Source organism: Nyctereutes procyonoides, unplaced genomic scaffold (assembly GCF_905146905.1).
Source record: "Nyctereutes procyonoides isolate TBG_1078 unplaced genomic scaffold, NYPRO_anot_genome, whole genome shotgun sequence".
Taxonomy (NCBI): Eukaryota; Metazoa; Chordata; class Mammalia; order Carnivora; family Canidae; genus Nyctereutes; species Nyctereutes procyonoides.
The window spans coordinates 124-72,212 of record NW_026575000.1 but is presented as its reverse complement, the minus strand read 5'-3'; the positions used below and the strand labels follow the sequence as shown (position 1 = coordinate 72,212).

At 45.7% G+C, this 72,089-nt stretch overlaps 1 protein-coding gene and 2 pseudogenes across 1 annotated transcript; 1 reads left to right on the top strand and 2 right to left on the bottom strand.

Annotated features, from left to right (window-relative positions):
- The first annotated feature begins 10,244 nt into the window (after positions 1-10,244).
- LOC129514029 (homeobox protein NANOG-like) lies at positions 10,245-15,520 on the top strand (annotated as a pseudogene).
- Positions 12,668-24,746, bottom strand: LOC129513965 (solute carrier family 2, facilitated glucose transporter member 3-like; annotated as a pseudogene).
- A 19,642-nt stretch (positions 24,747-44,388) lies between these two features.
- On the bottom strand, positions 44,389-68,479 carry LOC129513840 (transcription factor CP2-like protein 1; the record flags this gene model as incomplete). The annotated part of the gene is made up of 14 exons (XM_055332245.1): positions 44,389-44,442; positions 44,806-44,867; positions 45,797-45,848; positions 50,066-50,208; positions 53,524-53,624; positions 54,684-54,774; positions 56,999-57,092; positions 57,183-57,231; positions 58,915-59,006; positions 61,960-62,070; positions 65,337-65,489; positions 66,963-67,069; positions 67,753-67,858; positions 68,403-68,479. Coding segments are annotated over 14 exons (1,292 nt in total), but the record flags the coding sequence as incomplete, so codon positions are not given.
- Positions 68,480-72,089: the final 3,610 nt, after the last annotated feature.

The following is a 72,089-nucleotide window of genomic DNA, read 5'->3' as shown; positions in this document are numbered from 1 at the left end:
ACCCGGGATCGAATCCCACGTTGGGCTCCTGGTGCATGGAGCCTGCTTCTCCCTCTGCCTGTGTCTCAGCCCCCTCTCTCTCTCTCTGTGTGTGACTATCATAAAATTAAAAAATAATAATAAAATAAATAAATAAATGAAGGGTAAATATTAAAATAAAAACAAAAGAGAGAGAGAGAGAAGGTAATATAAGAGATGGGAAGGAGGTAAGAGATCAACCTGCTTAGATTTCTGGGGGAAGAACAGATCAGCAAGAGATAAGAGTGATAGCAAAAGCCCTGAATCTGGAGATTCTTTGGCTTGTTCCAGAATCAGCAAGGAGGTCAGTGTCATGGTGGGCAGAGGAGAACACAAGGTCACAGGACAGAGGTTAAGTACAAAGCAACAAAAGGGTTCACGTAATCCAGGACTTTAACTTATTCCTTGAAATGTGAGAATGCCGAAAGAGGATTTTGAGTAAAGGAATAGCTTGATATAACTTGTCTTTTTTTTTCTTTTTTAAAGATTTCATTTATTTGAGAGAGTAAGAGAAAGAGCACAAGTGAGTGTGCATGAGGGGAGGGCAGAGGCAGAGGGAGGAGGAGACTCCCTGCTGAGCAGGGAGCAGACTTGGACTTGGGGTTTCATCCTCCTGGGATCATGACCAGAGCTGAAGGCAGATGCTTAATTGACTGAGCCACCCAGGTGCCCTTGATATGACCTGCCTTAATGAAAATTCATTCTGGCTGGTATGTTGAAACTAGATTATGGGAAGGCTAGGATGCAAACACGGAAACCAGCTGGGTGGCTATTGGAATAATCCAAGGGATAGAGAGAGTGGTAGCCTTGGGGATTCTAGAAAAAGTCAAATGCAGCTTGGAATGGCACACTTGCTAGAGGACACAGGTAATCTCAAGCCCCCAGCTCTCCTGGGATGCAGGCAATAACAAATTAAATAAATGTTCTTTAAAAGAAATAACCATTTCTTGCTATTCTGCTGGTTCCCCAAGCACTAGTCCATGTGATGATCAAAACTCACTCCAGCAATTGAAAAAAGAAACACTGGAGGACACAAAAATCAAAAGAAAAAAGCAATGGCATTCTAAATATATTTTGAAGAACAGTCAACAAGGATGTTTTTAAGGTTTTGGTCTGAGCAGCTAAAAAGATGAAATTGTCGTACACTGAGATAGAGAAGACTATAGGAGGCATATTGGGAGTTTGGTTTTTGAAATATTAATTTTGTGATGCCCTTTAGAATTCCAAGTGGGGAGGTTAAGTAGGCAGTTGAATATATGAGATTGAGTTTGCAGAATAGGTCTGAGTTAAAGATGTACACTTGAAGGTCAAAAGCATACAGAAGGTATTGAAAGTCAAGAAGGCAGGGTAAAATCACCAATATAGTGAGTGTGGATAGAAAAGAGGTTTGAGAACTAAGCTTTGGTACACTCTAACTTTTTGATGTCTGGGGATGAGAAGAACCAGAGAGGAGACAGAGAGAGAACCATTAAGTTAGCAGGTACAACACCAATAGAGGATAAACTGAGGAAAGGAGATTTAATTAAAAACTTAACAAGGTTGTTTTGCTTTCTTTTTTTTCTTTTTTAAGAGGTTATTTATTTAAAAAAAGATGTTATTTATTTATTCATGAGAGATACAGACAGAGAGGCAGAGACACCGGCAGAGGGAGAAGCAGGCTTCCCACAAGGAGCCCGATGTGGGACTTGATCCCAGATCTCAGGATCATGCCCTGAGCCAAAGGCAAATAAATGCTCAACTGCTGAGCCACCCAGATGTCCCTGTTTTGTTTTTTTTAAGATTTTCTTTATTTATTCATGAGAGACACAGAGAGAGGCAGAGACACAGGCAGAGGGAGAAGCAGGCTCCTCACAGGGAGCCCAATGAGGGACTCATCCTGGGACTACTACCTGAGCGGAAGGCAGATAGATGCTCAATCACTGAGCCACCCAGGCATCCCGAGTTTGTTTTTGTTTTGACCACTAGTTGTGGTCACTTCATTACCTCTTAGGTCTCTCAACTGTACTTTCCAATAACCCGTCATTTTCTCTAAGACACTGATACTGCCTTTGCCAAAAGTGTTCATATTCTGGAATTTGCTTCCCTATGCTCTCAACCTTTTTGCAATCTCTGCCTCAATGGAAAGAACATCCTCCAAGAAGTCTTTCCTGATTCCCCTCCCTGGCCACACCTCCCCTTATTTGTTCATTAGCATCTAATGCATACCTCCTTTTTGGTTTTTTACTTTTTCTCATCACACGACATTATAACTGTCTTTTTGGGGTATTTTTATCTACTCTACTGAACCGTTAGCTCCTCAAAAGTGGAGATGATGTTTAATTATTTTTCTCTCCAGCACATGACAGGCACTCATGAACTATTAGTTGAATAAGCAATAAATAAATACTTCCTGGCCAATAAAGTGTTAAAAATCACTAAATATATCTATATACACACATATGTTTGTACATATGGGGACAAGAAACAATTATACACTGGGTTTATTAGGTAGAGTGAAACAATGTAAGGAAGAGAGAAACAGGAACAGAAATGTACACAAGAATTGAGTAGAAACAGGGACACCTGGGTGGCTCAGTGTTGAGCATCTGCCTCCAGCTCAGGTCATGATCCAAAGTCCAGGGATCGAGTCCCACCTAGGGCTCCCTGCAGGGAGCCTGCTTCTTCCTCAGCCTGTGTCTCTGCCTCTCCCTGTGTGTCTCTCATGAATAAATAAATCAAATCTTTTTAAAAAAATACTTATAATGATTGTCACTTCCTCCTTATCCTGACAGGTCACCAAACTCTGATGCAAAGTTGGGACATCTGTGCTCTTAAAACATCACATTGCCTGCGGTGCATTTCTTACCTTTAAGTGAAAATATTTTTCATTTTTAATATTCAGCTCTTGTTTTTCTTCCCCCTTCTGGATTACGCTCCTAGGAAGACAAAATCTAAAATCACTTTTGCATTTACAGCCCTGGACTCTAAGCACATTATAACACACCCCTCCTCCAACACACAGCCCACCCCACAAATTCAAGGTCTCTGACACCTTCCCAAGCATTCTCAACCTTATTCAAATTGCTTTCCTGGGCAAAGAATGTAGTGAGTTTGCCTTCTAGCTACCAGCCCCCTTCCCTTTGGTCTTTCACTGCAGAGGGCTCTGACCCTAAATACAAGAGACACGGGTGGGGGATGGGGGTGAATTCAGCCCAGGCTTTCAGGCAAAGACCCCCATCAACAAAGAACAAAGCTTCTGGTACCTGCCCTTTAGAGAGCTGCGGGCAAACTAAGGTGTTTGGTGGCCTTGACTGCACTCATTTACCAACTGAGCTAATTGAAAGCCAGGAAGTCAAGTTTTCTGCTTTTTAAAAATTTAAAATTTAAAAAATTTCCTCCAATTTTTTTCCTCCAATTTTATTTAGATGTAATTGACATATGACATTGTATTAGTGTAAGGTGCACAACATAATTGTTTGATACACATAGATGTTGCAGAAGGATTACCACAATCAGTTCCCATCCATCACTCATGTTCCCCCTTTTATTTATTTTATTTAATTAATTTATTTATGAGAGACACAGAGGGAAAGGCAGAGACATAGACAGAGGGAGAAGCAGGCTTCTCACATGGAGCCCGATGCGGGCCTCAATCCCAGACCAGGATCCTGACCTGAGCCGAAGGCAGACGCCCAACAGCTGTGTCACCCAGGCATCCCATGTTCCCCCTTTTAATGAAATCCTATTTTGGGGATGCCTGGCTGGCTCAGTGGTTGAGCGTCTGCCTTTGTGATCCTGGGGTCCCCTGATCAAGTCCCACATCGGGCTCCCTGCATGGAGCCTGCTTCTCCCTCTGCCTGTGTCTCTCCGCCTCTCTGTGTGTGTCTCTCATGAATTAATAAATAAAATCTAAAAAAAAAGAAAAGAAAGAAAGAAAGAAATCCTCCTCTGTAAGGAGACAGAGACTGTCTGCCTGAGCACATTGCATTTCCACCCACCTTTTCCTTGACACTCCTGTTCCTCCTCTTTTCCCTTCCAGAATGATGGTCTGAGAAGACAAAAGATTACATAGAATTGATCTCCGTGCTTTGGTGCAGGCGATACTCCTATGCTCACGAATTGGCATCCTTAAGAACAAAAAATCTCTTTTCGTGCAACCAAAGCAGCAGCTCTAGGTGGAGACCCAAGTGGTGAAGTACACAGGGGGATTAGTCAGACTCGCATCTCTGAAAAATATATAATTGGAATTGGCTAAGGGTATACTTTTAGGAGGGGGAGATTGGAAAAGAGGAAGAAATCTTAGGTTTCTCGATTATTGAATTTGAGAGTGGGGAGGAAGATTGAAGCTACACAGTCATCTCTGTCTTAGGGCTGAAACCTAACTGTAAAAACTGGTCCTTTGGAAAGCATACCGGAAACAAAAACCAAAACGAAAAAACAACTACAAAAAAAAAAATGAGAGTGGGGATGGAGTGGGATTGCCCGACATTGACAGAATTGCCAGGCCAGAGAAAGAACATTTAAAAAAGAACCAGAGGAGGAAGAAAAGCCAGAAGAGGCTTGCTTAGGAAGAAGAGATAAGAGGCCCAACACATATTCTTAAAGGAACCTGTCCCAAACGCTTTGGCAAGACCATTTACAGGAATATCATTTGCTAAGGGGATGTTCTTCTTGACCTCCCTCTTTTCAATTGAGTTGGTTTACAGGTCAATACATTTCATTATTTTACATCTAGGAATGTCCCAGATAAAATAAGAAGGGGGTGCTCCCAATCTATCATGTTGTTCACTATATTAAAATAATAATTGTTAGGTTTTTAGTAACTAAATGGAAATGAGACCGCCAAGGCAAGCGAGGGTCCAAGAACAGATTTTATTGCAGGCACCCTCGGGCGAGGTTCCACGACTCACGAGGGAAGAGTGACGGGGAAGTCGCGCAAGACAAGATGGCAGGGGGTTTACATAACGTTGTAAGGCAGAACGGTTTCCTATTGGTTGGCTCATATGCAAAGGAAGGATTGCAATTCTGTCAGTGAAAGGTGACTTCCTCCTCTGGGGTTTGAAGGGCATTGGGTCCGGTTGGGGAAGTCCAAAGGAGAGGTCTAAGGGTCTGCGTCAAGCTGTCAGCAGGTCATTGGTCCATTGACGTCCCAGGTGGAGGTGGTGGCAGGAACCTCAGCCATTTTGGTGTATCCGCCATCTTGAGGAGTTTCTCTTCCCGCCTGGCCCCAACAATAATCATGACAAAAAGGTAATTTAGAACTTGGAGATCACAAGCATAGGATAAAGATAGAATTTCTACTAACAGAAATGTGTAGATGTGATGTTCCAAATATTATAGATCACTGATGTGTCAAATATTATGAGGATTTAGCTTGTATTTTCTTCACTCTTTACACAATACAGAAGAGGGACAGATGAGGAAACTGAGCCAAGAGTCTATCCAGCAATGTGTATATAAAAACTACTTTAAAATTTTCCATATGGGGATCCCTGGGTGGCGCAGCAGTTTGGCGCCTGCCTTTGGCCCAGGGCGCAATCCTGGAGACCCGGGATCGAATCCCACATCGGGCTCCTGGTGCATGGAGCCTGCTTCTCCCTCTGCCTGTGTCTCAGCCCCCCCCCCCTCTCTGTGTGACTATCATAAAATTAAAAAATAATAATAAAATAAATAAATAAATGAAGGGTAAATATTAAAATAAAAACAAAAGAGAGAGAGAGAAGGTAATATTAGAGATGGAAAGGAGGTAAGAGATCAACCTGCTTAGATTTCTGGGGGAAGAACAGATCAGCAAGAGATAAGAGTGATAGCAAAAGCCCTGAATCTGGAGATTTCCTGGCTTGTTCCAGAATCAGCAAGGAGGTCAGTGTCATGGTGGGCAGAGGAGAACACAAGGTCACAGGACAGAGGTTAAGTACAAAGCAACAAAAGGGTTCACGTAATCCAGGACTTTAACTTATTCCTTGAAATGTGAGAATGCCGAAAGAGGATTTTGAGGAAAGGAATAGCTTGATATAACTTGTCTTTTTTTTTCTTTTTTAAAGATTTCATTTATTTGAGAGAGTAAGAGAAAGAGCACAAGTGAGTGTGCATGAGGGGAGGGCAGAGGCAGAGGGAGGAGGAGACTCCCTGCTGAGCAGGGAGCAGACTTGGACTTGGGGTTTCATCCTCCTGGGATCATGACCAGAGCTGAAGGCAGATGCTTAATTGACTGAGCCACCCAGGTGCCCTTGATATGACCTGCCTTAATGAAAATTCATTCTGGCTGGTATGTTGAAACTAGATTATGGGAAGGCTAGGATGCAAACACGGAAACCAGCTGGGTGGCTATTGGAATAATCCAAGGGATAGAGAGAGTGGTAGCCTTGGAGATTCTAGAAAAAGTCAAATGCAGCTTGGAATGGCACACTTGCTAGAGGACACAGGTAATCTCAAGCCCCCAGCTCTCCTGGGATGCAGGCAATAACAAATTAAATAAATGTTCTTTAAAAGAAATAACCATTTCTTGCTATTCTGCTGGTTCCCCAAGCACTAGTCCATGTGATGATCAAAACTCACTCCAGCAATTGAAAAAAGAAACACTGGAGGACACAAAAATCAAAAGAAAAAAGCAATGGCATTCTAAATATATTTTGAAGAACAGTCAACAAGGATGTTTTTAAGGTTTTGGTCTGAGCAGCTAAAAAGATGAAATTGTCGTACACTGAGATAGAGAAGACTATAGGAGGCATATTGGGAGTTTGGTTTTTGAAATATTAATTTTGTGATGCCCTTTAGAATTCCAAGTGGGGAGGTTAAGTAGGCAGTTGAATATATGAGATTGAGTTTGCAGAATAGGTCTGAGTTAAAGATGTACACTTGAAGGTCAAAAGCATACAGAAGGTATTGAAAGTCAAGAAGGCAGGGTAAAATCACCAATATAGTGAGTGTGGATAGAAAAGAGGTTTGAGAACTAAGCTTTGGTACACTCTAACTTTTTGATGTCTGGGGATGAGAAGAACCAGAGAGGAGACAGAGAGAGAACCATTAAGTTAGCAGGTACAACACCAATAGAGGATAAACTGAGGAAAGGAGATTTAATTAAAAACTTAACAAGGTTGTTTTGCTTTCTTTTTTTTCTTTTTTAAGAGGTTATTTATTTAAAAAAAGATGTTATTTATTTATTCATGAGAGATACAGACAGAGAGGCAGAGACACCGGCAGAGGGAGAAGCAGGCTTCCCACAAGGAGCCCGATGTGGGACTTGATCCCAGATCTCAGGATCATGCCCTGAGCCAAAGGCAAATAAATGCTCAACTGCTGAGCCACCCAGATGTCCCTGTTTTTTTTTTTTAAGATTTTCTTTATTTATTCATGAGAGACACAGAGAGAGGCAGAGACACAGGCAGAGGGAGAAGCAGGCTCCTCACAGGGAGCCCAATGAGGGACTCATCCTGGGACTACTACCTGAGCGGAAGGCAGATAGATGCTCAATCACTGAGCCACCCAGGCATCCCGAGTTTGTTTTTGTTTTGACCACTAGTTGTGGTCACTTCATTACCTCTTAGGTCTCTCAACTGTACTTTCCAATAACCCGTCATTTTCTCTAAGACACTGATACTGCCTTTGCCAAAAGTGTTCATATTCTGGAATTTGCTTCCCTATGCTCTCAACCTTTTTGCAATCTCTGCCTCAATGGAAAGAACATCCTCCAAGAAGTCTTTCCTGATTCCCCTCCCTGGCCACACCTCCCCTTATTTGTTCATTAGCATCTAATGCATACCTCCTTTTTGGTTTTTTACTTTTTCTCATCACACGACATTATAACTGTCTTTTTGGGGTATTTTTATCTACTCTACTGAACCGTTAGCTCCTCAAAAGTGGAGATGATGTTTAATTATTTTTCTCTCCAGCACATGACAGGCACTCATGAACTATTAGTTGAATAAGCAATAAATAAATACTTCCTGGCCAATAAAGTGTTAAAAATCACTAACTATATCTATATACACACATATGTTTGTACATATGGGGACAAGAAACAATTATACACTGGGTTTATTAGGTAGAGTGAAACAATGTAAAGAAGAGAGAAACAGGAACAGAAATGTACACAAGAATTGAGTAGAAACAGGGACACCTGGGTGGCTCAGTGTTGAGCATCTGCCTTCAGCTCAGGTCATGATCCAAAGTCCAGGGATCGAGTCCCACCTAGGGCTCCCTGCAGGGAGCCTGCTTCTTCCTCAGCCTGTGTCTCTGCCTCTCCCTGTGTGTCTCTCATGAATAAATAAATCAAATCTTTATAAAAAAATACTTATAATGATTGTCACTTCCTCCTTATCCTGACAGGTCACCAAACTCTGATGCAAAGTTGGGACATCTGTGCTCTTAAAACATCACATTGCCTGCGGTGCATTTCTTACCTTTAAGTGAAAATATTTTTCATTTTTAATATTCAGCTCTTGTTTTTCTTCCCCCTTCTGGATTACGCTCCTAGGAAGACAAAATCTAAAATCACTTTTGCATTTACAGCCCTGGACTCTAAGCACATTATAACACACCCCTCCTCCAACACACAGCCCACCCCACAAATTCAAGGTCTCTGACACCTTCCCAAGCATTCTCAACCTTATTCAAATTGCTTTCCTGGGCAAAGAATGTAGTGAGTTTGCCTTCTAGCTACCAGCCCCCTTCCCTTTGGTCTTTCACTGCAGAGGGCTCTGACCCTAAATACAATAAGACACGGGTGGGGGATGGGGGTGAATTCAGCCCAGGCTTTCAGGCAAAGACCCCCATCAACAAAGAACAAAGCTTCTGGTACCTGCCCTTTAGAGAGCTGCGGGCAAACTAAGGTGTTTGGTGGCCTTGACTGCACTCATTTACCAACTGTGCTAATTGAAAGCCAGGAAGTCAAGTTTTCTGCTTTTTTAAAAATTTAAAATTTAAAAAATTTCCTCCAATTTTTTCCCTCCAATTTTATTTAGATGTAATTGACATATGACATTGTATTAGTGTAAGGTGCACAACATAATTGTTTGATACACATAGATGTTGCAGAAGGATTACCACAATCAGTTCCCATCCATCACTCACGTTCCCCCTTTTATTTATTTTATTTAATTAATTTATTTATGAGAGACACAGCGGGAGAGGCAGAGACATAGACAGAGGGAGAAGCAGGCTTCTCACATGGAGCCCGATGCGGGCCTCAATCCCAGACGAGGATCCTGATCTGAGCCGAAGGCAGAGCCCAGCTGTGTCACCCAGGCATCCCATGTTCCCCCTTTTAATGAAATCCTATTTTGGGGATGCCTGGCTGGCTCCGTGGTTGAGCGTCTGCCTTTGTGATCCTGGGGTCCCCTGATCAAGTCCCACATCGGGCTCCCTGCATGGAGCCTGCTTCTCCCTCTGCCTCTCTCTGTCTCTCTCTCTCTCTGTGACTATCATAAATAAATGAAAATTTAAAAATTTCCATATGGATGGCCTGTGCGTAGTAATTACCCTCAGGGCACCAATTCAGCTGACCAGCAGGCCACAGCTCCTTGCCTCTGGCTTTTGTTTTTTTTAAAAAACAAAGACTTGCCTGTCTCTCTGAAAGCCAAGAAACATTAAGAGGGCCTTGGAAATAAGTACTGTGTTTAACCCCAACGGACACCTTAGCAACATACCATATGCTTTTTACTGTGACCGTAGGGGGACTCGAAGGGGAAAACAGCTCCCTGGTTGAAGTTTCTGGCAGCACGAGCTCCAGTTTGAGACCCTAGGGGGTCTGAAGCGGAGAAATGAATTGTTCTAGCGTCAGTTTCCATCACCTGAGGTGGCTTCAGGGGTGTCTTTGATTTTAAAGGATGGAAACGTGGTGAACCCAGAAATATTTAATTGTGGGGTTCGCTTTCTCTCGAGGCTCTGTGGCCAGGGTTTCCCGTTCCCCACCCAGTCTGGAATACCCGGCAGCGACCTTTTCCATTACGATGGCCTCGGGGAGGCTGGCAGGTAGGATGTGTGTGGGCGTGGGGCTGCCAGCAGGGGCGGGGCTGAGGGTGGCGGAGCCTCCTTATAAATCCGGGGCCTCCAGAATAGTCCCCTTCTGCCGAGGGGCCGGCCTGTCGCTGTCGCCCGTGCCCCACTGCATCTTGTCTTTCACCTACTCCTTACACGTGGCGGCCTTCGTCCTTCTCTCCGCTCTTCCACCTAGAGCCGTAAGCCTGGGCCTCTTACCACCTCGCTCTTTCTTTTTGTTTCCCCCCCTCTACCCTCACCCCAGCGACATGAGTGCGGATCCAGCTCCGCCCCAATGCCCGGCTGGCCCCGAAGCACCCAACTCTAGGGGCCCTTCTCCAATGCCTGAGATTTCCGGGCCCCGAGAAAATCCTGCGTCCTTGCCAACGTCCTCTGCTGAGACGCCCCGCGCGGAGACCGGTAAGGGGGAAGTCAGGTCCTCCAAGAGCTGATCTCCTGGAGGGAAAAGTGACAGGAGGGGGGGCAGGGCCGATCGTGTCCCTCCTGAGCAATTGTAGCGCATTAATCTAAGCAGGTGTCCTCCATTAGACCTCTGACACCTGTCTCCGCTGTACTTTGGTGGCGTGTCCTTTCACCTGTCTCAGATGTCAGGCAAGAGACGAGGGCCGCAGGACGCTGGCCTTTCGATAGCAGACGGGGTATTTGCGGGCTCGCGTGCGCAGGCGCTGTGGAAGTCCAGGGGTTGTGATAAATGAGCTGATGGCCGAGTGGTCCCAGAGTGCTGAGCCCACAGTCACCGTAAATAGTAATACTAGTATTAGTACTAATCCTATTAAATACTAATGCTGCTGCCAAGCCAGAAATCCTAACATCACCGCTGCAGGTGGGGGTGCGAGGAGCATCACCTTTCTGACTCGTCTGTCTTTCCGGGAGGGCCAGAAGTAGCGTGGCTAGTTACGGATGTCACCTGGTTGAAACATCTTGCCTTTGTACGACACTAGTGGTTGGTTTGGCTCTGTGGGTGTTAACTAGGGGGCGGTTCTGAGTTTCTGGGAGGCTGCTATGCCCAGTGTCCAACATCCCGAAGAAATGTCCATCCCATTTTACGGTAGATAATTCCAGAAGGTTTAATCTTCTGACAGTCAAAGTGGCTAGAGCCCAGATCTGAAACCCAGTCCGGCTTCTGAATGGTAACCACATGTGGGAGGGGATGTGCTGAGGACACTGTAGAGGTAAGTAAGGCAGTACCACTGTTTTTGGTAAATCAATCCCGCAGTAATTGTTAAAAATGAAAACGTAAAACTAGCTTTTACCATTTTTTAAAAGCTTTGTGGTAAAAAGATCATCTCTTAAAAGCTTCTGATAAAAAGTGACTTAAAAGTTATTTACATGGTACCCTGTTTTCCTAAGCTTCATGCTGATGTCCTTTCATAATTTCTAATGTTGAAAATGCAGTGCTGGATCGTGAGACCTCCCTGGGGTGTGAGCAAGTAGGAATAAGCAAGTGGGCACAATCTCCTTAGCGAGCCAAGTGCTAGTTTGTAGAGCTGATTTTTAGGCGAAGCCCCGCTGTAGTCCTTGGTCTACCACCACTTTCTTTCCTTCTCGATCTATTTACGAAAAGCATAAAATTGTGAATTCTTGCCCCATAAAGGCTGTCACTTTATCCATGACTAGGGGAGAGCTGAATTTGAGCATGGGGAGTAAATACTGCATTGTAGTTAAGACTACGTGGCTACCAAATGTAGGCAATATAGGAAGTTAATTAGTAATTAGAAAGTCCATATATGCCAGGTCCTGTGCTAGCCAACTTTCTCAGCCACTTTGCTTTACTCGATTTAAGGAACTCTGGGAGGGAGACAAATAATTCTGGAAATGCGGTGACAGAGCTAATAAAGGGCAGAGTCTGTATTGAAACAGAAGCCTCGCAGAATTCCCAGTTCCTGCTAGTCCTGGCGTTTAGAACTGGGAAGTAATAAAACTGGATTTTAAAGGGTCCCCAGAATCTGCTGTGGGTGACGGTTACGTGTACCGAAGGGAGTCCGCGATCATTCCCACCTTTCTGAGTAGCCACAGCCTAGGCTCTTGAGCATCAATTTGCAGTAAAAAGCTTTTGTCAAAAGAGGTTCCAGGGGTGCCTAGCTGGCTCAGTTGGTGGACCGTGTGACTCTGAATTTTTTTTTTAAATGACTCTTCATCTTGATGTGAGTTTGAGCTCCATGTTGGGTGTGTATATTATGTGTGTGTGTGTGTGTGTGTGTGTGTGTGTGTATACTTTTTTTTTAAGGTGCCAACTAGTATACTTACTGTAGTGGCATCACACAAAGGCTAGAAAAAGTGTTCAGGGTCATGTAAGAGTTAAATTTTTACTTACTCCCTAATTCTGAGGTTGTGAGGACTTTAAAAATGCTTTGAAAACAATAAATTTGCTAAAGATAATTTAGTATTTGGAAAGTTTTAGAGAAAAGTGTCTTTTTTATTCCCAACAGTCTCTCCTCTTCCTTCCTCCATGGATCCGCTTACTCAGGACAGCCCCGATTCTTCCACCAGTCCGTGGGTAAAACTCCCACCCACCTCTGGAGAGGAGAGAACAGCTAGGAAGGAAGATGCGACCCAGGGCAAGAAACAGAAGATGAGGACTGTGTTCTCTCAGATCCAGCTGTATGTTCTCAATGATCGATATCAGAGACAGAAATACCTCAGTTTCCAGCAGATGCAAGAACTTTCCAACATTCTGAACCTCAGCTATAAGCAGGTAGGGTTGGTTTTGTTGTCCTTGCAGTGAGAAATAAAAACGCTAATTTGCAGATGAGCGTTACTAACATCCGTGTGTAGCCTGTTATCTGTGCACACCCTACAAATAATTTTAATACGAAAGTGAGATCTTTGTAACATTTCACGATCATCTTTAATGTTCTCTTTAGGGCACCTGGGTGGGTCAGTCGGTTAAGCGTCTGCCTTTGGCTAGGGTCGTGGTGCCAGGGTCCTGGGACTGAGCCCCACATATTGCTCCCTGCTCATCAGGAAGCCTGCTTCTCCCTCTGCCTGCCGCTGCCCCTGCTTGTGCTCTTTCTCTGTCAAATAAACAAAATCCTTTTTAAAAAGTTCTCTTGGGACACCTGGGTGGCTCAGCAGTTAAAGTGCCTGCCTTCAGCCCAGGGCGTGATCCTGGGGTCCTGGGATCAGGTCCCACGTTGGGCTCCCTGCATGGAGCCTGCTTTTCCCTCTGCCTGTGTCTCTGCCTCTCTCTCTCTCTCTCTCTCTCTCTCTCTGTTCTCTCATGAATAAATAAATAAAAATCTTAAAAAAGGTTCTCTTTAATATGCCATAATTTACTTAACTAGTTTTTCTATATTGCACATGCCAAGATCATAAAAATATTTCCAATTTCTCCTTGATCAAAGGAGTTATATAATCTCATCTTCCGGGATAGGGAGAGTCCTTAACCAACACTGCTTATTAAATTAAAATGGAATCTTTTATCTGTATGCATGATTACTAATGAGGTTAATTATGTTTCATGTTGTTATTATTCAGTCAGATATTTTATGGTGTTTTTCTATCACTGGTGCCATACTTAGACAAAGTCCTCCATTCCTTTTTTTTAAGATTTTCTCTATTCATGAAAGATGCAGAGAAACAAGCAGAGGGAGAAGCAGGCTCCACGCAGGAGGGCCCCATGTGGGACGATGATCCTGGGACTCCAGGATCACACCTTGAGCCAAAGGCAGATGCTCAATCGCTGAGCCACCCAGGCATCCCCAAAGACCTCCATTCCAGAAGTTATTGTGTGTGTGTACACCTGTACATACATACTTCTGGTCCTTCTCAATTTCATTTTCTAATTTATCATTGTAAATCATTTGGAAGTTTAAGTTTACTGTGTGCTCCTACATAACGATATTTTCTCAGTAGTTGTCCTAGTGGTATATTTCATAATTTTTGAGTTAAAATTACCACTATTATTGTATTAAATGGAAGTGTGCTTATGGGGATGCCTGGGTGGCTCAGCGTCTGCCTTCAGCTCAGGGTGTGATCCCAGGATTCAGGATCGAGTCCCACATCGAGCTTGCTGCGTGAAGCCTGCTTGTCCCTCTGGCTGAGTCTCTGCCTCTGTGTGTGTGTCTCTCATGAATAAATAAATTAAAAATCTTTTTAAAAAAGTGTGCTTATGGAGGAGGTTTTTTAATCACAAAGTACATTTAACCAACTAGGGGCGTTAGTAAGTATGAATAGAGAGGTGTGTAGACATTCATTCATTCATTTTTTAATTTTTATTTTATTTATTTATTTTTATTTATTTGAGAAAGACAGCAGGACATTCAAGGAAAAGGAGAAGCAGACTTCCCGCTGAGCAGGGAGCCTGATATGGGGCTGGATACCAGGACCTTGAGATTATGACCCAAGCCTAAGGCAGCCGCTTAACCCATTGAGCCACACGGGCACTCCTAGACATTTATTTAAATGTGAATCTTCTAGGGGTACCTGGGTGGCTCAGTGGTTGAGCATCTGCCTCTGGCCCAGGGTGTGACCCTGGGGTCCTGGGATCAGAGTCCCATATCAGGCTCTCCATGTGGGGCTTGCTTCTCCTGCCTGTGTCTCTGATTCTCTATGTCTCCAATGAATAAATAGATAAAATCCTTTAAGAACAGTAAACGTGAACTTCCTAGTGAATAGATATGTAATGTGTCTTCTCTAAACTGGTAGGCTCATTGAAAAAGGGCGTTGACATCCATCCCTAGAACATTGTTTCCGTGAATGAAAGGAAGGACTCTAGAAGTTTGTCTTGTTCCTGAGCTTTAGATAGCTGTTGTCGGGGGAAACAATGTCAACAGTAATCTTTGATCCCTAGCATATCCGCACTACTGGTATTTCATGTCTTCCTGTCACTTTTCCCTTGTAGGTTAAAATCTGGTTCCAGAACCGGAGGATGAAAAGCAAGAGGCAGCAGAAAAGAAACTTGCAAAAGGAGAGCAACAGTGTGACTCAGGTAACAGGAAGCTTTTATTTTTTTCTGCTTTCTTTTCAAGGACTTTCCCGTTCTGCTCATTGCTAAAGCTTAAGACGCGGCCCACACACAATTCTGATTTTCCTTAGAGCTCTTGGGTTAACCCGCCATTCCCTTTCAGAACAGCTCTGCCACCACGGAATACGCAGGCTTCTATCCCTGTCACCAGGGGTACCTGCTGAACCCTTCTGGAAACCTCCCACTGTGGAGCCGCCAGGCCTGGAATAACCCCAAATTGGAGCAGCCAGACCTGGAAAAGTCAGACCTGGTGCCCCGAAGCCGGAAACAACCAGGCCTGAAACAATCCACTCCACAGCTGTGAAGAGGAATCGCTGCAGCTCCCGATCCAGTTCCAGCAAAATTCTATGGGCGATCTGGAGTCCATCTTCAAAACTGCTGGGGAAAGCCATGGTGTCCCACAGCAACCCACTAAGTATTTTAGTACTCAGGAAATAATGGATTTTTTCCCAAATTACTCTGAACATTCAACCTGAAGATGTGTGCTGATAAGTATATTATTCGATCTCAATTTGGGCAGTATTATTTCTGATTGGATTTGTCTTTTAGGGTCCTATATCTCTGCCTCGATAATGTCCTATTATGCTGAGTGTATCCATTGAGGGGATATGATTGGAGTCAAAGGTTTCAGTAGTTGGCTGCTATGGACAACATGATAAGATGTTTCTGGCTATAGATAACTAGATGTAATACTAATTCAGGTATCTTTAGGCTGTAGATTATATCAAGAAAAGGAAGTAAAAATACAAAGACCTGTGATAAAGGATAATTGTATTTTCTGAGATTGTGAGTCTTGTTTTCATCACCTCCATTAACAGTGAAGGGTTAAGCTATATACAATATGCTTCCTTGGTTTCCTCTGCCCTTTGTGATTTACTAGAATTGTTAATTTGTTCATTCTAGTAGTTGTAGAAAGATGTCTTGTATTTTAATGTATCATGATAATACTGCCAGTTTGGATGGCTTAAGTACAAATAAAATATCCACTTTTACCTTCTGTTGTCTCTACCCCGATTTCACCAGTCACTCAGTGAGTAAAAATTGGACTAAACATGGGTCTTTATAGTCCAATGGGATAGGAAACAACTGACATTTCTCTAGCCATTGGGGGGAGGCTGCTATTAGAAATGGGTAAAAGTGAGGGATCCCTGGGTGGCTCAGCTGTTTAATGCCTGCCTTCAGCCCGGGGCGTGATGCTGGAGACCCAGGATCGAGTCCCACGTCGGGCTTCCTGCATGGAGCCTGCTTGTCCCTCTGTTTCTGTCCCTCAAGAATAATTAAGTAGCATCTTAAAAAAAAGGAAAGGAAAGGAAAGGAAAGGATACCAAGTATGCAATGCTAAGTGACAGACCAATTAATCTGAACTAATTTATTTCCCTTATGTGTATAATAATGAAACAATAAAATTTGTGGTTATTTGCAGTTAAAAGAAGAATGTTGGGGATGCCTGGGTGGCTCAGCGGTTGGGTGTCTGCTTTCAGCTCAGGGCATGATCCTGGAGACCTGGGATGGAGTCCCGCATCGGGCTCCCTGCATGTAGCCTGCTTCTCCCTCTTCCTGTGTGTTTCTGCCTCTGTCTCTCATGAGTAAATAAAATCTTTTTAAAAAGGAGGGGATGGGGAGAAGGTCAGCTAATATAACTCACAGGGAAGGTTCTGTGTCCACCCTTCTGTCCAATTACACTCTGCCAGAAAAAAACTAAGTTGAAACAAGCTTATTTTAAGACATTTTTTATTTTTTAAAAAAGATTTTATTTATCCAGGAGAGACAGGCCCAGGGAGAAGCAGGCTCCCTGCAGGGAGCAGGATGTCGGACTCCTCCCAGGACCCCAGGTTCACACCCTGAGCTGAAGGCAGCTGCTCAACCACTGAGTCTTAAAAAAGAAGTGCCCGTATTTTTTTATTTTTAAAGATCTTTGGTAAATGCCAGCTTTATTATTATTTTTTTAAGATTTTATTTATTAATGAGACACAGAGAGAGGCAGAGACACAGGCAGAGGGAGAAGCAGGCTCCATACACCGGGAGCCTGACCTGGGATTCGATCCCGGGTCTCCAGGATCACGCCCTGGGCCAAAGGCAGGCGCTAAACTGCTGCGCCACCCAGGGATCCCTCTAGGTCCCTTCCAAGTGTTTTAGCAAATGATACCAGCTATCCTTTTAACATATACTATTAAATAAACTACTCTTTAGTATATATTATTTTTAATTATTTACTGGTCAGTGTGCTGAAATGTAAAGTTGCTATAGCTACCATAGTTAAACAGATGTCAAAATATTGGACTCAAACCTCAAAGTAACAAGGGAACAGGATCTAGATCATCTAGGTTCAGTCCCTACGGTTTGGGCCAGGAATTATTATTTCATCCTGTGTTTTTGCCTCTATAGCTGTATTTGTCAGACTTTTTTGTGTCTACGCTGGGATTTACCTTCTCAGGAAACAACTCTTCAAATACATATAACCTCGGATAGAAACTATGTATATTTGTATTTTCTAAAATAAGACTCTGGACGTCTGAGTGGCTCAGTGGTTGGGTCTCCCTTCGGCTCAGGGCATAATCCTGAAGTTCTGGGATCGAGTCCCACATTTGTAATGTCCTATATACTGAAAAAAGTTTGAAAGGACAAATGTTTAGAAGTTCCGAGACTAAAGGTGATGAATTTTTCGTTTATTATTTATTTTCTTAATTTTTTCCACATGGAAAATACATACTGCAGATAGAATCTTAAATAAAAACAGGGGCACCAGGCTGGCTCTTGATCTTGGGGTTCTGAGTTTGAGCCCCACAGTGGGTGCAGAGATGACTTAAATAAACTTAAAAAATGGTAAATAAATAAAAACAGGGGTATTTGGATGGTGCAGTTGGTTAAGTGTCCTACTCTTGGTTTTGGCTCAGGTGGTAATCTCAGGGTTGTGAGATTGAGCCCCATGTCGCACTCTGCACTTAGTGCAGGGTCTGCTCAAGGTTTGTTATCCCTCTGCCCCTCTCTCTAAAATAAATAAATCTTTTTCTTTCTTACGATTTTATTTATTAGAGAGAGAGAACATGAGCAGGGTGAAAGGCAGGCAGAGGGAGATGGAGAAACAGGCTCCCTGCTCAGCAGGGCACCCGATTTGGGGCTCGATCCCAGGACCCTGAGATCATGACCTGAGCTGAAGGCAGATCATTAACTGACTGAGCCACCCAGGTGCCCCTAAAATAAATCTTATAAAAAAACTAAGTTAAAATTGGGTAATCAACATTTTTGGAGTGGCTGCTGTGTGGCAAGCATCACTGGGGGACTCTGGCTCTGTAGATGGAACAAAGTGAGCAACTGCCTGTGCTCAGCCCCTCTAGTGAGTTAAGTGCAGTGGGCAACCCCCGCTGGCCACAGAGTAGCTACTCACAGCATTGATTCCAGAGAGCTGCTGGGAGAGCTGGAGCATGATGGAAATGATAATGGGTTGTCGGTAGCTGCGCGATCTGAAGAGCTCCAGCACAGTGACTTGCTTTTCTTGTGCCATCCTAGCACTCTCATCTTTCATCTCCTGGATGTCCTGACTCACATCCTGGGTGCCCCACAATCGTTGGAGGACTGGTCAAACAAAAGATAAAGATTAGGTGCTATTCCATCTTCATTTCCCCTCTAATACAGCTGGACAAAAGCCACAGAGATGAGCTCTGGATATGGCTCATCAATTAGCATCTGTGCCTTAACCTGCTTCTCACGTCACTCTTTAGGGGTTGAAAGTTTCTGACTGGAGAGCAATCAGGCAAGTCTCCATTTGGGTTCTGAGGGGCAAGGAAAGGAGAGGACCAAACAGATCCAATGCCCTAAACCACAACCCTAAAATCCCTACAGTCAAAGTGTGAAGGATACTCACTCTCCTTAGCATTCTCCTCTTCCTTTATGTTAATGAGCAAAAATCTAGGGCTCTCGGGGCAAAATGGAAGGGCGGCACTTTGCAGGACAGCTGGAATGATGGTGAAGCCCAAGAGCAGGGCCAAAGCTCTTCAGTTCCCATGATGACTTTCAGACCGAAGATCTAGAAACCAGATCAATATGATACTGTAAAGCTCATTCTTTATATAAGCCACAAGTTGGTTAAAAAAAAGTCAGAAAAAACACATTTCCGCAAATCATCCATTTTTTTTACAGCAGGAACAAAGTTTCTTTCTCTACCCTTCCTGCTTCTTTAGCTGTCTGTGAGTTGCAATAAGAAAAGTACCTGCAACTTCCATATAGTTGAATAGATGCAGATATTCCTGAGCTTATCTATGTCACCTCATTTAATGAGCCATGACTGAAACTCAAAGCATGAGCTCTAGAGTACCTGAGCTACCAGGATCCCGATGACGATGCCCAGCTGGTTAAGAGTGCCGAAGGCCCCCCGTAGGGCAGTGGGAGAGATCTCCCAATGTACATGGGCACAAAACCTGTGCAGAGGCCGCAGAAGAGGCCAATAATCAATTGGCCCAGGATCAGCATTTCAACCGACTGCACTATTTTGCAGAACCCCATAAGGCAGCCACCAGCGACAGCCAAGAGGTTGACCATAAGCATTGAATTGCGCCTGAAAGGTTAAATGAAGACAAGAGAAGTTAGCAAAATAGGCCTGATCTCTTTCCTCCTTTCTTTTTATTTTATTTTATTTTTTTTATTTATTTATGATAGTCACAGAGAGAGAGGCAGAGACATAGGCAGAGGGAGAAGCAGGCTCCATGCACCGGGAGCCTGACCTGGGATTCGATCCCGGGTCTCCAGGATCACGCCCTGGGCCAAAGGCAGGCGCCAAACTGCTGCGCCACCCAGGGATCCCTCTTTCCTCCTTTCCTTATCTCTCTACCCTTCTCCAGGTTCACAGATCTTCTCTTGTGGTCTAACTTTTCCTCTTACTATTATCAGAACATCTCTGGCTGGGATAAGATCAATGGTTTTATACCTTTGTATGCATAAAACTCACCTAGAAAGCTTGTTTAAGTTGCACACTAACTAACAGCATTAGCTTCAAATCTGCAAGAAATTAAAATTGTCCCACCCCATCCCAATTTACTAAATCATTAAGTCTGACTCTGGGACAGAGGCCAGCAATCTGTTCCCAAAAGCCATCTGGGTGATTGGATTCTAGCTAAGGTTTGAGAACCATTGGTACTGGGCAATCCTGATACAGCTGGTCCCTGAACACATTCAAGAGAAATTTCTGGACCAGTGCTGATCCTTTTATGCTTCTTTTTTTAAAAGATTTTATTTATTCATGAGAGACACACACACAGAGGCAGAGACACAGGCAGAGGGAAAAGCAGGCTCCACGGAGGGAGCCTGACGTGGGACTTGATCCCGGCTCTCCAGGATCAGTCCATGGACTAAAGGCAGCGCTAAACCACTGAGCCACCCAGGCTGCCCTCTTTTTATGCTTCTTACTGCATTTTATTATAATATAGTTGCTTGGATGCCACCAACATACTAATGAAGACTGATTTCAGACTAAGGTTTTTTTTTTTTTTTTTTATGGGCAGAAAGTGGACAGCCTCAGCTCTCCTGGCTCCAGGCTAGCTTGTGGGGAGGCCATCTTCAATTAGTATTGATAGCCAGTATAAAATAACAAATTACTGCATCTATGTGTTAAATGTGGGAGGCAAAGCCATGGAAACAGCTAACCGAAAATGGAAGTAAGAGATTAACACTGAAAATTTACTGCAGATGTTGGGAAAAACTAGAGCTTCAGCAACTCTCCCCTTGGGTGGTCTGCTGGAATTATCCAGGGAGTTCTGAAACCCTGGCACTTTTAAAAGCTCCCAGGGAGATCCTAAATATGCAGCCAAAGAGAGCCTACTGTTAAAGGGTAAAATTTCATCCCTCATTCTGTTTTTTTTTAATGATAGTCACAGAGAGGGAGAGAGGCAGAGACACAGGCAGAGGGAGAAGCAGGCTTCATGCACCGGGAGCCCGATGTGGGATTCGATCCCGGGTCTCCAGGATCGCGCCCTGGGCCAAAGGCAGGCTCAAACCGCTGCAACACCCAGGGATCCCCCTCATTCTGTTTTTACCTTTCTCTGCATTCCTTTCCTGGGAGACCCCACTTCCTCTATTAGGTTCTTTTGCTAATAAAATAACAATAGGAAGAAAGTCACAGGGAGTTATGGGAAAAGCACATTAAAATTTCAATGACTTGGGACATGGTTGAGCATCTGCCTTTGGCTCAGGGTGTGATCCCAGTCCGGGGAGGAGTTTCACTCACGTTGGGTTCCCTGCATGGAGCCTGCTTCTCCCTCAGCCTGTGTTTCTGCCTCTGTGTCTCTCATGAATTAATAAGCAAAATTTAAAAAATAAATTAATTAATTAATTAAAAAAAAAATTTCAATGACTTGAGTAGCCACATTGTGGCCTTAAAAATGCAAACACAACAAACATCAAACATTATCAAATAAAATGGGTTGCTTCAATTTTTTAATTTTTATTTATTTTTAATTTATTTTAAAGGTTTTATTTATTTATTCATGAGAAACACAGAGATAGAAGCAGAAACACAGGCAGAGGGAGAGGTAGGCTCCATGCAGGGAGCCCGACGCGGGACTCAATCCCTGGTCTCCAGGACCACACCCTGGGCTGAAGGTGGCGCCAAACCACTGAGACACATGGGGTACCCGGTTTAATTTTTTTTTTAAAGTTAAATTCTACTTGTGTTTCCAGAACATCTAATTAGCAAATGAAATGATTTCTTCACCAGTTATAACTTAAAATATTCTACAATGTTTTATTAAGTCAGTGTGGAATGAGAAGATTCAATGTTCTTTTTTGGGGAAAAAATGTCAGTAATTTGGCCATTATCCACATTTACCACAGGCCAAGGATTATAAAATGTTTCCTCCTAATCCTGCTTTATAAAATAATGAAAACACTTGCATGAAATCCCAAAATTTTTAAGAAAAGTAAACAACTCCTGACCTTGTAAATCAAGTATGTTTCTGGGAAATTCCATAGTGCACTTTATTAGAGACTACTGAATTAGCTTCAGCTGGACTGCAAAGGCGACTCTCTTTAATGGGCAGCATAGCTTCTAGCAGTTCTATTCAGTGCCAGTTGGCTTAGTTTACCTCAATTCGAATTGGGAATGTTTTCATTCAAATGCATCATGGCCTCCCCATCCTAATTCTCAATACCTGTTCCCAATGCAACCAGTATAGCCCCCTTCCTTACCCAGTTTCTGCTCAATACCTGCCAAAGCGGTTGACAGAGTCCAACAGAGAAGGAGCCAATCATACCACCAACAGAGAAGATGGCCACAGACAAGGACCAGAGGGAAGTGAGTAACACTTCAGTGGGAAGATTTTCCGATTTCTCTTCCAAGGTGTAATTGAGAAAGTCCTTTATTATCTGCAAATTAAAATGATTGGTGGGCAGACAGACTGTTACAGTTGAATGAGAGAAGGGGCAAATATTGGGGGGTGGATCTTTCTCTAAGAAAACAGCATTACGGATTAAAGAATCAAGTAAATGGATGCAGATGGAAGAGATAGAGAACATACTGGAGGTTAATGGTAGCTCTGAAAAGAACAATTTTGATTTGTCCTGAAAATCCAGATAGGTAGTAGCACAGATGTTCAGTAGACTACCCCTAGTCCTCCCCTAAGACCCTCCCACCCCCGTTGTAACTAACCCCCTGAGGGATAACAAAAGAAGTGTGCCATGATAAGGTGAGAGGAAGAATGGGTACAGTCCAGTCAAGGGTATAGAGAGCAACTGAGCTTTTTGCTTTGATTAATGATTCAGTTAGCCTTCCCCACCAATATTATTCTGTCTCTCCAGCCTTCACCAAGCTAGATACCAAGTTTTACTGAAACTCTTCATTGTTGAACCCCACTTTTTTTTTTTTGGAACACCACTTTAAAGGAATAATTTCCCAATTCCAAATTCTAACTCTAGTTGCCTGGCACTCACCGTTTCAGGAGCATTGATGACTCCGGTATTATAGCCAAACTGGAAAGAGAAAGAGCCTATTGTAGCAATGGAGATGGCAAAGATCAGAGACACCGTGACCTGGGGTGGGGGGCAGAAGAGGGAGAAGGGAAGAAACTTTCCTTAAACCTCTTGACTAATGATGGTTTCTTCTCGATTAAGGAGATATGTAAAGAACAAAAACTTAATGAAATTTAGGTAATAAATGGAACACAAAAGAACTGGTTATCCTCAAGAACTTATCCAGAGATATACAGACAACCACGTACACTTGGGAAAAGTGCCAAGAAAATTTGGCTAGAAAGTTAAGAACAACTCGGTTAATCTGTTTGAAACTATTAAAAAAAAAAACTGCCCCAGGTAAAAGCAAGCATAGAACTGCAGGAAAAGAGAGCCCTGGGATTCCTAAAAATGGACTATTTTGGAAACAGCTAGATCCAGTGTTGTCTTATCCTGTACCCCAGGATCCTACTGAAGGCCAGAGTGGTGGTGGTATCTTCACCATTCGGCTGTTCTTATTGCTCAGGATAACGTAATCTATAAAATCTACCCACGGTATCCTGGTCACATTTGAAATTCTTCCCGTTTACTTCATTTTGTACCGCTACCCCCACCCCACAAAGGGAGAACACAAGTTCACTCCCAACCTAACAGACAGGAGTCGTGGGGGGGAGGAGGGAGTCATCTCTCACCTTGCTGGGAGTAATTTAAGTGAGTGTTAGATTTTCAGTTCAAGATAAGCTCAATTTTTATGGCTGAGGACATCTTCTGAGGCGACTGCCCAACCCTTCCTTACCTTTAACTCCCTCCTCCTTTTAGGTTAGACAGAGTGGCCAGGAGTTTTGCTTCTCCGAAGCTGACCCTGCACCCCAGGCCACCAGGTATAAGCACCAAAGCACCCTCGCCCGCACACAGCTGTGTAATCTACTTCTCATCAGTAAGGACCTCTTCTTCCTTTCAGCCTGGCCTCATCATCATTTACTATCCTTGAGGGCCTTTTCATTTTCCACCCTGTTTTTTCATCCCTTATCTTCCTTCATTTTCAAATGAAGTAAGAGATGTTCACCTTGGTGACAACGATTTTCTCCCTGTAAAAATACTGCTTCCATAACACACAGTAACACATTAATGTATCGTGCACTCACAATCACAACCACAATAAAGATAACTGGAATTCTCTCTCCTTAATATCCAAGGACTCTCTAGGTTACAGAGCAGATGGCCGGACACTGACCCATGCCCTCAAACGAATCCCAGGTCCTCTCAAGGTTTAATGCTTCCAGAGGAATCTTCCTGCTGGCTCAAGAGACCCATACTTGGAATCAACACAGCCAAGCAGCCTGCAGACTCAGGCATCTCATCCCCGCATCCTCAGTACCATGTGATCATGTTAAAAACAGTAACAACCCTGAGAAAAACACATAGATAGCTTCTCCAGGTGGCTTTCCCTGCGACAGGAAGGTGAATGGAACTGGGATAAATCCTTAATAGGCTTGGACATCCAAAGATAACTGGCAGTACCATGGCATCCCAGGCTGGAGAAGAAACGAACAGGCCTGAAGATGGCTAGATGACTTAGATTAAAACGGAGCACAGCACCTCCATAAAGGCCTGCCTTTGGAGTGTACCCCCAACAAGCAAAAAAGTAACTGATAATTCTATCAGTCCTTCTTACCTTCTGTGTCCCCATGGCCCTAATTTACTTCTATTCCAATCTTCAATAAAGATCTGGGAGTTGGGATCCCAGAGACACCGCCTTCCAGTCAACAAAACCTCCAAAATGTCCTTCTTGGCAGCAAGTTTTCCTACTGGTCCCCAGCTCCGCAGCACATCTCCTCCTCGCTCTCACCGTTAGAGCTCGCCAGGCACTAATTTATAATCTCTGCAAAGGGTGGTGCCTGCAAGGAAGACAAGCAACCCCCCCCCCAGCCCCACACTCGGCTCAAGTGATCCCGTGACCTCTCGGAATTTGGTGACTTCAAACTCTGCCCCCACCCTAGGCAACAACTCCCTCTCCTCTCACCCCCTTTTTAAAACCACATCCTTCACCCTCCCTACTTCTTTTTTTTTAAACTGGTCCTCCTTCCCCCTTCTAATAGCTGCTATAGCATCTTAGTTTCACAGACAAAATGCTCCAGAAAAGCCTGTGGGAGGGCAAATTAATTTGTGTTCTCCATCTGCTGGGAATTAAGTCAATCTATAGAGATGAGACTAAATGCTATTTACACAAGGCAGAGTCAACGGGGTGGTGCTATCTGAAAGTTAAGGTTGTTTGAAGGTGTGTAAGCAGAAGGATTCACAATGCCATGAACTTATCAGCTGCCTTTTTATTATAGACTAGGTCTACAATCTTGAAGGGGAAGGAAGGGCAGTCTGGAGAAGAAAAGCTAGCAAGGAAAGAACTGGGCCACTTTTTTGGCTCTCCTTGTTCTCTGATTAGCACACTCTCTCCTGGGAGGAAGAAAATCTGAGTATCTGGGAGCCAGACCAACTCTCCTGGACTGCAGGAAGGAGAGAATCAACTGCTTTTGGGATACAATCCAAACTCCTTAATATGGCATTTACCAAACCACCTATTCTGAATCCTACTGATTCTACAACATTTTGCCTCTAGGCTCAGGTTTATAGCATCTGAAGATGGAACAATTACCAAATTCAGTTAAAAAGGTGTTTGCTGGGTGCACATTACATGTCAGGTACTCTCCAAGAAACGGGTTTCATCAGCATGTAGGACAAAAAAGTGTCGTGGCTTTTAAGGAATTTATAGCATTTCCCTTATTATTCTGTTAGGAGTTAGTTGAACAGTTAAGTAGTTAGGGCCAGGGTCGCCAGCAAGAAAATATGGAGTCAGGACAGCTGAAATAAAATAGCATTGACATCTTGTATTGCAGCGTAGGCAGGACCACACTAACAGTTTGCTTTTCAGCCTTTGCAGAAATGACTTCTGCAAAAATTCCTAAATAAAGTAAGACAGTTACCCACAAAGCATTTGTTGGTATCACAGGCAAGGGGCAGTTAAGGCATAAGCCTCTAGATGTCAGGAAAAAAAGACCATCAGCTCAGAGACATTAACCAAACAGGGAGACAGATACGTGACCAAAGCCCTGATTGGCACGACTCAGCACAACCTGATCACTTAAGAAAGTTTCACTTAAAAGAGCTCATAAAAACCCCTAAACTTAGAAACTCCGGGGGCAACCCACTGGGCCCCCCTCCCTCTCCGGGAGCTTTATACTCTTGCTCAATAAACTTTGCTTTGCTGCCAACCAAGGACTGCGGGCATGCAGGGGACAAAAGTCCTGTACCACTTCCACTTACAGAATAAAAAAGGACAGTCTCAATTGATTCTTATTAATTACAGGCTGAGATGAGTGGGGGAAAACAGATAAGAAAAATTCGAAAAAAGGAAGATGAAAGATAACGAAAGGAGAGAGAGAGAGAGAGAGAGAGAGAGACAGAGACAGAGACAGAGAGAGGAGGCTCCAGTGTAAGAGTAAACAAAGAAAACAATTTGGTTCTAACAACAGATTTGGGTGAGAGATTGTGATCAAGGCTTTGCTGGGGCTCTGGAGGGAAGCGATGGATATCAATGGTCAATTTCCTAATGCCAGTTAATTTGTAGCATAGCAATTCCTTCAGGATGGGGGAAGAGGGTGAGCAGAGAGAGCACAGTAACTGGACACAATTTTTCTAGTTGGTAAACGGGGTGTGTGTGTGTGTGTGTGTGTGTGCATTTTCTTTTGGGTTTTGGTTCAGCGCCTAGAATTCAAACTGATGCTACTGAACCAGACACAAACCAGATTATGTTGTCTCTGTGTGTGTCTCTCTCTTTTTTAATGAGGCTATTTTCTAAATCTGATCATTAGTAGAGAGAACCAAGTATGAGTGAAGCGTGACATCCAAGAAAACCTTCCCTGAGGTCACACTTCCCCTCCCCCACCTCATTCCAGTCCTTCCAGGAAACACTGAGCCTAGAGGCCCCTTAAGTTACCACAGCAACTGAATTTAGCAGCCAAAGGACAAAGAATATCCTGTAAGGCAGTGAGGTCCAATAGAAATATAATCCAAGCTACTTATGTTATGAAAAATTTGCTAGTAGCCATACTAAAAAATTTAAAAGACACAAGAGATTAAATACTGACTTTATTTGACCCATGAGGGCCCAAATAATATCATTTCAGTATAGTATCAATATAACAATTATTACTAAGGTAGTTCCCTTTTTTTTCCCCTACTAAGTCTTTGAAATTCAGTGTATATTTCACATTTATAACACATCTCCATTTTCTTTTCCTTTTTTTAAGATTTTATTTATTTACTAGTGAGAGACACACACTTAGAGAGAGAGAGAGGCAGAGACACAGGCAGAGGGAGAAGCAGGCTCCTTGCAGGGAACCTGATGTGGGACTCGATCCCATGACTCAGGATCACACCCTGGGCCAAAGGCAAACGCTCAACCACTGAGCCACCCAGGCATCCCCACATCTCCATTTTCTACAGTTAAAGTAACAACAAAGTTGTGTTTGATGGGAAAATATTTTAAATTGCTCTGATTCTAAACTAATAAAAATCAGCAAAACAGTTTCTCAGTGGCATTACCTACATGTAAGTACTCAATAGCCATGTGAGGCTCATGGCTGGACCTTGCAGCTTCAATGCCCTGTTCTCCTCCGGTCTCTTCTATGTTCTTTTTTATCTTAGCTTTTATTTATTTGTTTCACAGGGTCATTCTTGGCTATAAACCACTTTATCTTTTCTTTCTCCCTCTCCCTAGACTTAGTAGAATTAGTTTTTAATGTTTTGCAAGAGCAAATTGCATGAGTAAAAGTACAAAGCGGGTCTGTATGAGCCTGTTCATTTACTCTGAGCAGCCTCCAATGTAATCAGAATTTGTTTTTTTTTTTTTTTGTAATCAGAATTTGTAATCAGGATTTGCCCCAGTAACTATTTGCCCAATGGTTAAGGAAATAAATGTAATTATAAAGGCAAAGAATGTATGTGTCCTAAATTAGTGTAAAACCGTGATGGAGAAAGATAATACTGAAGGTTAAGTTTTAGACGTGTGAATTCTGAAGAATATATTTTTTTTTTGGTAAAAAAGGAGGGAGGGTAAAAGGGAGAGAGATCTGAAACATCATCTGGCTAATTCAATTTGAAAAAATTACCTTCAAAAAAGTTAAGTGGGACAGAGAGCACTCTACTTTTAGCATTATACACTTTTAAAGGTTACAACTAGAATTCAACTGAATCTCAAGAATCTAAAAGCGTGCTGAACATATGAGTCAGATGCTTTTTGAGTAAGAGGACCTAATAAACTGACCAGAGATCAGTCAACGCTGGGCTTATTATCCCCAGAGCAAGGGACAACTAAATTAGGCAATCCTCCCCCTGGGCAACAGAAAGGTTGCTCTATACAACCTTATATTGGTATGTTTGGGGGAGATTGGTTGGTTGGCTGGGGTCTTCAGGACCTACTTTGAAAGTAGGTCCCACTTACTAGACTACCAGCTCCAGTCAGTCGGGAGCTACAGCATTCCTGAAATCTGGTGATTACAACGCTAGGGAAGCGCAGCAAGGTAAATGTCCTGGAACATGTATCATGTATCATTTGATTCCTGTGAGATGTTCTTCGATGGAAGATGAAATGAAGTGAAGTGAAGTGAAGTGAAATGAAATGAAATGAAATGAAATGAAAACAAAAGAGGAAATGTGGTGGATACATTTAAAAATGGAATAGACTGAAATGTTATGAAATTCCTACCTAATAGTTTCATGTAGGTCTGCTAAGAAGAGAAGTAATGAGTGAATAATAGCCTGAAATCTCTTAGCTCCAAAAACAGGTATCTGCAGACCATACATCTCAAGCCTAGCTTCTTTCTGCTAGGTGGGAGGATGTTTGCTATTGTGATAACTGAGTGGGAAAACAAACAAACCAAAAAATCCTGCAATCAAGGAATACAGGACTTTAAACACGTAGAGTTAAGTCAGAGAAGACTGCCTCTTTCATAGAACAGTGTAATGGCATTACAAGGCACACCAAAAAACTAATGCCTACTCTAAAGATTGCCAGAGTTAATTCTACTTGCTCTGCTTGCATTTGTAATTTTTCTCATAAAGAACATCTTTTGTTGTGGTATGTTATTTACTGATCTTCCTTTACTAGGTTGGGTGTAGTCAAAGTTCCTTTTGAATGAGAAATGTGAAAATACCCTCTAAAACACAGGGTAAAGAGAGAAAAAATTTGAAAAATGTTGATTTTCCTATCCAAACTGGATTTCAACCATTCATCACTCCAGTTAATCCTAAAGCACCTAATCCCAGCTCTCAGATCCTTATCACTTTTTAAGGGGTCTCCCCTCCTCCAATTTCCTTCAAAAATCAATCCATCATGTACCAATGGTTATTGAATAAAGTCTAGATCAGTGCTGTCCAGTAGAAACATAATGTAAGCTACATATGAAATTAAAAATTTTCCAGTAGTCACATTTTTAAAAAGTGAAAAGAAATGAGTTAATTTCAAAATTATATTTTACTTAACCTAATATACACCAAATTTTGTCATTTCAACTTGTAAATAATATAAAAGTTATTAATGAGATATTTCTTTCTTTCTCTCTTTGGCACTAGATCTGTATTTTACACTTCCAGCACACCTTAATTGGAACACTGAATTTTCAACAATTAAGGTGAAATGTAGTCTGATTAAAACAAATGAAGTTGTGTTTAACAAAAACACTTTATAGTACTTCTGATTTTTTACACTGCTTCAATTTTTTAATTGCTTCTGTCATTTTCCTTCTCTTTCTTTCCCTTTCCTTCTCTTTCTTCCTTCCTCTCTCCCTCTCCCTCCCTCTTTCTCTTTCATAATCTCTATGCCCAATATGGGACTCAAATTTGACACCCCAAAATCAAGGGTTCAATCTTCTACTGACAGAGCCAGCCAGGTGCCCCAACATGGTTTCAATTTTTATTTTTTTTTTAAGATTTTATATTTATTTATTTATGAGAGAGAGAGAGAGAGAGAGAGAGAGAGGCAGAGACACAGGCAGAGGGAGAAGCAGGCTCCATGCAGGGAGCCCGATGTGGGACTCGATCCCTGGTCTCCAGGATCGCCCCCTGGGCCAAAGGCAGGTGCTAAACCACTGCACCACCAGGGATCCCCTGGTTTCAATTTTTAAATACAAACGTAAATGAATTAAAATAGAGTGAAATTAATAAACTCCTGAGTCACACTAGTCACACTTTAAGTATATTTCTCCTTTGCCTAAACCAAACTGAACCAATTGTCAGTGTTCAAACAGACCTATGTATCTCTTCATCTGTATCCTTTATTATATTCTTTATAATAAACTAAAAAATGTGAGTAAATGTTTCTTTGACTTGTGTCAGCTGCTCTAGCCAGTTAATCAAACCCAGGAGGAGGTTGTTGAAACCTCTAATCTACAGCAGTTGATAAAGGAGAGTAGCCGCTGGCATCCGAAGTGGAGGAAAGAGAGAGGCAGTTTCGGTGGGTCTGGACCCTTAACCTGTGACATCTGATGCGATCTCAGGGTAGACAGAATTGAGTTGAAAGGGGAAGGCATTCCATTACCATCAGCTGAGAATTGAAGAATTTCTTGGTGGTGTGAAAAAAACGCACATTGAAGGGTACCATAACAATACACCACAGACTGGATAGCGTAAAAGACAGAATTTATTTCTTTCTTTTTTTTTTTTTCTTTAGAAATTTATTTTCTTAACAATTCTAGAGGCTGGGTGTCCAAGGTGTTGGCAGGCTTGGTTTCTCCTAAGAACTTTCTCCTTGACTTGTAGATGGCCTTTTTCTCTGTGTGTATACATCCGTGGTGTCTCTTGAATATCTACATTATCTGTTTTATGTTATTTTTTTTAATAATTTTTTTTTTAATTTACCACATTTATTTATTTATTTTTATTTTATGATAGTCACAGAGAGAGAGAGAGAGACAGAGACACAGGCAGAGGGAGAAGCAGGCTCCATGCACCGGGAGCCCGACGTGGGATTCGATCCGGGGTCTCCAGAATCGTGCCCTGGGCCAAAGGCAGGCGCCAAACCACTGCGCCACCCAGGGATCCCATGTTTTATGTTATTTTTTAAAGATTTTATTTATTTATTCATGTGAGACACAGAAGCAAAGACATAGGCAGAGGGAAAAGCAGACTCCTTGTGGGGAACCTGATGCAAGACTCAGTCCCAGGACCCTGGGATCAGGCCCTGAGCTGAAGGCTGATCCTCAACCACTGAGCCGCTCAGGTGTCCCTACATTTCCTGTTCTTTTTTTTTCTTTAAGATTTTATTTATTTATTCATGAGAGACACACAGAGAGAAAGGCACAGACACAGGCAGAGGGAGAAGCAGGCTTCATGCAGGGTGCCCGACGTGGGACTTGATCCTGGGCCTCCAGGATCACACCCTGGGCTGAAGGTGGTGCTAAACTGCTGAGCCACCTGAGCTGCCCTACATTTCCTGTTCTTATAAGGACATAAGTAGGATTGAATTAGGGCCCACCTAAAGGCCTCATTTTAATTTAATCACTTCTTTAAAGGCCCTGCCTCCTAATATAATCACATTCTGAGGAACTAGGGGTTATGCTTCTATAGGAATTTTGGGGGAACACAGGTCAGCCCATAACACCATGTTATTAAAGACTTACTCTTTTGTACTCTTTCATCTTGAATACCCTTCCCAACTGGCTAACTTCTAGTCATACATACAATAACCAGTATCTCTTCCCCTTTGTGGAACATTCCCAGACAAACCTAAGAAGATATGGTTTCCATTGTGCCACAATCTATCTCAAACATACCTGTATTATAGTACTTACTAAATCCTATAGCAATTATTTAACATATTTGCTTATCTTTCTAAATTGTGAGCACTCTGAGGGCAGAGATTTTATTTTATCTATCTTTTTTTTTTATGATAGTCAGACAGAGAGAGAGAGAGAGGCAGAGACACAGGCAGAGGGAGAAGCAGGCTCCATGCACCGGGAGCCCGATGTAGGATTCGATCCCGCGTCTCCAGGATCGCGCCCTGGGACAAAGGCAGGCGCCAAACCACTGCGCCACCCAGGGATCCCTATTTTATCTATCTTTATACTCACAGTGCCCAACAAATAGGTGAACAAAAAACTTTGTTAAATTAGCTGAATAAAACATGTTCAAAGTGTATCCTTAGGGCTGTTGAGTATCTAAACAAGCTATAACCTAATTAGCAAAATTTTAAAGCAATTTATTTATTTATTTATAATTAATTAATTGATTGATTGATTCATAGAGATACAGAGAGAGAGAGAGAGAGGTAGAGACAAAGGCAGAGGGAGAAGCAGGCTCCGTGCAGGGAGCTCAACATGGGACTCGATCCGGGTCTCCAGGATCACATCCAGGGCCACAGGCAGCACTAAACTGCTGCGACACTGGGGCTGCCCATAAGCAAATTTTTTAAAGTAATTTTTTAAATGTAATTTCTACATCTAACATGGGGCTCAAACTGAGAACCCTGAGATCAAGAATCACATGTTTCACTGACTGAGCCAGTCAGGCAGCCTCCTAATCGGTAAACTATACAACATGATTATAGCACTGACTTGTTAATAAGGGTATGGATTCATAGATGTCTCAAAAAATGCCCCTTAGAAAATAATCTTCTTTTAGGGATATACATGGATGCAGCTTGATAATTTGATGAAGGTGATAGAGTTTCCTTTACCTCCTAAGAATCATTCCTTAATATATTCAGATTACAAGTACACAACATTCCTGAAGCTCTATTTTCCATTGTACAAACTTAAAGCCAATTTAAGGAAATGTACAATCAGTCCTGGTCTGACCACCCATCTCCGAAGCTCTATCTAATTGGTCAACTAAGCCCTCAGTTTGACATCAAAACGAAACAAAAAAAAATCTCTAGTAATAGTCTAGGCTATTACCAGTTAATTTGTAAGCACATACTGCTGAGGATTTGTTATCCTTACCCTTTAATGCCACAGGCTATACTCCTAATTTATTTATTTTTAAAAAGGACTTTAGTTTTTCATGAGAGACACAGAGAGAGAGGCAGAGACATAGGGAGAGGGAGAAGCAGGCTCCATGCAGGGAGCCTGATGTGGGACTCGATCCTGGGACTCTGGGATCACACCCTGAGCCAAAGGCAGACGCTCAACTGCTGAACCATCCAGGCGTCCCTATACTCCTAATTTAAATAGGCGTCTTGAAATGGTCAATATCTTATTCGTTAGAACATCTAATTTTATGTTTAACTCTGTTGCCAGTTTCAAAGTAGATACTTTCTATATGTGTTTAACATAGGCAAATCTATTACTGTGCCATATTATTATGTATATTACTTAAAAATGCTTTGCTATTACTAGTTTACAATTTTTTTAAAAAAATTATTTATTCATGAGAGACAGAAAGAGAGGCAGAGACACAGATAGAGGGGAAAGCAGGCTCCTGGCAGGGAGCCTTATGTGGGACTTGATCCAGGACCCAGGATCACGCCCTGAGCTGAAGGGAGACACTCAACCGCTGAGCCAACCAGGCATCCCACTAGTTTACAAATTTATTCCCCCGAATACACTGTGAGCTTCCCGAACACAGTGACCACACCTTATTTGCCTCAATATTCTGAATATCTGATACAGAGTAAGTTATAAATAAATGTTTATTGAGAGAACTGAAGAAATGAATGTGATCAGAGAGTAATTTCTCAGGATTCATTTTTTTAAAAAATATTTTATTTATTCATGAGAAACATGCAGAGAGAAGAGGCAGAGACACGGGCAGAGGGAGAAAGAAGCAGGCTCTGTGCAGGGAGCCTGATGTGGGACTCGATCCTGGAACTCCAGGATCATGCCCTGAGCCAAAGGCAGATGGAGAGGTGCAGTGAGAGAGGGAGAGAGAGAATCTTAAGTAGGCTTTCTGCCTAGTGTGGAACCTAATGTAGGGTTCAATCTCACAATCTCAGGATCATGACCCAAGTTGAAATCAAGAGTCTGACACTTAACTTACTGAGCCACCCAGGTGCCACTCTAAAAAGAATGTGTTAACAAACAAAAGAATAGTGGCCTGTATCTTTTATTTTTTTAAGTAGACTCCATGCCAAGCATGGAGTCCAGTGTGGGGCTTGAACTCACAATCCTGAGGTCAAGACCTGAGCTGATATCAAGAGTCAGATGCTTAATTGACTGAACCACCCAGGCACCCCATTAGTCTGTATTTCTTTTTTCTCCCTCTTCTTTTTTCAAATATTTTATTTATTCATCCAGCCTAGAGGGAGAGAGAGAGAGAAGAGAGAGAGAGAGAGTGCACGAGTAGGGGGAAGGGCAGAAGGGCAGGGAGAGGGACAAGCAGACTCCACGCTGAGTGTAGAGCCCACTAGCAGGCTCAACCTCATGACCCTAATATTACTACCCAAGTGGAAACCAAGAGTCAGACACTCAACTGACTGAGCCACCAAGGCACTGCAGTGGTCTGTAATTCTTAAACAGAAATACTAGTTTGATGGTTAAAATTCGATATTATCCACCATTAAGATAACTAATTCTCTCTTAACTCACTCTATAACATTACCCTAATACCAAAACCAAAGACATTACAAGACAACTACAGACCAGTATCTCTAATGAATACAAAAGTCCTTAAGAATATAACAGCAAATATAATACAATAATAAAAAAAGAATTATACATCATGACCAAATGGGATTTACTGCAGGTATGGAAGGCCTGTTCAATATTTGAAAACCAATTAATGTAATCTATCATATCAAAAGGTTAAAAAGAAAACTCACATGGTTATGTCAATATATGCAGAAAAATTTGATAAAATCCAACTCTTTTTCATGATTAGAAACTCTCAGTAAGGGGTGCCTGAGTGGCTCAGTTGGTTAAGCGTACAATTCTTGATTTCAGCTCAGGTCATGACCTCAGGATCCTGGGATCAAGCCCCACATCAGGCTCCATGCTCCACAAGGAGTCTGCTTGAGATTGTCCCTCTATCTCTCTCTAAGAATGAATAATTTATTTTAAAAACCCCAAACTCTCAGTAAACTAGGAATATTGGGGAACTTCCTTGATAAAGAAAAAACCTACAACTAACAACATACTGAAATGGTGAAAAATCTAAAGCTTTACCACTAAGATCAGGAGCAAGGTAGAAATGTTCCCTCTCACTACTCCTTTTCAACATTAGCTAGAAGTACTAGCTAATGTAATAAGACAAGACAAGGAAATAAAAGGCATACAAATTAGGAAGGAAGAAATAAAACTGTTTGAACATGACTGGATTGTCTATAAGAATAAAATCCAGGGACGCCCAGGTGGCTCAGCAGTTGAGTGCCTGTCTTCAGCCCAGGTCATGATCCTGGAGACCTGGGATCAAGTCCCACATCGGGCTCATGCAGGGAGCATGCTTCTCTCTCTACCTATGTCTCTGCCTCTCTCTCTGTGTGTGTGTGTCTTTCATGAATGAATAAATAAAATCTTAAAAAAAAATCCAAAAGAACTGACAAAAAATTCCTGTAACCAATAAATTATTATAGCCAGATTGCAAGATAAAAGGTTAATATATAAAAGTCAATCACAGTTCTATATACCAGCAAAAAAGGGTAGAACTTGAAATTAAAAACACAATACCACTTATATTAATATCCCAAAAAGGAAATGTTTAGATATAAAATGTAACAGGGATCCCTGGGTGGTGCAGTGGTTTAGCGCCTGCCTTTGGCCCAGGGCGTGATCCTGGAGACCCGGGATCAAATCCCACGTCGGGCTCCCGGTGCATGGAGCCTGCTTCTCCCTCTGCCTGTGTCTCTGTGATTTACCTACCTGACTTTGAGATTTACTATAAAGACTCAGTAATTAAGACATTGTGGTACTGGTGAAAACAACAGACAAATAGATCAATGGAACAGAATAGAGAGCCCAGAAAGACCCACATGAATACAGCTGATTTTTTTTTCTCAAAGAAACAAAGGCAACACAGTGGAGTGGGGATAGTCTCCTTCTCAACAAATGGTGCTGGAACAACAGGATGTGCACATGCAGGAAAAAAAAAGGAAAGAAAGAATAAAAAGGGAAAGAATCCAATAAAAGACCTTACACCTTTCACAAAAATTAACTCAAAATGGATCACAGATCTAAATGTAAAACACGAAGCTAATAAACTCCTAGAAGTTAACATTGAAAAACTAGATGATCCTGAGTATGGTAATGACTTTTTAGCTAGAACACCAAATGCACAATCCATGAAAACGATCTTTGGTCAGTTGGACTTTATTAAAATTAAAACTTCTGCTCTGCAGAAGACACTTTCAAGAGAATAAGAGGACAACCACGGACTGGAAGAAAACATTTGGAAAGGACACATCTGATAAAGGACTATTATCCAAAATATACAAAAAAGGAGTTAAAATTCAACAATAAAATACCACCCTGATTAAAAAATAGGCCAAGGACCTCAGCAGAAACATTGGCCCAAAGGAGATATACAGATGGCAAATAAGCATATGAAAAGGTACTCCATATTATATGTCATAAGAGAGATGCAAATTAAAACAACAACGATGAGGGGGGATCCCTGGGTGGTGCAGTGGTTTAGCACCTGCCTTTGGCCCAGGGCATGATCCTGGAGAACCGGGATCGAATCCCACGTCGGGCTCCTGGTGCATGGAGCCTGCTTCTCCCTCTGCCTGTGTCTCTGCCTCTCTTTCTCTCTCTGTGTGACTATCATAAATAAATAATTAAAAAAAAAGTTTTACTTTATATTTAAGGAGGGCACCCAACATCCACTACATGTATATACTAGATGATCTAGCAGGTCTGAGACTGGGAACCTCATCAGTACTTTCTGCCCTGTTATTAACCAGGACATTTAGTCTTTGTCAGAATATTATCATAGGTCAAATAGTTAAATTTTCAAATAGCCACAATAAGTCTGGATTAACAAATGGTAAGACCAACTTTCTAAATACTGTCTGCATTGCCTCAGGAACACTAATAAACTTTGAAAATCAGTTGTATTAGTGAGTATCTGTTTGTTTATTTATGAGAGGTCAAAGAGCTAATAGTACCTCTTCATCCACTGCTTAATGTAAGGACGTTTAAGTCTTTACGTCTATGGTTATACCATATATATCAAAGATGAAGTTATTTCACTTGTCTACTTGGAATGAGAATTTCCAAAAAAAATGTGTCTTAAAAAGTTTTTTATTAAAGATTGATCTATCTATCTATCTATCTATCTATCTATCTATCTATCATCTATCTATCTATTCATGAGAGACAGAAAGAGAGAGAAGTGGACAGAGACACAGGCAGAGGGAGAAGCAGGCTCCATACAGGGAGCCTGACATAGGATTTGATCCAGGGTCTTCAGGATCACACCCTGGGCCGAAGGAGGTGCTAAACCTCTGAGCCACCCAGGCTGCCCTCTTGAAAAGTATTTAAAGGCAAGTTGTCACCGACTACTTTTTTTTAAGATTTTATTTATTTATTTATTCATGAGACAGAGAGACAGAGACATGGGCAGAGGGAGAGTTCCGTAAGAGCAGGATAAATACTTGATTCTTTTTATCAGTTTTCAGAATGATTCTCCAAAGGTGACTCTTTTTTCTTTCTTTTTAAGTATCATTTTGAACTCATGGAATTTAATATAATTATTTCCTTCCACTGAACTTGTTATCCTTATGGATACTCATATGTATGCCATTTCTGGCCAGTGGGAGTCTCTTTAAGTTGGTTTCTGAATTCTTTTGACATTCTCCTAGGAGTGTTTGATTGCTTCTTTGCCATCTGGTATGATGAGGTGTTCCAGGATCATCATCTACATTTCTGATGCCCAACTTGGAAGCAGCCATAAGAAGTCCTGATTTCTTTTAGTGCAAAGTGATATTCTGGTGTCATAATCTAGACATAGGAATACACACTGCTATGAATTGGTCATTGTTTCTAGGCCTTTCAGTGACCAGAGCTAGGAGAATTCATAGAGTTATTTCCAATTCAGATTCAGAATTGTAAGGTTCTTATTTAAACTCTTTCAGCTTACATTTGTCTGTTTTTCCACTGGGGAATTAATTCCATTTGACTCTGAAGATGATGAAATTAGAAAAGTGTGTAATTTGCTTTATCCCACTTATGCACAAAATGGTGTCAGAATAACATTACGCATGTTACTGTTTCTTTTTTACACATGTTACTGTTAATATGATTACTGAACACAATTTTTTCTTCTTATTTTCCCCATTTTTCTTTCAGAAGTGGCTACATTTCCACCAGCAGTGTATGTGGCTTCTGATTTCTCTGCATCCTCACCAACACTTGTTATCCCCTGTTCTTTTAATTAGTATTATTATGGCCATTCTGTTGGTATGAAGTAGTACCTCACTAGAGTTTTGATTTGCCTTTTTCTGATAGCTAATGATATTGGGCATCTTTTCATGTGCTTCCTGGCCATTTGAAGAAATGTCTGTTCAATTGGGTTGCTCATTTTTTTTAAAATGTGTTTTCTGTCATTGAGTTGTAAGAGTTTTTATATATTCAATTTGTCAGATATATGATTTACAAATTCTGTAGGTTGTCTTTTCTGTGCCCTTTGAAGTGCAAAATTTAAAAGGTTTTTCTAAAGTTCTCGCTTCGATTGGACACTATATCATACTTAAAGGATCTATCCAGCAAGAGGACTTAACAATCCTCAATATATATGCCCCGAATGTGGGAGCTGCCAAATACTTAAACGAATTATTAACCAAAGTGAAGAAATACTTAGATAATAATACACTTATACTTGGTGACTTCAATCTAGCTCTTTCTCCCCTCGATAGGTCTTCTAAGCACAATATCTCCAAAGAAACGAGAGCTTCAAATGATACACTGGACCAGATAGATTTCACAGATATCTACAGAACTTTACATCCAAACTCAACTGAATATACATTCTTCTCAAGTGCACATGGAACTTTCTCCAGAATAGACCACATACTGGGTCACAAATCGGGTCTGAACCGATATCAAAAGATTGGGATTGTCCGCTGCATATTCTCAGACCATAACGCCTTGAAATTAGAACTCAATCACAAGAAGAAGTTTGGAAGGACCTCAAACACGTGGAGGTTAAGGACCATCCTGCTAAAAGATAAAAGGGTCAACCAGGAAATTAAGGAAGAATTAAAAAGATTCATGGAAACTAATGAGAATGAAGATACGACCGTTCAAAATCTTTGGGATGCAGCAAAAGCAGTCCTGAGGGGCAAATACATCACAATACAAGCATCCATTCAAAAACTGGAAAGAACTCAAATACAAAAGCTAACCTTACACATAAAGGAGCTAGAGAAGAAGCAGCAAATAGACCCGACACCCAGCAGAAGAAGAGAGTTAATTAAAATTCGAGCAGAACTCAACGAAATTGAGACCAGAACTGTGGAACAGATCAATAGAACCAGGAGTTGGTTCTTTGAAAGAATTAATAAGATAGATAAACCATTAGCCAACCTTATTAAAAAGAAGAGAGAGAAGACTCAAATTAATAAAATCATGAATGAGAAAGGAGAGATCACTACCAACACCAAGGAAATACAAACGATTTTAAAAACATATTATGAACAGCTCTACGCCAATAAATTAGGCAATCTAGAAGAAATGGACGCATTCCTGGAAAGCCACAAACTACCAAAACTGGAACAGGAAGAAATAGAAAACCTGAACAGGCCAATAACCAGGGAGGAAATTGAAGAAGTCATCAAAAACCTCCCAAAACACAAGAGTCCAGGGCCAGATGGCTTCCCAGGGGAATTCTATCAAACGTTTAAAGAAGAAATCATACCTATTCTACTAAAGCTGTTTGGAAAGATAGAAAGAGATGGAATACTTCCAAATTCATTCTATGAGGCCAGCATCACCTTAATTCCAAAACCAGACAAAGACCCCACCAAAAAGGAGAATTACAGACCAATATCCCTGATGAACATGGATGCAAAAATTCTCAACAAGATACTAGCCAATAGGATCCAACAACACATTAAGAAAATTATTCACCATGACCAAGTAGGATTTATCCCCGGGACACAAGGCTGGTTCAACACTCGTAAAACAATCAATGTGATTCATCATATCAGCACGAGAAAAACCAAGAACCATAGGATCCTCTCATTAGATGCAGAGAAAGCATTTGACAAAATACAGCATCCATTCCTGACCAAAACTCTTCAGAGTGTAGGGATAGAGGGAACTTTCCTCGGCATCTTAAAAGCCATCCACGAAAAGCCCACAGCAAATATCATTCTCAATGGGGAAGCACTGGGAGCCTTTCCCCTAAGATCAGGAACAAGACAGGGATGTCCACTCTCACCACTGCTATTCAACATAGTATTGGAAGTCCTAGCCTCAGCAATCAGACAACAGAAAGACATTAAAGGCATTCAGATTGGCAAAGAAGAAGTCAAACTCTCCCTCTTCGCCGATGACATGATACTGTACATAGAAAACCCAAAAGCCTCCACCCCAAGATTGCTAGAACTCATACAGCAATTTGGTAGCGTGGCAGGATACAAAATCAATGCCCAGAAATCAATGGCATTTCTATACACTAACAATGAGACTGAAGAAAGAGAAATTAAGGAGTCAATCCCATTTACAATTGCACCCAAAAGCATAAGATACCTAGGAATAAGCCTAACCAAAGAGGTAAAGGATCTATACCCTAAAAACTATAGAACACTTCTGAAAGAAATTGAGGAAGACACAAAGAGATGGAAAAATATTCCATGCTCATGGATTGGCAGAATTAATATTGTGAAAATGTCAATGTTACCCAGGGCAATGTACACGTTTAATGCAATCCCTATCAAAATACCATGGACTTTCTTCAGAGACTTAGAACAAATTATTTTAAGATTTGTGTGGAATCAGAAAAGACCCCGAATAGCCAGGGGAATTTTAAAAAAGAAAACCATATCTGGGGGCATCACAATGCCAGATTTCAGGTTGTACTACAAAGCTGTGGTCATCAAGACAGTGTGGTACTGGCACAAAAACAGACACATAGATCAATGGAACAGAATAGAGAACACATAAGTGGACCCTGAACTTTATGGTTAACTAATATTCGATAAAGGAGGAAAGACGATCCACTGGAAGAAAGACAGTCTCTTCAATAAATGGTGCTGGGAAAATTGGACCTCCACATGCAGAAGAATGAAACTAGACCACTCTCTTGCACCATACACAAAGATAAACTCAAAATGGATGAAAGATCTAAATGTGAGACAAGATTCCATCAAAATCCTAGAGGAGAACACAGGCAACACCCTTTTTGAACTTGGCCACAGTAACTTCTTGCAAGATACATCCACGAGCGCAAAAGAAACAAAAGCAAAAATGAACTATTGGGACTTCATCAAGATAAGAAGCTTTTGCACAGCAAAGGATACAGTCAACAGAACTAAAAGACAACCTACAGAATGGGAGAAGATATTTGCAAATGACCTATCAGATAAAGGGCTAGTTTCCAAAATCTATAAAGAACTTCTTAAACTCAACAGCAAAGAAACAAACAACCCAATCATGAAATGGGCAAAGGACATGAAGAGAAATCTCACAGAGGAAGACATAGACATGGCCAACATGCACATGAGAAAATGCTCTGCATCACTTGCCATCAGGGAAATACAAATCAAAACCACAATGAGATACCACCTCACACCAGTGAGAATGGGGAAAATTAACAAGGCAGGAAACAACAAATGTTGGAGAGGATGCGGAGAAAAGGGAACCCTCTTACACTGTTGGTGGGAATGTGAACTGGTGCAGCCACTCTGGAAAACTGTGTGGAGGTTCCTCAAAGAATTAAAAATAGACCTGCCCTACGACCCAGCAATTGCACTGTTAGGGATTTACCCCAAAGATTCAGATGCAATGAAACGCCGGGACACCTGCATCCCGATGTTTCTAGCAGCCATGTCCACAATAGCCAAACTGTGGAAGGAGCCTCGGTGCCCATCGAAAGATGAATGGATAAAGAAGATGTGGTCTATGTATACAATGGAATATTACTCGGCCATTAGAAACGACAAATACCCACCATTTGCTTCAACGTGGATGGAACTGGAGGGTATTATGCTGAGTGAAGTAAGTCAATCGGAGAAGGACAAACAGTGTATGTTCTCATTCATTTGGGGAATATGAATAATACTGAAAGGGAATATAAGGGAAGGGAGAAGAAATGAGTGGGAAATACCAGAAAGGGAGACAGAACATAAAAACTTCTAACTCTGGGAAATGAACTAGGGGTGGTGGAGGAGGGAGGAGAGCGGGGGGTGGGGTGAATGGGTGACGGGCACTGAGGGGGACACTTGACAGGATGAGCACTGGGTGTTATTCTGTATGTTGAATTCTGTAAATTGAACACCAATAAAAATTAATTCATTTTTTTTTTTTTTAATTTTTTTATTTTTTTTTTGTTTACTCATGATAGTCACAGAGAGAGAGAGAGGCAAAGACACAGGCAGAGGGAGAAGCAGGCTCCATGCACCGGGAGCCCGACGTGGGATTCGATCCCGGGTCTCCAGGATCGCGCCCCGGGCCAAAGACAGGCGCCAAACCGCTGCGCCACCCAGGGATCCCTAAAAATTAATTTATTAAAAAAAAAACACAGAGTTCTATATGACCCAGGAATTCCACTCCTAGGTATACACCCAAAAGAAATGAAAACATATGTGTATGTAAAAACTTGTACAACTATGTTCATAGCAGCATCAGTCATACTAGCCAAGAAGTAGAAACAACTCATACGTCGATCAACTGGTGAGTGGTTAAACAAAATATGGTACGTATAGCCATAGAATGAAACATTATTTGGCTATAAAAAGAATTGAAGTGTGGACACATATTCCACATGGAAGACCCTAGAAAACATTACGCTAGTAAAAAAACAAAGCCAGCAACAAAAGGCCACTGTGATTCCATTTACGTGATAGGTCCAGAATAGGTAAATCAATATGGAGGGACGCCTGGGTGGCTTAGTGGTTGAGCATCTGCCTTTGGCTCAGGGCATGGTCCAAGGGTCCCGGGATTGAGTCCCACATCAGGCTCCACTAGAGGAGGTTGCTTCTCCCTCTGCCTGTGTCTCTGCCTCTCTCTCTGTATCTCTCATGAATAAGTAAATAAAATCTTAAAAAAAATCAGTATGGAAAGGAGGATCATGGGTGCCTAAGACCAAGCTAGTTGTGAGGAGAGAGGGAAGATGATCACTAAAAGGAGTAGGGTTTCTTTTTGGGGGTGGGGGGAAGGAAAATGTTCTCAAACTGAATGTGCTGATTCTGTGAATTCACTAAAAACCACAGAGTAGTATACTCTAGATGGGTACACTGCATGCTATGTGAATTTTATCTCAGTAAAGCTATTACCTGCTCCCCCACCCTCCCCCAAGACAGAAAAGGAATCAGGAGGCTGCTTTACTCTAGAGAAACACCACACCTGTCGTCCCAACATCATCATTACAAAAGCACCCTTTTTGCCCTCTGAAGTGATTTATATGATAAATATCTATCACTGCCCTATCACTACGTGGTATCCGGCAGGTGGCTCTGCCCCTCTCGGCTTTCAGTGTCATCTGTAAAACAAGGTCTACCCAGTTCTGATCATCTTTGACCCTAACACTATATTCCCCAAAAGCTCCACTTTAGAAGTTGTAGAATCCTGCTCAGCTGATCATACAGCCTCCTTGTGCTTTCGAAGTTAAACCTAAGTTAGCTACGAGTATGTAGATCACTGGGTCCCAGGAAACAGACACAAGACAAAGACAAATTCCTGAGCTTACCCGTACTCAAGTTTCCCCATAGTCAAGCCACTAAGAGAGAAGATCCAACCATCCCAGTGCGAGCAAAATGCCCTAACACTCCCTCTATCAAATGAAAAAAGATAAACATTTAAATGGGGACCCTCACAGTAGAGACAAAGTTTGGCAGTGTTAATCAAGGTCTTCTCTAAATGAGACTTAGTTGGTTAAGTCCACGCACAAGAGCCCGCTACCATGACTATCAAGGTCATGTGACTGCACAGTGGGATGCTCATTTCCTAGTCCTCCTTACCCACGATTGCTGAGGAAATAAAATCGTATGAAAGGAGCTCAAGAAAAAAAAAAACCTTTTGTTCTCATCCCTTTTACACTTGTGAGAATGTACCAGAAAATAGTTACTCCATCCTCTCCCTCTCCCTCCCAAGGGCGTAGACCTAGGTATGTGTGGCAGGTCCTACACATGCGTTGTGGTGTCACATGACCAATGCAGAGACAGGTGAGCCCATCTCTGGGCATTAGGGCAACAGGTCCTTAGAAACAAGAGTCAAGGTGGAAGAAGCAGAAGGCACAGAATAAACCCCATTCCCATCGATCCATCCAAGAACCAGAAAGACAGACACTCATGAGGGCCGCTAAGAAGGGAAACCAACGTGAAGGTAGAATGGTGGCAAGTTATCCAGTCAACAGTCCTGGTCACCAGAGAAGATGACGGCTGATGGGAGGCAGGGCTTTCCCTGGAGGCAGGGGAGTAGTCAGAAGGATACACTGGCACCAAGATACCCAGTGAACCAGCCTCCAACAAGGGACTGAGGGGTTTCAGAGAAGATGCCCCTGCCATTTGCCTCTTTAGGATAGCAGGCAAAGAACAAGGAACCGCTCAAAAGCTGGAGGTCAAGAGGAAGGAGAGAGGAGCCATTGGCTTTCTGCATGCCAGAGACCACATCCACAGGTTCCCGCTGGTTACTGGTCCATGGCTTCCACAGACTGGGCCAAGTCCCTCCCAGTCACAGCTTGCCAGGTGAGGCCGAAGCGTATGGTGGTGCAGGTTCTACATTCAAAGGAATCCACGGTGCTGGGAGTGGGAGGCTCTGGCTTACACACTCTACTTCTGCTCGGAGGCCACACTTCAGGATGATGTGGTAGCCATCGTTGCTGTCGGCTGCCAAGGGAGACAAGGGAAGAAAGGCCCGACGCCATAACCTTGGGGTGTTAGGGAGCGCATGGCCTTTGAGTACCAGCGGAAGTCCTGCCACCAATACTGGCTCCGAATACAACTGCAGAGAGCGCTAACAAACAGGTATTTCAGCACATGCCTTCACATGCCTTCTGCCTTATCGAGTTTCTTTTTGGCAATGGGTCTTTCTACCGTAGCCCCAGGCCCAAAAACTAAAGGCTCTATAATATCCAAGAAGGCTTTGGAACCACACTGTGGTTCTCAGGGTATTACGGTCCCTAGCTCTCTGAAGGCAGTTACTGGCTAGATCCAGAACAAGGAGGACAGGAATGGCCCTGCCACCGTTCAGGGTCTCTGACCCAGTCATACAGGGCTTTCATTCTGATATACCCCATACATTCACCTGCCCTGGCCCTAAGGAAGGCTACAGCTAGTCTTTCCTTTCTCCTGGCACATGAGTTCCTTCTGAGACCTGTCCTCAGGTGGAAGCTTCATGTCCTGCCCCTCACACCATATCCCTGACACCCCACTAGGCCTGCAGGCTCAGCTGTTCTATTCCACACTTGCTCCTCCTGGAGACCTCCATTGGAGAAAAACCCAAGCGCATCTTACTTCTACTCAAGCACCGAGTTACGTCTACTCAAGCACCAGGAAAATCACATTGCCTGGCCAGGGTTTGCCTTTCAGAACTGACGTTGGAGCAGATCTCAATAGTCCTCACATTTCCTGGACCACGTTTCAACTTTTAGCCAGAGGATGTCCTCAGATAACGTTCTCTCAAGGGACCCACCGAGCAGGCAGGGCCGGCCCCACTCACCAGTTTGGGTGTCTCCTCACTCTACTACTCAGGGATGGGGCAGGAGGCACAGCCAACATACTTTAACTAAACAAGAAAAAAAGGAGGGGGGCTTTACCTTTTAAGGTACTGAGGATAAAACAAGACTCATCTTGGAAATTCTGCACCATCTGAAAGGCAAAAGAGAGACCACGTCCCTTCGACAATGAGTTCATAATATGGAAAGCCTTGACCACACGGATCCCAGCCACTGTGTTTGTACAGATGCAGGAAGAGGGTCACACTTAACACTCACCAAGGAAACACAAAACAAGATAAATATATGAACTGATTATAGCTGTAAGTAACAAAAACTGAACATAAACGACAGAAAGGAGCCAGGAAGGGAAGCAAAATGTTAGTATTTACCACGGGACTCCACGTTTGCTTTCGTTTTCATTTTTCCTACTTTACTGGGTCCTCCTATCTCTATAATGGACACATTACAGGAGCATGTATGTGTACGACGGCAACAAGTTAAAAACTAAAGTGCTTTGAAAAAGGAAAAAAACATCTTGGGAGTTAGCGGCCTCTGCATATCAGAGTCCTACGAGGACCAATATAAACACAGCGCCACTCCCTCCATCGGCCAAGTGGCAGGAATGGAAGGATTCCCCAGCCGCCTCTCTGCAGGTTCCATTTTGATGAACTACCGGGTGACTTCAGACAAGTCGACCTTTTCCCTTCTGGGCTCCATGCCCCATCTAGAAAATGGGGCTGCTTCCGTGACAAAAGAACAGAACCAGGATACAGAATGTTAGGAATTGGCACCAGAACATCAGGAATCGGCACCCACGGCTAGTGGAGTGTTAATCTATACAACCACTTTACAAAGCTGTCCACGGGGCCTACTACATTACTCCTCCAGCCCAGTGTTCTAGATAAACCCCTGCATGTGCCTAACTCAAAGCACACCTAAGAATGTTTCCAGCAACACTGTTAGGAACGGTAACTGCAGAGGCGCCTGGCTGGCTCAGTGTGAAGAGCATGCGACTCTTGATCTTGGGGCTGAGTCTGAGCCCATCAGGTACAGAGATTACTTACATAAAAACTTGGAAAAAATAGTAACTGGAAACAGCCCCATGTCAATCAGTAACAATAGGAGCATGAATAAACTGTGACCTAATTCAGCATGCCAGTGGCCTCCGGCAGCATTTCAACATGTGTGACTCTCAAAAATATAAAGGGAAATGGAAGTCACAGAAAAACATGCCATTATTCCACCTCCATGAAATTTTAAATTAGGCAAAATTAAATGATATATTGAGGAGGAAAAGGGTACAATGAATACAACATTCAGAGCAGCAGGTGGAGGTGGTGTGGAAATGGAAATTAGGGCACAAAGAGGCTCCTGACATAATACTTCATTAACCTGAGCGAAAGTATTGGGCACTTACCTCTTCCTTAAACTGTAAAAATAAGTTTTATAATTCTCCTTGCACACACATGCCATATTTCACAATATAAATGGAAAGAGTATTTCAAAAATACTTAAAGACATACCCACAACACACACGCTAGCTACCACAAAGCAAAACTCCTTTGCAAATTAAAAAAATGCAATCCATATTTATTGCCGCCTCTGGATTACTGCCCCAAATCCTGCAAATCTATGTACCTGAGGACCCCTGCCCCTCCCTGCCGGGCCTAATGATGCGTGAAGTACATTTATTCTATACTGCTGGCCTGCTCCCTCCTGGACTCTTGGCAGCCCAGCCACTTGGGCATGCAAAGCCCTACATGGAGCCCACACGGGCTTAATCAGTAACTCTCTTGTTTAATTAAGTGCCCTTGCACCTCAGGGGCCGGCTTTGCGGCTGGCCAGGCTGCCTCCACCGCTCCGGGCAATTAAGAACCAAAGGTTTCCAATTGATTCAGGGTTAAGAGGCAAGGAGACTTCGGAGAATAAGAATCGCCTGCTTAGCTGAGGTAGCATTTCTTTTTATTTTTATTTTTTTATTTTTCATTATTTTTTTTAATTTTTATTTATTTCTGATAGTCACAGAGAGAGAGAGAGAGAGAGAGAGAGAGAGAGAGACAGAGAGAGAGAGAGGCAGAGACACAGGCAAAGGGAGAAGCAGGCTCCATGCACCGGGAGCCCGACGTGGGATTCGATCCCGGGTCTCCAGGATCACGCCCTGGGCCAAAGGCAGTCGCCAAACCGCTGCGCCACCAAGGGATCCCCTGAGGTAGCATTTCGGTTCTGTTCTCTGCTTCACTTGCTTAACTGCCCACTCTGGAGGGCCCAGGGCAAGCCGGGGAAGGGACTTCCCGCATGGACCCGTGACGTTGCAAGCGTTCTGCACATTCTTGGCTTTCGTCTTCACAAAAGAAATTCGTGCCCAAGTGCAAAGTGACAACTTTCCTGTGCCATGCAGCAGCCCATTGTGCCGGTGTCTTAACCTGCCTGGCTATTCCCAAGGGAGTGCTTAGGTCAAGAACTCTGGGCTTCGTTTTGTCTGTGAGGTGGGGGCTGGAAAAACAGCTGTCTGAGATCTCAATGCAAGGATACAGAAGAAATTCTGAACAGGTGACAAAAACTAACAAGTGGCAGATAAATGTACAGCTGGAACTCTGATGTGTTTTGAGAATCCACACCTACACAGTGCTCAGGCACATGACGGATGCCAGCAAGCATCCTCTGACAAAATCACATCAAAGCTAATATAAACTCCTCCAGGAAAAGAGTAAGGAAGAGAAGTGCCTTTCACATTTGCCTTCAGCTGTTTTATACTTCTTGACTTACACTAAGTGAATTACTGGGTTGTATTTTTTTTAAGATTCTTTTATTTTTTATTTTTAGGTAATCTCTGCACCCAACATGGGGCTCGAACTCACAACCCCAAGATCAAGAGTCTCATGCTCCACCGACTGAAGCAGCCAGGCACCTGGTGAATTACTTTTTAATTCAAGAAGAAGGAAACCACCACCGCTTTGCTAACTTTAAGGACCAAACTCCCATGAAATGGGGGACTTCCATTTAAGGGGCTCAGGCAATTGTAACGACAAGTGGCAATAGGATTATCACCAATAATGACAATATATGAAAACACAGAGACTGTTAGAAGCTTTACGTTTTATACACTGTCAAACTTAAAGATCTCTACAACACTTGCTCTCAAAAGTCCAAAGCACTTGGCACTGTCAGTTACCACCATCACACCGGTCCCTGGTGTCTCTCGGTGCCTGAGGCTGTTTTCTCTTTTCTCATTTTATCCTAACTACAACCTGTTCAGTGGGTTAATTATCCATTTTATAGATGCGGAAACAGGTTCAAAAGTGTTAAGTAAATCTGCCCAGGGTCACTCTACCCCTAGGAGGAAGGTCTGGGTGGGGACACATGTCTGATTCCAGAGCCCACATCTTCTCTACTTCCCTAGACGCCATTCATGTCCCACTTCATCTACAGTCCGTTACAGAGATGCTCTCAGAGTTCCCACAATGGGCTTGCTGGGGTCTGCTGGGGGCTAAGGGGGCCACCCTTGTTCCCCTCAGCCCAGCTGTTTTCCTGAGGCCTCATTGCAGGGGAGGTGGACTAACCTGGCAGCTAGAAGCATGGGCTCTGGGCTCCCCCAGTGCTCCCCCCTACCTCCACCCCTTACGAGGTGTGCAACCTGGGGCAATTACTCAGCTTCTCTGCATCTCAGTTTCCTATTTGTGAAATGAGATTTCACCCAGTTCAGCATGAGGCTGTCAGGATTACAAGAGTCACTACATGTGCATTTAGGACAGGAAGCAGTGGATAAATGCTGCCACTCCTGGCTATTGTCAGCAAGAGGAGGATTCCAGGATAAAAGAAGCTTAAGAGACTCTGCTCTACAATGAGCAGGAATGCCTAAATGCAGCTGCAAACCCTCCCTAGCCAGGAGTGGGATCGGATCACTCTGCCCTCGGCCATCGGCTGCTGGTGTCCCGCACAGGTCTGTGCAGGCAAGGGCAGACCCAGGAAGGCTGTGGTACCTTCAGTGGTCAGCAGAGGAGGGCTCTGTCCTCCCATGTGACCTGTGTCCTCTCCATCATCCAGTCCATGGTCCATTCCACTGCCACTGGGACCTGCAAACTTACACCCTGAGGGCAGGGGTGCAGTTTGCACCATGGTTCCTACATGGCGCCTGGCCGGGGATGGGGTATGGAGTGGATACTAGACAGCCTCTCAGAGCCTCAGAACTCTCTCCACCTGCACTTAAGGGCAGCCAAGAGCATGTGGCACACAGCTGAAACCCGTTTGCCATCTTGGGGCATAAGTCCTCCTCCCCAAGCCCCAGAGGGGCCATTTCTGGCACCTGTTGCTGTGCCTCCCTACAGCCCAGAGCCCGGGGCCAGGAGCAGGGGTGGGGACAGCGCTCACCTCGTTGTTCACCACCACGTGGATGCCTGTGGGGCCCTGCCAGTAGACTCCATGGATGTGCTGCGGGGAGATGCTGTACAGGTTGGCGATCTTCTCAACCAGCTCCAAGGTGGTCAGCTCTTGCAAGAAGATGGCATGGTACACTGGAGGGCAAGGGACAGGGCCTTCTGTAGAACACACTCCTGCTCCTAAGGAGCCTGCCTACCCCTCATACCCAACTCCCAAATCAGTCACTCCGCTGTAAGGATGCTCGTGCCCAGACTCATTCGATGGGATCTGGCTGTAACAGGCACAAAGCCTCTGCAGAGCCCAACCACAGGAGCAAAGCAGCCAGGATATGGTTCTTCATTCCTGTACTAGTCTCTCTTGGGGGAATCTTACATAAAATCGGGAACTCTTGCATCCACCCCACACCCAATGACACCCGTGGAGGAGTGGAGGCTGGAGGAAGAACTGCTGGCAGAGCTCTGTATTTCTAATTAGCTTCTAGTGATTCTGATGTGCGGCCAGACGCACACCCTTGCAGGGGAGAGGAGAGACTCTGCATCCTTTCCGTGGCTTAGCGGGACGCTGGATGGCTCCTGGGGGCAAAGCGCAGGATTTAAGGATAACTGCTACTTCTTTTTAAATTTATTTAAAATAAATTAACACATACTGTATTATGAGTGTCAGAAGTAGAGTTCAATGATTCATCAGTTGTAGTAACACCCTGTGCTCATCACATCACAGGTCCTCCTTAATGCCCATCACCCAGTTACCCCATCCCCCCGACCCCTCCCTTCCAGCAACTCTCAGTTTAACTGTTTCCTAGAGTTCAGAATCTCTTATGGTTTGTCTCCTCTGATTTTGTCTTATTTTATTTTTCTCTCTTCCCCTACATTCATCAGCTGTTTCTTAAATTCCACATGAGTTAAATCATATAATTCTTTCTGAATGACTTATTTCACCCAGCATAACAACCCTCTGCTCCATCCACATTATTGCAAATGGCAAGATTTCATTCTTTTTGATGGCTGAGTAATATTCCAGAGTGTGCCTGTGTGTTTACAAAACACATCATCTTTATCCATTCATCTGTTGATGAGCATCTGGACTCTTTCCATAGTTTGGCTGTTATGGAAATCGCTGCTATAAACACTGGGGTGCAGGTGCCCCTTTGAATCACTATGTTTGTATCCTTCGGATAAATACCTACTGGTACAATTGCTGGGTCGTAGGGTAGATCTATTTTTAACTTTCTGAGGAAACCCCATACTGTTTTCCAGAGTAGCTGCCCCAGCTTGCATTCCCACCAACAGTGTAGGGAGGGGGGTTCCCTTCTCTGCAAGGGGTAACTGCTACTTGACGGCACATGTGTCTCATCCTTGCCCTTCTCTGCAGCGCAAATACTCCTCCGCTCCAGTACTGTGACCACAAAGGGCAGAGGTGCGCTGGGAGCATCGCCTGCCTGGTGGAAGATAACAGTGACCCCAAGGATGGAAATGCTTCCTTACGGGAAACCCAAACTAGCTGGGTAGGAGTCAGCTCTGTGGGCACCCCAGGGAGGAGGATTACTTGACCCTTGGGGGGGCCCAAATCCCTCAAATGCAAAGCACCTGGATTAAACTAGAGATTCCCAAACTCCTACCTCAACTGAGGAACCTTTGGTTGCAGTGGCTGATGAGAGGCCCTGTACTTCAGAAGCACACATGTATGCATATGTGCACTTCCCAACACAGACTCCCTCCCAAAGGGGTTGGCAGAGGCCATGGCCTTCCAGCCACATGGCCGACCCGCCATCCCACGACTTCAGGCAGGCTGGCCCGCTGTCAGATACTGGGCAGAGGACATGGCCACTGCACCCTGCCCCTCCCATAGGAACCCCCGGTTAGAACACCAGGGCTCTTTTCCAAGATCCCTTTCTATGACAGATTCAAATGAACTTTTGTGTCTTTTCAATGCTTCAGAGCCACTTCCACTTCTGAGTTCACTCCTCCAACAAATCAGGCCGGCCCAAAAGACCTACACAACTTGCAGGCAGTGCATTTCATTGTACCTTTCTGTCACCAGCCCTTTGCGCCCCCAGCTCAGTGTGGGTGCTGCCAGGAATGCATGGAGCAGCTGAAGGCTCAGACACTCCTCTGAACCCCTCCCTGGCCACCTCTCCTCCAGGATCATGTGGGTGGCAGTTTGGGGGGAAGACGAGGCTCCAGAGGAGGCAGTCCCAAGCTCCAGTCCCAACTCAGCAACACTAGAACCAAGACCAAGACCTGTCCTGGGGCCTCGGGGTGTGTGCAGGGGCAGCACCAGCATTGCAGCGTGAATCACAAGCTGTGCATGGACAGCTCCTGCTCTGAGCAGGTGCCGTGCATGAGGCTGTCCTTTCTGCATGATCAGGAAACCCTGGGGTTCAGGATGTGTCCTTCACAGGTTAACAGCTGAGAAGCAGGGTGAGGACCTGGACATTCTCCAGGAATGTACAGGGGCCAGACACGAGGGCTCAGAAGCCAGCAACTAGGGTCTAAAAGTTTGAGTCTCGGCTCTGCCACGTACAACACTGTCCCCTGGGGGCAGTTATCCAGCCTGTGCCTCAGTGTACCCTACAGTGAAACAACACTGCCAACGGTCCCTGCCAGGAGAAGCGAGTGGGTGAGCACGCAGGAAGCCCTGGGGATGGCGACCTGGCAAGCCTCTATCTCCTCTGGTGGGAGCTGCAGAAGCACATGGGCCACTCCCCCACTCTCTGCAGACACGGAGCACGGGCTCTGCGGCCTAAGGTGGGCAGTGGTCAGACCCTCAGCACTCACAGTCAAAAGCAAGGCACTTCGCTTTACATGCCTTATCTCGCCAAAACCTCATCCCCCTGGGCAGAGCATTGTTCTCTGTATTTTGTACGTGCAGAAGCTGATGTACAGGCCCTGGAGCCCTGCCTGAGGCCACATGGCCAACAGGTGGCACAGCCTGCACTGGTGTTCAGGCTCAGCTGACCTCAAGGCTTGTGTCCTCTCAGTAAACTGCCTCCAAACTACCAACCCAAAAGAGTCACGTGCCCTGAGGTGCCCTGGCCCCTGCAGCTCTACTCCTTAGCCCCCGTGCAGCCGCCACACCAAACGGGAAAGCCTTCTCCAGCTCAAGGAAAACCCCAGGAACTATGGCCATGGGGCAGCACTTGTCACCAGCCTGGGAGTCGGAAGGCCAGACCCTTGGTTCGCCCATGAGTGGCTAAGCAGCTGTGAGGAACACATCCTCTCTCTGGGCCTGCTCCCCCGGAAGGAAACAAGGAAGCTGGAGCATGTGTTCTGGCAGAGACTTTCCACCTTAAACATTTCAATCCCAGGAGAATGTTGACCAAAACTCATCCTGCACGAATGGAGGTGGATCAGTGGAAACGTCCTCAGCAAGAGAACTCGTGTTGGTGCTAGGTCTTCCTGTTACCTGGCCACCCAATAACCAGCCCTGGGCTGCTCCACACAACTCACCACACAGACTGCTGTCCCCACCATCCCGCTTCTGCTGCAGGGGTGTTCTGTTCTGCTCCAGCTCCAGAGAGACGTAAATGGTCATCTTTGGCCTCACATTCCTGGCAAGAGGAGAGGAAATAAATTGGTATTGTGTGTGTGTGTGTGGCGGCGGGGGGGGGGAGGCGCAAGGGAATGGGACAAAGCTCTGTTGTTCCAGAATGTTCCAAAACACAGGGTGGAACTAGCACAGTGAAGGAATCAGAAGAAAAGAGGCCACAGGGATGCACAAGGCCTTTCACTGGGCTTCTATGGCTTCATGCAGTCTTGCCCAGAGACAGAGGGATGACAACCCCTCCGGGTCCTGCAAGCTGCCATGATGGCGCTCTGCTCAGAACTCACATCTCAAGACATAGGCATTTTTCAGGGTGGTAACAAGAGCAAAGAGTTTCTCTAGCTTACTCTGCCCCGGGAACTGTTTCCAGAACTTCACATGCCTACATTATCTCATCCTCACACCACCTAGGGAGACTGGAACCATGGCCCTCATTTTATAGAGAAGGGAACCGAGACTCACAGAGGTTAGGCGCTTTTGTCTAGTGTAAAAATCCTAAGAGGCAGACCCAAGAGTCACACCCAGGCTCTCTCTTTCACTCTAGAACTGTGCTGTCCATCTGTGAAAGGTAAATGAGATTTGCAGCTCACTTGGCCAGTCAAATCAATCTGAGATCAAGCGCTCCACAGCCACACGTGGCCGGGGCTGCTGGACTGCACAGCATGGCCCCAAACACATCCACCACAGCGGGAAGCCCCCTCACACCTGGCCCTGCTCTCCAGTCTGCCTGGGGAACTGAGAACTGCCACACAGTCCCACACCTTCCTCTGGGAGGAGAGAGCTGGAAACCCAGGACCATGCAAGCAGCTGAGGAGAGGCTGCGGGGCTGGGATCCAGGGCCAAGGATCCTGCCAAACCAAGAAGGGGGAGGGGCTCCCGGCAGGGTGAACTGTGGTGGGCTCAGCCCCGCCCACCCACATGGCCCTGATCCCGTCTCATAGGGCCTCCTCTTGCACCTGCTCCCAGAGGAGCCCTGAACCCACCAGCTGGCCCATACCGCAGCATTGAAGAGGCTGCGACGGGGCTTCCTGCCATACCCGGCCTCCAGCTGGAAACTGATACCCACCGGCCTTTGATGGCATTGAAGAGCCGGATCCCATCTGCAGGGCCACAGATCTGGACCAAATCGTCTCGAGACATCTTCAGCAAGTCAGCACCTAGGCAAGTAAATGGGGCCACCCATCAGTGGGACACACGGTTCCGTCCTCAGGCACCTGCAGATGTTGCACTGTGTGGGCAGGGGACAGGGAAGCGTCCGCCTCATCCTCAGAGGGCACCGGACGGTCCATGGAGAGAACAAAAAGCTAAACATCAGAAAATCACAGCCCAAGAGACGAACAGTATCCTCAAAGCTCAGGAGAACAGACAGGCATTTACAAAAGCCAACAGGCCCTCCCCACCGCCGCCTGCCTGTCCCTTCCCCTGCTGTTTACTGGCACTAACAAGTGCATGTAACCTAGCCCAGGACGCCGGTTACACATGCACCTGCTACATGCAGAAGAGCATGACCCACAGGCTGCAGCCACGGTGAAGGCACCTATACTCCCCACACACAGAACAAGGGGCAGAGCATTCCCCCACCACACGCAGGCCCCTCGTGCCAGCCACTCCCCCTCCTCTGGGGAACCACTGTCCTGACTCCTCACAGGTCTCCGTTTTGCTTGCTTCTTTGACATTTACATAAGTGGAATGGAATAGGATACGCTTTCCTATGTTTGGCTCCCTCCCTCCCAGGTGCTTCAGGGCTCACTCATGCTGGCTGTGGTCAGAGATCATTCACGCCCGTTATTAGACATTATTCGTTGCATGAATATACCACAGTCACATGTCTACTCTGCCAATGGGCACTAGAGATGCTCCCAGCTGGGAGTGATTATGAACAAAGGTCTATAAACATCCTTGTCCGTGGATGCAGTCCCTTCCACAAAGCCTAAGGAATCCCCTAGAACCTTGTGCCCATATGGACTCTCCAAGGGATAAGTATGAGATGAGCTTTCTGCCGAAACCAGCCAGCAGCCACATGGCCAGGAGTGAAGATATCCAACCCCTTTTTCCTGCCCTACTTAAGACACAGTTTCAGTGGGATGCCTGGGTGGCTCAGTCAGTTAAGCAGCTGCCTTCAGCTCAGGTCACAATCCCAGGGTCCTGATATTGAACCCCATGTCAGGCTCCCTGCCCCACAGGGAGTCTGCTTCTCCCTCTGCCTCTCCTCCTTACTCTCTAAATTTAAATTTAAAAAAGATACACTTTCAGGCATAATTTTGTAAGCACAGGGGCTCCCCCTAAATAACAAGTAAAAGCCAAAATCCCTCCACTGTTCTCTCAGGCCCCCAGGACCTCTGTGACCTCACCTCCTTTTCCAGTCCACCTGGCCTCGCTCACCTGGGTGCTCTGCTCTGTGGCCACACCAGGCAGGCCCCACCTTGTGGCCTTTGCACATAACCCTGCTCAGACATCTCACAGTTCCCCCATCCCTACTTGGCTCACTTCCTCCCCTCAGCCCAGCCTCTGCTTAAGGCCACCTTCTCAGGAAGGCCCACCCTGAGCACCACCCCTAAAATGGCAGCCTCCCTCCCTGCTCCTCCTTGACCCAAGCCAGGCCCCTCCTCTGAGCCTGCCCACCACCCAAGGGTCACACTGCATGGAAATGTGTGGTTCGCACATCTGCGTGGACTCAGCTGCAAACTGCTGGAGGACAGGGTCCCTGTCCGACCCTCCTCCTACTGGCCACCCCCAACATAAGTTCTTACAAAAGCTGAGCTGAAAGAAGATCATGTGTGGTATTCTTCCCACTGTCACAGATGCCCTTGCCAGCCACTGCCCTAGTTCTTGTCAAAACGTCACTCCCTGTCATCCTGGATTAACTTGACTTGGTCGCAAAGTTCATTGCTCAGTATACCCTTCCACCCCACAGCCCTGGTCCCAGGACTCTGTGTGATAGCCCCACCAGGAAGGGCTTGAAGAACCTTTCAGAGAAGGAAGAACCAGCTTCTCCTTCTCCCCTGTGGCTTCACCACCTTCTCAAAGGTCGTGGCTCCAGAGACAATATGACCAACGGGCAGCACTGTGGTAGAAGTGCCGGGAAGGCGGAGTATGCCCCGGCCCCCTGGCTAAAGGGCCTCTTCCCGGGCAGTTGAGGGCACCCCCCACAGGACCCAGATGGTCTCCTAAAAGCCATTCTCGACTGGAAACTCCCAGCAGTAGCACTTCGTATCTTAGCACTTGGCACAGGGTCAGCAGAGGTGAGTGACCCATGCTACACCGGGTCTCCAGGGCAAAACCACGGCCCTACAGACACTGCAGCAAATCCTGAAAGCAAGTGGCCTTGTTACAGGTTTTTAATATCCCTGTGGGTTTGAAAAACAACACAAAGATGCTCACCTGAGAAACTGGCGAACAGCCCACAGAACTGTGAGAACCTGTTTCGGTGGAGCCACTGCTGGGCGTCCTGGATGGAGGCTGATGGGAGCAGGTGCTGCAGGCAGAGAGAGAGGAAGGGTCCTGAAACGACCGCGCCGGGTCTGCCCAGGGATGTGCAGCCAGACAGCCCGGCTAAGACACTTACATCGTTGCTCAGGGGCAGGGTCTCCACCGGGTGTGTCGGAGAGCTGTTCCTGCAAAGGAAAAGAACAGGTCATCAGATGCGAGGACACCTTCAGGGACGTGGGGACGGGCCCCTCACCCAACCTGGTGCATCCCCCCCCCCTCAGGCATGGCAATTGGAAACACAGCAGGGCCTCAAGAATTTCTCAGGTCAGAGAAATGTAGGTGGGAACCGTCTGCACAATCCCTCCAATCCCTGACCAACCCTTCAGGACAGACATGACTCAGTGGCAACACAGCATGGCCAATGATCACCACTCCACTCTGAGCTCAGCATTTGTTTGCATCTGATTCCTTCCCAGGCAGAGCTTCCCCACAGCTTGGCCCTAGGGGAGGGCAGGCCGCCCCAGGAGCTCCACACGGCCACGTGGGGCCCAGACAGCAGCAGCCAACACCCCTCTGCGGAGATGGGACAAGGCTGTGGGCTCCTCGAGGAGGGAACAAGCAGCCTCGGTGTGGCATCCATCCACGAGAACATTCTAACAGTTGGAGGCCCACTGACCTCCCTCCAGGGCTCACTCCTGGGGAAGGCACAGACCTGACACCTGGATTCTCCAATTAAAAGAAAAAATACATTTTTAAATGACCCTCCTCAACAGACAGTGGGGCAGGTACGACGTGAATGGACGTAGGTGTCTCTCTCTGCGTTTAACACGATAACGAGGTAAGTTTTACTCTGCGAGTACCTTACCACAGTGACAATAAAGGCAAGGCCCTCACCGGGCTGACCCTCACACCGTCATCGGTAACAAGATGCACCTCGCCCAGTGCCTGTAAGGCGCCGGGCACCTTGCACACCCACCCCTACCCCCGGCCCTGCGTGGAATCCTCACTCCTTTGGTAGTGGAGAAAGTGGGGCTGAGGGAGGTTAAGGAACTCACCCCCAGAAAGGTGGGACTTAACACTTGGTCCGCCCGAATCTGTGACACCTTGGCTATGCCACCCCGATTCTCAAGGAGGCCCCTCCTCACCTTGTGAAACCAAGTTCATGGACACTCACTCTCCCATCAGTGGCTTCTCTGTATGCCAAGCACGGGCTGTGAGGAGCCCACAGGTTCCACGCCTACCTGCTGGGTCTGCCTGGTGTCTCCCTGCTGCCTGCCACAACAGGATCAGGACATGCATGGCCACCACAGAGGTGCCGTGAGCCCTTCCTGTGCCGCAAAGCCTAGGACAGGTTGGACCGATGCCTGCCAGTCCCCACGCTACTGTCTCCTTTGAGTCAGTGTGGCCCATCATGCATCTGCAGAGCTGGGTGACCAAGTGTGAGGCTGCTCCTTGTTACAAGCCCTGAACCCTAGGGCAGGGAGCATCCTGAGCTGTCCTATGCTACCCAGAGAATGTGCATAGGGACCACAGAATGAGCCAGGATGGCCCCTCACAGTCACTGGAGCCCCCTAAACAGCTGCCTCCTTAGGCCCCATCTGCCTAGGAGGCCATTCTGCCCTGAAGGGCAACCCACAGGCCAACCTGCTTCTACGGGTAGCCGGGGTGGGAAGGTGGGTTCTGCGCTGCTGCCCCAGCAGATGATGTTTACAGAAGCACATCTGAGCACAGAAAGCTGTGCAAATATTACAAGTGCCACCCCGAAGCCCAAACCGATGCCAGTGCACCAAAGAGAGGAAGACACAAAGACCAAGAAAGGAGACTACACCCATCATCACTCCAGGGGAGTGAAAGAGGGACATACATACCCTTCACCAAGGCCGAAGCTATTTGGAGAGCCGTTGTAGCTTGGAGATGGGGCGCTGTTCACCTGGTAGGCCTTGTCAGGCCACGGGGAGCACTGTGGAAAGAGCACAGGATGGTAGTGACTTGAGGGCCATGGTGGTCAGGAGCAACTCAGGCCACAGAGCTGCAGACCCAGCACCTATCCCTCCCATGCCAGCATCCATCAAGGCCAGCACGGGAAGCCCTGACCCCTCAACACTTAGCCCACATCCTCTCAGGGCCCACGTGAGCCAGCGAAGCATGGGTACTAGGGCCGTGCCCAAGAAACTGAGTGCGGCAGAGAAGACCTAAAATTCAGTCATTCCCAGAGCAAGCAAAGGCAGGCATGTGTCTCGGTGGGCTTCCTAGGTGTTGAGCCAACGAGGGAAAGAAACATCGTCGGTCATCTGGGTCCCTAAGAAAAGAGAACTAACAAAACAGACCAACTGCCCAGAGGCAGGTTTTACCAGGTGTAGACAAGTGTGTGTACAAGCATGAAGGTGGGAGCACAGGACACAAATAACTTCCAAACAAAAATCATCCGTGAGGTTCAGTAGTGGGGTGCCCGTGTGGCTCAGTGACTTAAGCGTCCAACTTGTGGTTTTGGCTCAGGTCGTGATCTCAGGATCGTGAGATTGAGCCTTGCATCAGGCTCCACGCTCAACGGGGAGTCTGCTTATCCCTCTCCCTCTGCTTGTCCCTCTGCTCTCTCTCTTTCTCTCTCCCCCTAAAATGAATAATTAAATATAAATCGAAAACAAAAGTCCAGTACTAAAACCTGCACTACTTGAAACATTCCAGGAGCAGCCAGCCCTCTCAGGCATCAGTCGATGCGTGTTTACTATACATCAGCCGTCCTGCTAGGAGCTAAGGGATACACAAAAAACACGGAGGATGTGATCCTCGACCTCAAGGAACTTCTTGAGCAGAAGCCAAGGATGAACATAGGAGAGAATCGCCCAAAGAAAGCAAAGACGTACAGGTTTTGCCTGTTGGGGAAGCCAGGGGACAAAGTATTCATTTCTCCCCTTCCCTGTGATGACACCGCTTTGGAGAGGGCCAATTCGAAGCATTCCTGAAGATTTACTATCACCCACCGAACCACAGGTTGGTAAATATTTAACTCGGTTGTGCATGTGGGCTGGAATTTCTTGGTGGTAAATCCCGGAGCTGAGGAGGAAGAGCTGACAGTCACCTTACAAGGTCATGGGCCAGGCGGGGGTTTTGACCAACTGTAACACGCTCTGATAAGGGCGTGGACAGACACTGTCTGAAGCACCCCCGTACCTCTCGTCCACCAGGGGGAAGACATAAGAGAGTCAGGAGCAGAGAGGCTGAGGCTCGGCCTGGAAGGGAAAGGTGTCCGTAGGCAGAGGGCAGTGGGAGTGTGGAGGGCACCCTGGAGGGCCTGCACGCGAGGGGACTGGGGCCTGGGGAAAACTAACTGGTCTGAGCTCTGATTCATAAATGCAGGTCCTCGCACTGCTTTGCTGCTGAGAGTTAGACAGGCTCTTCCTGCACCAGGGCTCTCTGGTCACTATTATCCTGTGTCAGATAAAACACTGGTAACATGTCTATGCCGCTGCAAAATTACCTTCCATACTGTATCTTGTTGCAAATACCTTTCTGCATATGGCTTCTCTCTCTCTCTCTCTCTCTCTCTCACTCACACACACACACACACACACACACACAGACACACACACACACACACACACACACACACCAGCCAGGACCGGCCACTATTCTCTTAGATGCTCTGTGCCCTGGGCCTCATCCTTAACACAGCCTTAACTCTACCACAGCTGGGGCTGGGCCTCCTGCATCTGTGGAGGGCCTTCTGAGCAAGTCAAATTATCCAATGAACGCCCACGAGCTGGGCTGATTGCAGAACACACTGGGGAACAGTTACTTAAAAAATACACAGAAGAGTGCCTGGGTAGCTCAGTGGTTGTGTCTGCCTTTGGCTCAAGTCGTGATCCCGGAGTCCTGGGACTGAGTCCCACGTTGGGCTCCCTGCATGGAGCCTGCTTCTCCCTCTGCCGAGGTCTCTGCCTCTCTGTGTCTCTCATAAATAAATAAAATTGTAAAAAAGAAAAAAAAAACACACAACAGACCCCAGTAAGATGTGGCACCAGCAGTGCCCAGTGACAGCGGAAGAAGAGCCTGTGACAGTGAGGGTCTCAGAAGTACGCTGGACACAAGGAGGTTTAGAGCAGGTGCTGTCAGTGTCCAGGTTAGGAGGAGACGAGTTCCAGTCTCTACTCAAACAACAAAGTGGCAAGTAGTCAACACCCCCGACCTGTAAGCCTGCTCTGAGAATGAAGCCTGCAGAGCTTTCTACCATATGCAGAACTTCACATGCACAGGGTCATTCCCTGCACCATGTGTGAAACGGCAAGAGCCCCGAGAGCACCAAACGTCCACCAGCAGGCCATCTATCTATACAATGAAGACCACGCCTCTGGGAAAAGAACTAGAAAGCTTTTTATGAACAGATGGAGAACAGACTCCAAGACAGGCTATTAAATAAAGCAATCAAGTTACAGAACAGTACGTCTATGGACACTGTTGGTATGAAAAAGGTGGGCGTGGGGCAAACATGTATGAATTGGCTTCATCGGCAGAGAAAGCTAGGCCAGATACATGGGGACCCAAGAGATGCCAGCTGCCCTGGGAAGAGACAGCTTGAGGCTAGGACAGTTTTGGGAGAGGCATTTTCTAGTGTAGATACACTCTCTTCTAACTTTTGAATTTTGGACCTTTATTTAAAAAAAAATTACCTGATTCTGGAAAGTAAAAATGGCAGCACAGAACTGGAAGATATTTCTAAAACCCCTCCTGGCCCCCTGGCCTTATCATGTGAACACAGCTCCGGACCCAGGAATCTGCCACAATTTTATAGGCACTTTCCAAAGCAGCATTCACCCAAGTGGGCAATTTCCCAAGAACCTAAACCAAGAGCACGCAGTCATCCTGCTCCAGGCAGAAGGCCCCAGGAGGCGCACCCCGGCACCAGGCCGGCTCACCTCTGTGAGAATGGTGGTCTCGTAGGATGGCTGGTACTTCTCTTTTTCTTGGGCAGTTATTTTCTCCATCTTTTCCCGGTCGGTCTTCTGTTTCCGGTCAGCTCCCTTTCCCTACAAGTACAGAGCACAGGGGATCCGATTAGTCCAAAGTGGGCAGAGGCAGCTATCAGAGAAAGACCCAGGACTTAGAGACAGGTCCCAAGACTTGCACTCTCCCCAGGCCCCAGGAGTCCAGGCGGGATCTCCGGACAGGTCGGCATCTCTCTCACCTCCCAGGCGTCAAGCACATGATCCTCCTCCTGGAGCCTCTCCCCTTCCTCACCTGAGGGAACTCACAGCCTGCTACGGGGTCCTGCCACTCAGTTACTCAGGGGAAAATGCTTGGAAACAATCTTTACCACAGACAAAACCCTTGGCTGCCACAGCAAATCCCAGTGCATTCCTTGAGTTATGGGTGGAGGGCAAAAGAAAGTAGAAGAAGTCAAAGCTGCTGCTGGGAGTTTGGGAGTCTGGTCTGCACCTGCATACTGGGAAATCCTGGATGTGTCACGAAGGCCTCCTGACCTCCCAACTCCCAGGATTATCTGCAGCTCCCTGTTTGCACTCCCCATACAGGGTAAGACCTCCAACCTCACAGAGCCTATCCTGGGCGCCCAGCAAATGTGAACAACTTGCAGAGGGGCCCAGGTCTCACAGGCACTACCATTTCTTTCATTTATAGGTATGGAAACTGAGGCACAAGTGACTTGTCAAGAATGGAGAGAAACCTGCTCTGGCTGCTTGGGGCCTTGGGAAAAAAAAAAAAAACTCGAAGTAGAACCAAGTACTGACCAGGCAAAGAATCCAAGAGAGAATGCCCAGGGATGTACCGCCACCAGGCTGGCCATGGTGGCCCTGCTCATGCGGATACTCTGGACATCCTGTGACTATCACCTGTGAGTTCACAGCCTGGTTGGTGGCTTCAGACATTAAGACCTCAAGCAGCCCCAGAACCCCAGAACTGAATGGTCTCAGCACACATGCAGCGGACTGTGCACAGTGCGCAGAGAGTGAAAACCACCTGTCCTCAAGCTCAGTGTCACCTTCAGGGACTTTCATCCCAGTATGCACCTTCTTCAGGCCACACAATTTTGGTTTCCAGATCAAGGGCACTTTAGAAAACGGCCCCCAGGGTGATGTGATACCCACATTTGATGGAGGCGGGTTTGCAGGGGGTCCTCTGGGGACAGGAACGACATATCCAGTGTCCAGAGAAGGAGCCAGGCACAGTATCCATACCCCATCACCTGCCTCCCAGCCCTAACAAGAGGCTCTTCCTCCCCTTCCAGAAGCCACGAGGCAAGCCTGTGTATGGGGAAGGCACTCAGCCTTGTGAGGCCTGTGGAGAGCTGGCTGGTCAAAAAGGGGTCTTGCCTGTCCTGTCAGAGGCCCCGCCACCCCCATAGAGCCCCAGGGCCTGGCTCCAATATGTGGGAGGCTTCTAGTGACGGGGGTGACTGGGGGAAAAATCACAGCCAGGTTAGCCAGACTCCACCCGGAGCTTGCGCACACCTGCTTGAACTGCCTCTGTGACAGGGCTGGGTGCGTGGGGTGCCCACACCTCCTCAGGCATTCAAGAAGGCAGTTTCAGGTGACAGGGGCCCCTGCACCCCTGCAGGAGATGCCAAAGCCTTCCTTGGGTCACTCAGACAAGGCAGCTTCCAGACCAACTCCTCAGTGATAGCTAGTGTACGGTCCAGGAGCCTGGTGAGCAGAGTCCTCACCCCTGAGCTTCTTCCTCGAGGTGTAGAAAGGGGAGCTGGCAGGGGGTCCTGGGAAAGCCAAGGCACTCTGCAGGGCGGGGCAGGGGGCGTCCTACAGACACTATCCCTCCCTCCTGCTGCCGGTCTGCATCTGAGCCCCAGATATCCACAGGGTGCCACTGGACCCGAGGACCACAGATGTGGTCTGTATATGATGACGACAGAGGTGTGACCAGGACCAGACAAAGACATCCGGCCACACAGCTGTGGGGCTGTCCACGGGAAATCAGACCCACAAGACCCAGTAGCAGACAGCACCTAAGACCACAGGCCACGGTGCCCGCTGCACAGGGGCTCCTCAAACACAGCCACATCCTAATCCCCAGAACCCGAGGCTGTCACTTCACAAGGCAAAGGAAGTAAAGTGCAGGTGGAATTAGGATTGCTAGCAGTGTGATGTGGAAACAGGAAGATTATCCTGAGTCATCCCAGGGGGTCCAGCACAATCACAGGGTCCATAAAAGTGGACAAGGGAGGGAGGAGAGGAGGCTGGGGCGATGTGACCAGAGAAGAGCCCAGCCACCCTTGCTAGCTCCTAGGACAAGTGGATGTGGCCTGAGGAATGCAGAGGCCTCTAGAAGGCAGCAAAGGGAAGGAGAGGGAGCCTCCAGAAAAGAATGCAGCCCTCCTCCTCAATGCTTGACTTTAGTCCAGTGAGACCATCAGACTTCTGACCCCGGGGCCTGAAAGGTAGTAAGTGCATGTGGTTTGAAGCCACTAAACGTGTAGCCATTCGTTACAGCAGCAACAGGAAACCAATATCCCAGGTTGGATTTCAAGGCATCGCCGTCCTGAAGCCGGTTTCTGAAGGGTGCTGGCGCTCTAGCACGACAGACAATCGCGTGCTCCCACCACAACCAGTACCTTCCCACGTAGGGCAGCATCACTAACTGAGCCGGGGCCCACCCGTCCCTCACCTTTGTGGATGCCACAGGCTCTGCTGCGACCCTGCAACTCCGCAGGCCATGCAGGACCCTGAGTTGCATCATTGGCCGCCAAATCTTTCAGAAGTATGGGTCCAGACAGAGGAAAGTAGTTAATAGGCAGGGGCTGGGCAAGAAAGGAAAAGAGAGGCGGTTCCTCCAAACATGTTTCTTTCTCCAACAGGAGGTTACTGCAGAGGGAGAGAGGGCCTTGGGCCCTCCATGGGAACGTCTGTGGCCAGGCCTCCTGCACGGGACGGGGTGTCCTGACTTGATTTTTAAGGAGAATCAAACTGGCAACTACAGAATCTGTGGCCAACTACAAAGTGCTGGGGAAGATAAGGAAAACCTGAAAACGTGCAAATCCAGACAGACTTACAAGGCAGAGCTGGGCACAGCCATCTGTGATGACGGAGGACAGAAGGTGCCCCACACCAAAGGACACCCGAAGCGGGCAGGCCCGTCACCCCAGGGCACGTGGCTCATGCTCCTCAGGGGTCCAGGTAGAAGCCCCAAGCCAACAGGACTCCAAGTTCCCTGCCGGGCCTCCAGCAGGAATCCCAAAGGTCAATGCACTGCTGTCACCGTCTAGCACAGGCAGGGAACCCATGGATTAGGCGGCCACAGGTGGAACGTGGCAAGGACGTCCTACCTTAAACACCTTGATCTGGCAGCTGGCTGAGTGCCAGTGTTCTGTATACTCCCCATTCTCATTCTGCTTAAATGTATTGATCTGCACTCGGAAAGGCACTCCCTTCTCACCCCCGTGCTTCCTGGGGGTGAACTCCGTGCTGATGCAGTGCACCTGGAAGGGGAAATGTGGGCCAGAGCCAAGAAAAGGACTGGGGACAGGCCCTGGACTCCCCAAGGGCCCCTCGCCAAATGGAGGTTTCCATCCCGCACCATCAGGTCCATAGCTGCCTCGGCCTCCCCAATCCCCACGCACACTCCACCAGGGTGATGCCCTCTGTCCCCTCCACCTTCCCCTGTTATAAAGGGCACCCCCTCTCCCCTTTGTCCCTCGACCTCAGAGGCCCTGCCTGACCAGCTACGTCCTCACCATCGCTCAGGCCCACGGACCCTCACTCCCTCCTCTCCCCTGGCAGATCCCACAGACTGCATGGCAGGGATCCCTGCCTGGTGCGTGTCCGAGTTACTCGGGCCAGGCCAGGAGCAGGAGCAGAAAGTTGGAGCCATTTCTATGTTTCTACGTAAGTATGTGCTACAGAAAAAGCACTGGGTAACATATTTATTATCAGAATACTATAAATACTCCAATAATATATATTATTGTGCTAATACAGTAGTGTTATAATAACTTTAAAGTACAGTAAGAATATTATAATCATGTTAAAAAAAAGATCACTAACTTTTACTGAGCAATTACTATGGACCAGGCACTGCAATGATGACTTTATGTTCATTATCTGATTTATAAGACAAGTGAAAAAACTAAGAGGTTCAGAAAGGGACATAGAGAGAGAACGAGAGAGTGCGTGTCAGCCCAGAAGCACGGCGGCCCGCCAGGCTCCTGGACCCATGCCAGGTGCTTGATCATGAAACAATTAATTTAATCATAGAAACTATCATGGAGCAAATGGTGGGTATTTGTTGTTTCTAATGGCTGAGTGGAACTGGAGGGTATTATGCTGAGTGAAGTAAGTCAATCGGAGAAGGACAAACATTATATGTTCTCATTCATTTGGGGAATATGAATAATAGTGAAAGGGAATATAAGGGAAGGGAGAAGAAATGTGTGGGAAATATCAGAAAGGGACACAGAACATAAAGACTCCTAACTCTGGGAAACGAACTAGGGGTGGTGGAAGGGGAGGAGGGTGGGGGGTGGGGGTGAATGGGTGACGGGCACGGAGGGGGACACTTGATGGGATGAGCACTGGGTGTTATTATGTATGTTGGTAAATTGAACACCAATAAAAATTAATTTATTAAAAAAAAACAAAAAAAAGAAACTATAATGGAAAAAAAATTATTACCTATTATATACGCGAGGGCATACTTATTTTGTAACAAGCTTACATATTGTTAAGCAAAACCCACACAGTATTCTACAACATGCCACGTCCTTTCCTAGCTCTGGGGACCAATTAGCTCCACGACTGAGCCACACTCCTGTAGCCTCCTCCCCTTCAACGTACATCCCCGCAACATAGAACAGGAGCCCGTTGGGGCCCTGCAGGTGGACTGTTTTGAGGAACGACATGCATGCAGGCCCCAAAACTCTGGCTTCCCCGAGAACACCCTCCCTCCCACTTACCTGAATGAATGCAGAGGCTCTCTTTGAAGGGTCCCACAAAAATTCGACTGCATTCAGCTGTGTCGGGCTGGCCCTGGGGTCCAAGATACCAACAGACGATGGAACATCTACACACACATACACATACACAGAAGTGCAATTGTCAGCCACTCCCAGAGGCTTAGGGAAGGACTCTCATTACAGGTCCAAATTCCTTAACCACAATTTGAAATGCCGAAAGTTCTGAAAACTAAGTTTTGCATAACTCATTTGGCAGAAAGCCCAACGTGAACTGCCACAAAGCTATTCGGAGTTCTTTGTCCCATTTTGGGTGAACGGACATTTTACCCTGCTGCAGAAATATTAGTGTACTGGATGGCCTGCCAGAGGCATTACCTGGAGCTAGGGATCGACACACCCTGTTGCCATTCTAAAACTTCTAAATTCCAAGACACACCTGGCTCCCAGAGTTACAGGTAAAAGACTATGGATCAGCGCCTAAGACCTCAAAACTCAATTTCTGTTGCCCATCCCTGTGATGCCCATGCTTCCCTTCGTCACAGATCAGAATCCTTTAGGGCAGGGCCTTCTGCAATGCTTTCCCTGAAATCCCTGATGGCAGAGCTCTGAGTTAGAAATCCCTGAGGGCAGGCCTGGTGCCAGCTCGCACAGTGTTTTACCTGAGGCAAGGGTACACTAAAGTGTCCTAGTGAGGCATGCATCCGACAGCATCCAAGAAGAACCCCAATGTTCTTGGGGTTCCCAATGAACTTGGAGTGCCCTTGGGCCCCGCGTGGCCCAGCAGACTCACCAATGTCCAGGATTCGGTCCCCGGGCCGGCTCCTCCGCCATTCCTCCAGCTGCTGTTGCTCTGTGTACTGCAGTTGGCGGTCGTGGAAACCCACCTGGATGATGCTCTAGGGAGGAGAAGCCAGTAGGAGACAGCTAAGTGTGGGGCTGACAAGGACCCAAGAGAACTTCCCACCGGGGAAAATCTCCCACCTTTCAAGACTAAGACCTCTCCTTCCAGAGCCTTCCTTCCCAGCTCTCAAGCTCTGCATGCTTCTCCCCCCTCAGAACCCCAGTCATAGGACAGTGAGAATGAGGACTATCCCCCTTTTCCAGAATTACTAAGTGCTTTACATACACAGCTAACCTATATATCTTTTTGTGCCAATGAGCCAACTGAAAGCTCAGGAAGATTCAGTAAGTGGCAAAGCCAGGCTCAAACCTGAGTTCATCCAGCCCAGAGCCCACTCCATCAGCCCACGCCCCTCCAGGTCTTAGCACTGCCAGCTTGCCCTCAACTGCCTGGACAACACGCTCCAGGGACCAGGAACCCCTCCCACTCCAGGGCTCTCCCCAAACCGCCCAGGCACTCCTGACCCCCACCACCAGCAAGCCCAGACCCCTGAGACCCCCAAGACCTCCTGGGGAGGGAGGGTGGCCCCACAGCCTTGCCTTGACATATTTTGTGTTCAGATCTTGAAAGTCTCCCAACTTCCAATTCTCCAGCAGTCGGATTTCATAAGATTGACCTAGAAGGGGGTTAACAGTACATTTTCCATTTCTGATGGGTTTCAAACCTGGAGTTCACCCAGAGGGAGGCCTTCTTGAACTCCTGAGTGACCACCCAAGCCTCACGGCCCCAGGGGACAGAGCAGTCAGTCCATGGCCAACTCAGATGGCTCTCTGGGCTGCACACCCCCATTTGTCCCAGCCTGGTGGTGCCTAAGACACCCTAGGTAGCATACCATGTGTCCCCCAAAACACAGCACCTCTACAGTTTTCAAAGAAAGAGAATTCAACAAAATGGAGTTAATGTTAAGAACAGAGCTTCATGTTTCTTTAGAAAGGCTGCCCCTGCCCCCCCCCCGGGTCACTTGGATGGAGAACACAGCCACCCACTCAGATCCATGTTACAGTAAATAACTGACCATACCCTTCCCAAGAGCAGGTTAAAGGAATGAGTAAAAGCCTGTTAAACATTGTCTCTAATTGCAGAATGAAAAGCATTTTCCCAACTTAAAAGAATTTCATGTATTTAAGGTGTGTGGGGATTCTATTTGGTGACATATAACCAGCACAAGCTAGTCAAAGAATACGCATGGAGAAAAGACTCATCCTTAGTAACAGGAGAACCTGAATCTATGAATTACAACCATGAACAACCTGGATGAAACTACATGTTTTATGAGGAAATAAAATACAGTCTGAATAAATAGGATACGCCATGTTCCTAGACAGGAAGACCACTTACTGAACGATGTCAGTTTTTCCCAAATTAAGTGTTAACCACAGCTCTAAAACGCCCATACACATTTCACAACTTAATAAAGGATGGTTTACAAATTAAGAGAAAATGATTTAGTGGTGGTATTGGTAAATCTGATTGGCTGCTGGAAATTTTTTTTTTAATTTTTAGGTAAGGATAGACTCACAAGAAGTAACAAAAATAGTACAAAGGGGTCCTGAATACTTGTCCCCCAGTGTCGCCAGTGGTGGCATCTGAGGTAAGTATGATACATCATTGAAACCAGGAGCCTAGGGATGCCTGGGTGGCTCAGTGGTTGAGCATCTACCTTTGGCATGGCTTGTGATCCTGAGGTCCGGGAATCAAGTCCTGCATTGGGCTCCTCGCAGGGAGCCTACTTCTCCCTCTATGTCTCTGCCTCTCTTTCTGTCTCTGTCATGAATAAATAAATAAAATCTTTAAAAAAAAGAAAGAAGAAAGAAAGAAGAAGAAAGAAGAAAGAAAGAAAGGAAGAGAGAGGGAGGGAGGGAGGGAGGGAGGGAGGGACAAATGAACGAACCAGGAGCCTGACCATGGTTCAATGCAATTCAACTAAAAGTCTCACATAGATCTCCCTCGGTTTTGAGGTTTTACTCAACTCATAGCAAACAGCAAAACAAGTTATCACTGGACTAAAGTCAACTTTCTTAAGGTTTTATGTGAACATGAATCATACCAGACACTCAATAGAGAAGGATTTTCTGAAACTAAAATTGGGCAAAAGGGAAATCTACCTATACTAAAATCTCCCTCTCTCTCTCTCTCTCTCTCTCTCTCTCTATATATATATATATATATATATATATATACACACACATATATACAAACACGTGTATTTATATGTATATGTATAGACACACGCATATATATGAATGAAACTTAAATGCAAACAACAAATTAGGAACAGCACAAACCCAGTGGCAAGCAGTTTTAAAATAGCTAAAACAGCCATTAAAAAAAATACTAAGACCCCCTGTGGCAGGTGGAATGCTGCTCCCTCCCAGAGAAGATATATCCAGATCCTCATCTCCAGAACCTATGAATGTTACCTTGTATTTGGAAAAACAGTCTTTGCAGATGCAATTAAATTAAGGATACTGAGATAAGGAGATATTCCTGGATTATCTAGAGGTCCCTAAATCTAATGACAAGTGTCCTTGTAAGAGACACACAGAGAAGACAGAGAGAAGAGGAGGTGACGTGACCAGCAGAGATTGGAGGAACACAAGCCAAGGGACACCTGGAGCACCCAGAAGCTGGAAGATACAGAGAATGGTTTCTCTCCTCAAGCTCCAAAAAGGACCACGGCCCTACCAGATTTCGGACTTCTAGCCTCAGGAACTATGGGAAAATAAACTTGTGGTGTTTCATGTTAAGCCAACATGTTTGTAGTAATTTGTTAAAGCAACCACAGGAAGCTAATATACTACTCCTTGCAATGAATAATAGAACCAAAGAACATGCAATTAAATCACTCATTCCAAATATCTACCAACAACTACTACGAAATGCCACATGAATCCTAGGGACTTGGGAGATGAGCAGAATGGACATAGGGCTGTGTGTCACAGAGCTCGTCCCCATGGCTCCCTCCAGGCCTGGAGATGAGGCTGACCATGCAGAGAAACACCCACTCGGCAAGCGCCCTTCTCAGCTTCAACCAGCCCCTGGGACAGGACCAGCAGACACAGCGATGCACCAAGCCCCCATCCCCCTCAGGACAATGTGCTGGGGGCCCTTCCCATCAGAGGGAGGAGGCACAAACCCCAAACTCTTGTCCTGCCCACTTGCCAGTTCAGGAGATGCAACTCATAGAAGGGTCTTGCTGACCTAACCAACACATCTAGCTTTCTGAAAAAGCCAGATTTTTACATACATTTCCGGGCTCCTGAGCCAACACTCCATTAACAGCAACACAAAATGGAACCTCACACACCCTAACTGGTTTTTCCAGTGTCCTCCACCTTCTCCAAAGAAAAAAACGTAGCCAGCTCTGGCATGAGGCCTGAGGCCCAAGTGGTCATCACCACAGGTTTACAGGCGCCCCAGGGCTCAATTAATACCGACCCTGGGCTCTGCAGGGCAGCCCCAGCTCATGCACACCGGAGGCCCCGCCTGCCCCATCCCAGGCTGAACACAGAGATTGGAATCCACGCTAGCGGGTCCCTAGGCCTGGGCTACGGCCTCCTCCACCTGCTGCAGAGACCTGACTCAGGCGCTTCCCCACCACCTCTCCCATCTCCAGTCCCTGTCCCTTCCTCCCATGCACACCCATTCTGGAGCCCCTCCCTCACATGCCTGCCCCGATGCCAACACCGGGGCCAGGCCATCCTCCCCAAGCCCAGATCTCACACACAGTGCAGTGCCATCAGAAGGCCATGGTTCATGGTAACACACACTGAGGAGCAAGGTCACAAAAGTGGAACTGACCCAGGGCATGGGGCACCTCTCTGTTTCATCAGCATCATTTTGGGACGTGGGTGGGAGCCACGGAAATTGGGCTCTGTGAAGGCACAACATGTGTCTCCTTTGCTCACCACTGCACTGTGTAACGCACAGTAGGTACTCAGCAAGTGCTTAAATGTGACTTCCTATTCTTTATACTGCTGTTCTCTGCTACAATTATAGGGCTTGCAAAACTAAGACACACTCTTGCCCTCAAAGGTAGGCAGTCTGGGGCATACCATACCACACAGGAGAAGCTCTTATAGAAGGCAGAATTTGAAACACCTCCAGAAGAGACAACAAAGATCCAAAGTTGGGCAACACTCAGAGAATGGGGAAGGGGGGAGGGTGAAAAAAGGTCTGAATCAGGAGATAACATTTAAGACGGACTTTGAAGAGTGTGCAGGATT